Here is a 60,948-nt window from a genome sequence, read left to right on the forward strand (position 1 = left end):
TTTTTGCATTCATTTTGGTCTCATGAGAACTTATTTCTGGACAATTTTCAAATAATTACAGGACTGTATATGACTGCAGCCTAATCATAGTGAGCATACCTCGCACATTTGTATTAACTGTTCTCTGTGATTTATTCTCTAGTTCCCTTCCTCTCTAGTTTTGTGGCTAAATTCACTGTTGTCCCAGCCACTAACTTGTTAACTGTCACTCACCAAATTAAGAATTCTGCACATTTAGATGAGCGAAGCAAAAATAAGGTTTTGCCAAAAAGTATAGCCACCTAAAAAGTTGTTAAAATTTCTGTGGTCTTAGATGCCCTAGATGAAAGACATTTAGGCAACATGAGAAAAATTCTGGGAAATGCTGCCTCTTCTCAGGGCAGTTTCACACTTACAGGCAGATTCTGCTTGGAGAATTGACTCCTGGCCCCCTCTCAGCTGGCAGTGCTGGTGTTTTTCCTTGATGCAGAAATGGTGCAGAGCCCCTGCTCCAGTGTTCGATCCACTTGTTCCAACTGGTGTCTGAGATGGGCCCAGACAGGAGCAGCAGCTGTTCCCTCAGTGCAGGAGGCCCAGCTGTGAGGCAGTTTCCCAGTGCCCAGATGTCCTGACAGGACCCAGCTCCTCCTCACAGACCATTCCCAAGCAATGCTGAGGCTCCCCGTTCCCTGGGGCTGCTCAGGGGAGCGGAGCACGTGCTGCATCGCCAGCAGGTCCCTGGCTGTGCACAGCAGCCCCAGCTCTGCTCCCTCCGTGCTGAGCCTCCTCGTTATTTCAGTCCTCCCACCAGCCTCAGATCCAGCTGCATTAGGCAGGTTCTGATGCTGTCACAGTCACACAGAGAATGAATCATATCGAACATTGCCCGTGGGGTTGTTTATTCCTTGAAGAGGGAATGGACTGCATGCCAATATCCCTGGCAAGGCTTAATGAAGGAACTAGCTTTTGCTAGGAAACCTGGATGCCCTCCTACAGGGATTTGCTGGATGGTATGGCTCTGAAAAGCTATGTAAAAATAAGAATAGATACAATAAAAAATATTTTTACAAAACGGGAAGACACTTTCAACGTAATGAAATCTTGGCAGGGTCTTTGAAGGTGCACAACTCCTCAGTCCCAGCCCTAAGTGGGGACAGGGGTACCAGGAAGGCAAATTTGCAGGTCTGGCACTTGAAGTTAGTGCTTATACAGGCATCTTCATCCTTCCTGTCCTCTTCACTTAGGGTCAGCACCCTCTCCTTTGCTTTTATCTCCTTCATGTTGTTTAATAGAAGAGAGAACTTTGCCACCTGACTCTGACTTCTGGAACTGGGAATCACTGAGGGAGGAGTTAAATGGGAATTTCACATTTTCCACTGCTGTTTGCTGTTCTCAGTTTTTAAATTCTACTTCTATTAAGCACAACAGGACCAAAGCACAATTGGTGCACAATGCCTCGGTTTACAAAGATCATTGGATCAAACATAAACCAGCACTACTGTGTAAACAGTCTGTGCTGGGGACCTTAGTTATCACACATAACATGTTTTCTCCTTGGATAATTTCTGAAACACAGAACAGATGAAAGTTTGAAATGCAATCCAGTCTTCAGCCTTTGGAAATGATTCATTCTATTAATGATTTACTGATTTATACACAGCTTATTTTGCATAAAGTTAAAGCTGGGCACATTTATTCATTGTGATTCCCTTAAAAATGGATATAAATATCAAAAGCAATTGGCTACCAAAAATTTTAATATTATAGCACTGCATCATGGAGAGTTGACATGAATATGAGTCTAGGTCAGAAAAAATACACAGAAAACGCTTAACCAAGTATGATATTTTACAGCATGGCACTGAATCATTTGAAAGGCCTCTATTCATTACATGCAGTGTGGGCAAAGGATTCCTCAGGAAAATAAGAAGGATAAATTATTGTCCTAATGAAATATGTTCCATGATCTATTGGAACACATCTCTCCTACAAAGTCCAGCCTTTCTCTAGGGCTGTATACCTGAAAAGAGACACTGGGTTCAGTGAAAGGACCTAATTACATGTAATTCCACAGCAAAAACTGCACGTGTGCAGTCCTAAACTTGTCCCCAAAGACAGTGGATAGCAGAGACTGCCAGCAGCAAGGTGTGTCACTCTCGTAGCTGCTCTTCCCATGATTCAGCAAAACAAGGCCCAGCAGCTCCCCAGGCCTGATGAGGACGATCCCTGACGGGATGCTGAGCTCTCACCACGGACCAGCACCAGCCCTGTGGCTGCAGGCCTGGCCCTGGGCTGCTGAAAAGCAGGAGCAGTTCCTGTGGGGCCGGGTGTTGCCACTGCAAGCCTGGAGGAGAGGGACCTCTCCAGCCCTGCGTGCTCCCACCCAGCCAGCTGCCCCAGAGCTGGCTGAACCGGGATGAGGGTCAGTGTGCCCCGAATCCGTGGTCACAGGGTGGATGTGGGCAGCACTTTGCAGCCCATGGCACTGTCACAGCCCACAGGGCCACCCCTGCCCAGGACAAGGTGCCAGTGGAGGCAGAGGTGGGCACTGCACCGTGCTGCACGTGTGCCAGCGTGGGGTGTTGCCCTGCTTGGCCCCCCCAAACCCAGAACTGGTTCTTCTGTCTGCCGGCTCCAATAGTCCCAGCACGCAGGGCTGGAGGACTCGGGTCCAAACCAGAGCTGTGGTACATCAAAATAACAAAGTGCCTCCAACACATAGGGAAGGGACGTGGCACACCTCACAAAAAGCCTTTCAGGAGGCTGCAGTTAATGTCCTTAACAGCTGCAAGCCACCCTGCCCAGCTGAGGAGAGTGCAGGGCATCTGTGTGCGGCCATTGACATGTTACACTCGTACACATATTGATCCGACGGTTCATTGTTCATCCAAGCCCTTGGCAAAGGTCACTGTCTCTGCTCCCATCTTACAGATGGAGCACAGAGACAGAGATTAATTTTTAGAAGTGATGAATGTTCCTGGTGCCCACCCTGATTCACTTTGGGCCTCAAGCCCCAGATGAAGTCTGGAGCTGGCTTAATTAAGACATCCCTTGCCCCTCTCCCAGCACTGCCAGACGTGTCTGTTTCTTGTTGTCACTGTCTTTTCCCACAAGTTCCTCCACCCTTTATCCTGTGCCAACCCTCAAACCGGCTCAGAGACTTGCCTCTGAGGCAGCATCCAAGACCCACATTTCCCATGACGCCCGAACAATCTCAGATCCTCATTTCTCGGCCCTTGCCGCTCTATCCCATGGAGCGTTTAGGAAGGAGCTCCCGCCTTTCCGGGTTCCAAGTTTACCAAAAATCTCAATCACGACTTTTACCGTCTCAAGTTGGTCTTGATGACCAGGCAGTCCGGTGCCGAAGCAGCAGCGGCCACCCCCGCACAGCGGCTGCAGGAGCCAGCGCTCCCCACCTGCCTCGCAGCAGCCGAAACGCAGCGGGCGCGGGGCCCATGCGGCCGCCGGCAGCTCGGCATGAATGAACCGCGCTCCTCCAATCAGCGGCCGCTCCGCCGCGGGCCGCCCCGCCCATCGCCCCCGCCGGCCAATCCCGTGGGCGGCGCCCGCCCGCCGCCGGCCAATGGCGAGCGGGGAGCGCGGGGCGGCGCCCCCCGCCGGCGGCGCCCTATGGCGGGGCGGCGCGCGCCACCCGCGGCGGCGGGCGGGCCAATGGGGCGCGGGGGCGGGGCGGGCGCGCGGCGGTCCCGCGCCCCGGCGCGCGGCTCTAAAGCGCGGCGCGGGCGGCGCGGCGCACACGCGATGGCCGCCGCCGCGCAGTACCTGCCGCGCTCCGCCGCGCTCATGCACCCCGACGGCGACCGCCTGCACCAGGGCACCACGTACCGCGAGGTGCAGAAGATGATGCACCACGAGTACCTGCAGGGTCTGGCCCCCGCCGCCGGGCACGCCGTCGGGCTGGCGCACCACCAGTGGCTGCCCAGCGCCGGCACGGACTGGGGCAGCGGTGGGGGCGGCGGGGGCGCGCACCTTCCGCCCGCCGAGCACGCCAAGGGCGGCCCGCCGGGGCCCCGCGAGGAGCTGTCCGCCGCCGCCTTCCATCACCGCCCGCACCTGGTGCACCAGCCGGCGGCGGGCGGCGCGGCGGGCGGCTGGGCGCAGGGCGGTGCGCACCACCTGCCGCCCATGTCACCGCCGTCGGGGCAGCCGCTGCTCTACGCGCAGCCCTACGCGGGCCTCAACGGGATGCTGGGCCCGCCGGCGCCGGCGCTGCACCACGGGCTGCGAGACCCGCTGGGCGCCGAGGAGGCGGGAGGCCACGAGCTGGCGGCATCGCCGCCGCCGCTGGGGCCGCCCGAGCCGTCGGACGAGGACGCGCCCAGCTCCGACGACCTGGAGCAGTTCGCCAAGCAGTTCAAGCAGCGGCGGATCAAGCTGGGCTTCACGCAGGCCGATGTGGGGCTGGCGCTGGGCACCCTGTACGGGAACGTCTTCTCGCAGACCACCATCTGCCGGTTCGAGGCGCTGCAGCTGAGCTTCAAGAACATGTGCAAGCTGAAGCCGCTGCTCAACAAGTGGCTGGAGGAGACGGACTCCAGCACGGGCAGCCCCACCAACCTGGACAAGATTGCGGCGCAGGGCCGGAAGCGCAAGAAGCGGACGTCCATCGAGGTGGGCGTCAAGGGCGCCCTGGAGAACCACTTCCTCAAGTGCCCCAAGCCCTCGGCGCACGAGATCACCTCCCTGGCGGACTCCCTGCAGCTGGAGAAAGAGGTGGTGCGGGTCTGGTTCTGCAACCGGCGGCAGAAGGAGAAGCGGATGACGCCGGCCGGGGTCCCGCATCCCCCCATGGAGGACGTTTACGCACAGGCGGACACTTCTCCGCTGCACCACGCGCTGCCCGGTGCCGTGCAGTGACTGTCCGGACCCCCGCGGCCCCGACGGCGGCGCGGCGGGCGCGGGCAGCGGGGGACGCGTTTTAATTTATTCTCAGACTGGCCCGGCCGCCCGCTCCGCGCCCCGCGCTCTATTTATTCGCCCGCCGGAGCCGCAGCGGCCGCCGCAGCAGTAGCCAAAGGTTTGCGATCTCTAATTTATTCCCTTCCTCGCGCGGCCGGGAGGCGGCGGCGCCCCCGGCTCGGCCCCTCCCGCTCTGCCCGGCCCGGCCCGCCCGGGGGGACGCTTCGAAACCATTTCCCGGCCCGTCTCTATTTATTTCTAACCGTGCGCGGAGCTCGCACCCTCCCGTTGGTGGGTTCAGTCCGGTCCATTCCCTGGGGTTTCGGTTTTTGTTTGTATCTCTTATTGCAAAACCAATGTAGACTGCGAGGGTACGTTTCTATTTATGTTATAGTAAATATTTTATTACTTACATAAACCATTTACCCAGGAACCGGTCTCGTGTCGTCTTTGCAGGCTCGGAGCGCGGCCGGGGGAGCGCGGCCGTCGGGGCCGGTGGTGCTGCCTTGGCCGAGGTCCCCTGCGGGAGCTCCGTTGCCGGTGGCCCCGGGGAGCTCCGTTGCCGGTGGCCCCGGGGAGCTCCGTTGCCGGTGGCCCCGGGGAGCTCCGTTGCCGGTGGCCCCGGGGAGCTCCGTTGCCGGTGGCCCCGGGGAGCTCCGTTGCCGGTGGCCCCGGGGAGCTCCGTTGCCGGTGGCCCCGGGGAGCTCCGTTGCCGGTGGCCCCGGGGAGCTCCGTTGCCGGTGGCCCCGGGAGCTCCGTTGCCGGTGGCCGCGGTGCCCGGCGGGGTTTGCCCGCCCGGTGAGGCACTTTCGGGCGAGCCGCTTCCCTGCGTGGATGCGCTGCCGTGTTCCCCGCACCTCCCGCCGTGTTTTACCGATGCGAACGTAGCTCCGAGAGCCCGGTGTGAACAGAAAACATCCCGCACACAACTTTCCTCCCCGCATATCTCGGGGTGAATACATGAACACCGGTGTTGATGAGTAGATTCCCTTCTACTCAAACCACAATCTCGCTTTTTCTGATGTCACCAGCTTTCCTTTTGGTGGTTTCATGCCCGAATGTTTTGTGGTTATGCCAAGAAAGGCTGAAAACAGAGTTTTTGCATTCTCAGTTCTTGGAAGAATGATCCTGCATCTCTACTTTAAACCTTCTCTTGCAGCACCAAGAAAAGTCGCATGTGAGGATTGTTTGCCTTTGCAGGTCCTTGGATTCCTGCGGTGTTTGTGTGTTGGGAGAACTTTTGAAATATGTTCCCGTACAGAGCTCTTGCACTGATTAAATACTTGATCGAAATCTGGTAGTAAAGGACCAAATTCTTCCTTTTTAGTTGGCAGAGAATTTACTGATGTTCTCAAACATCTGGCACTGGATGTTTTCCCCACTTTATTCAGTACGAATTATGTGCTGTGGAAACAGAAGCTTTAAAGGGGATTTTCTAGCGAAAGCGCTGCATTGCAATTCGTGTATAATTCTTTTTAATATATATAAAAATTTCTAACATGCCAAATGTAACTTACTCTTGAAAATTTATACTTGAAAATTCTTGTCTTCATTGCAGTTTGATTTTGTTGCATTTTTTGCCTTTGGTGGGGGTGTATTTTACTTGTCTAAGCAATATCATGTTTCCCATTGATAATGTTACAACTTCCTGCATTTTCAATGTTTCTTATAATGTAGCTATTCTCCATCAGCTAATACAAGATTATCAAGTACTCATTCAAAATTCTAGTAAACTGGTTTTTGAGATTTAAAAATAAAGTCACTTTGAGCAGTTATTTCCTCAAATACTCTGTAAAGAAATGGTTCACTTTGTGACACAAACAAGCTAGTGAATGCTGTGGGTTAGGGTATTAATAACTTCCCTTGGCATGAAGAGCATAATATGAAATCTCTCTTAAAGGGTTTAGTGTGCAGTGTGTGTTCTGTCAGCTTTTGCTACAGACTTAGCTTCCTTTTTTATAATGAGACTACTTTTTATAGAAGAGCAGAGAATGATAGGGCTGTTGTAGAGATTCTGAATTCAAAAAGTTTTGCTGTTTTTACTGAATATTTGCTAATTTCTAAACTAAGCAGGTGTAGTAGCTTAGATGATACACTCCAGTAAAAAAGTAAAGGAGGAGGATGATTTAAGGGTTTGAGTCGATGTATCATGACAGCATTTAAATTGATTTCCAAATCTGAGAATCTGTCCTTAGCTGTTACCTTGTGTGTTCCCCACACATGTACCATTGTTTCTAGTGTTTTGTCGTGCTGTAATTGCAGCCTTTGCTTAAGAATTTGTGTGACAGCCAGGCTTTAAGGGAAGAAGAAACAAAATCAAAACTGAACAAAAGAGGGGTTTTTTTTTGTTTGCATGTTTCTTAAAGAAAACAAACTCGTTTGCATTGAATGTTTAATTGTGCTGATTTTCTATAGTAGGAGACATTTCAGTAACCTCTTCATTCTGAACTAACCTGGATGGCAAACAGGATTTGTATTGATACTCAGAAGGGAAGGGTCAGTTTTCACATTGCGTTCTCCTAATGGATGAGATGTGCTGTGAGTGCTGGGGAGGATGAGCACCCTTGGGTTGTTCGCTGTGTCAGATTGGATAAGGCGCTGGCAGCCCCGCTGCATTAGCTCTTTCGTGCTGTTGAGCAGCAAAAATAAAATACTCTTGGTGTATTTCCTCTCTGCAGTGCCGCAGTGCTCAGCTGTTCTAAAAATCAAATGCCCCAAAGGTTTGCCTATCTCAGAATAACTTGTTAGTTTTCCTGGTCAGGGATTAAATAGCAATTACTGGAGGGAGATGTTTTATTTTTTTTGGTGGTTCTTTCTCACTAAGGTGAAAGTGTGACCTCATACTACTACATCAGTAGTAAAGCAAGAAAAGGTAGGACTGTGGTGTTGCTACATTAAAGAAAAGCAGATGTACAAATACTTAACAATGCTCAAAGTAAATAGTCAACAAACAAAGTAAGAAGTGTAGATAAGGAACAGAAGCACTGCCAGTGCAGTTTAGAGAGGGGTTTAGGTTGGTGCTGATGGGAAATCTTTGCTCTAAGCCAGGAGCACTCTGCTGCTGAGCAGTGCCTGGCCCAGCAGATGCCCTTCAGAGCTCTGCTTGGTTCTGTGGTGGCACCGGGCTCGCTGCTGTGCTTGGGGCAGATGCCATCCATCACCAGGGACTGGGTGATCTGCTTGCCTTGCCCGCAGTCCAGAGGGGCTGGTGGTGACCCAGGGTTCACATCTCGGACTGTTGAGGAGAGCTGAGGTGGTGACCAAAGGGGCTTTGGCCAGCCCTGGTGAGGCTCAGCCCTTCTCATGTACCTGAGCTGTGCTGTGCCACCCTTGCCCGGGCAAAGAGCCTGTCTGTGTGCTCCAGGAACATGGGAGGGCAGCTGTGCTTCCCAAATGCTGTCATCTTATAAATTGGTTATTGGTAATTTTAAGACATTGCTGTTTTCTGTAAGGCAGGCGATATTCAGTGGGGTATCACTTTTTCCCTTGTAAAAAGGTGGACAGCTCCTGATCACCTTTCATGCATGCTTAGGAGAAGGTCATAGTGTTCCAGTATCCAATTTCTTCCAGATTTCTTGTCTTAGACTATTATTGCTGCCACTTGCAGGAGCAAGGAATTCTTGCTGTATAACAACTGCAGAAGTGACTACAGCACAGCAGTTTGCCTGGCGATGCACAGTCACTCATAATTAGTAATGCCATGTTCATCTTATGCTTTCCACTGAATCTGGTCTCTTCTGATGGCTGCCCAGCCAGAGCTGTGCCTGATCCCAGAACAGTCCTGCGATGCAACTGGCTCCTAATGAGCTAAGGCAGCAGCTGAAATACTATATAATCTCTTTACATGAAAATTCGGAGCATCAGCATTACCACCACCATAGAGTCTTATTCCCAATTTTGCCCACTCCTGCTTGCTCTCTCCCCTAGAAGGAGAGATTTCAATACCATCAGGTTAAGCAAATCTTGTAATTCTGTGCTAACGTTTGCATATATTCTAATTTTATGCCAATTCTACCGTTGGTTGTTTGGAGCTGGATCAGCTCCGGGACAGCTCAGAGTTGTCATTTCGCAGGTACTGGAAGCAGACTTGGGTCCTGCCCCAGGGCAGAACTCCACAACTCTGGAATTACTTCTCCTTAGCTGCCTTGTGTTTTTTCCTACAGTTGGGTTGTTTGAAACAAGCACGTCCTGGCTGCTGACTGGGAGCTGGTGCTTGCCCGTGTGTGAGGACGGGCACTCGCTGGCTGCGGCTCCCGTGGGTTCTCTGCCTGTTGCCAGAGCCTGCTGTCCTCTTCTCCTCGAGCAGATCAGCCCCAGCAGGGGCAGGAGCAAGCTGAGGTGGTGTGGGGCGTGCTTTGGTTTTGTTTTAAAATGCTAAACGTCCATAGATGACGGTGCCTGGTCTCGCTAAGTTTAATATTGCTGCTCAGGGATGCCCAGTGGACTTTCCTGAAAGGGGCAGCTCCAGAGAACAGGTTTTCTGCAGGCTTCCACCAGCAGCATCCCCGTTCTGAACGTCTGTGCCTACAGAGGAAACACCCAGAGACGGAGCTGGTTAAAGCCTCTCATGGGAACCACCATTGCCAGGTTTTTGCCAGGCTGATTTATGAGCATCCAGCTTTGCTCCCACTTGTGATTTGTTGTGAGTGCAGCTGTGCACATGTGTACGGCTGCACTTCCTCAGGTGTTCTCCTCTGTCCTTGAAGGAAGTAGAAGTTCCCCCCATGGTTCCAGTTTGGGCTGACAGGACCCAGTGTCTGCGCCGTGCGCGGGGATTGCGAGTTGCAAAGGCTGTGTTAAAGCATGTGATGCTGCACACACCATGTAATGTGCATGTTAGAACAGACCTTATGAATATTTCATATTCCTTGATACCACTTTATTTTGGGGCAAATTGAGCGTTATTTCGTGTAAGCTTTGCAAAGGTTGTGTTGTTTCCCTGGCTCATACGCTGCTGAGAGCACTCGCTGCAGCAGAGGATGCTTTTCATGCCACTTCAAAGATGTTTCTTTATTTTCCTTTTTCTCACCTTTCCTCTGGAGCGTTCTGCCTGATCGAGACGTTTGTGCAGCACCAGCAGCATCCAGGAGCTGTTTCCTTGTGGACATTGGCTTCTCTCAGCTCCACAGGGGCAATCAATCTGCCTTCCATCACTGTACCAGATTCTCTAGGGCCAAAACTCTCAGCAGCTACCACAGCCACAGAGCAGTATTTCCTACAGAATGTTTCCAGGCTGGCTGTTCTGTCAGCATGTTTAAGGTGGATGGCTCACTGAAGCTGCTCAGCTCTGTCTCAGGAGCTGCACCCCAAAGAGCCGTGTCCTTCAGAGTAAATCAATGAACAAGTGCACAAAAATCTTCTTGCAAATATCACTTATATGCACAAGAGGAGTTGGATGCTCCGTGGAAATGCCAGCTCTGCAGTCAACAATCAGTAGAAGGTATGAGAGAGCCAGTGGGCAAATGGACATCTTTAGATTTTACTGTACTTTTTTTGGGTTTGGTTGGTTTTGGGGTTTTTTTTGTTTGGTTTTGAAGGGTTTTTTTGAGAAAATCTGTCTTGTGATTTTTATTACTTAGAGCTCACTGTGTATCAGTACCTCTCAGTCATACTAAAGGCTATGCAACTGAGATTATGCTGGATCATAAATTTGTAGCCAGACAAAACTCTAGGAAATGAATTTACACATTTGCATCTTCTGCAGTGATTTGTAGGATAAAGAGTCAGGCTATTGCATTGGATATCTTTATGTTCGGAGATGTTTTAAATAAATAACTAGTTTTAAATTGGAGATGTTTTTTCAGTCATGTTTAAGACTAACCTGATTACAAACCAACAGGATGGGCAGTGAGGGAGTTCTAGTACACAAGGGTGATTATGAGATCTACTACAATACTGGATTTCCTCTAAAATTCTATCAGAGCTCCTGGATTTTACTCCCAGTTCACTTTCTTAAGAACTATGAGAAACCTTTAGGATTTCTTTCCCCCAGCATTCTTACTCCTCATGAAGTGATGCCATAGAAGATGACATTAAGTTGCAAGGGTTAATTTACATGGATTGCTGAGCCTCCTCAGCAAGAGGAGCTGCAGCAGTGTGAGATGCAGAGGGATCTCTCAGTCCCTGTGCTGGGAAGAGCATTCGGGTGTGCTGGGCAGAGCTGTGCTGCAGGGACCGAACATCGCTGCCCTGCTTCCAGCCGTGTGGGTACATTCCTGATCTGGTAAAAGTGCTCCTGACCCTGCTGCCCAGGGCTGTGGAGAGCAGGACAGGCTGTTTTGTGATGAGGATAAGTGCTGTGGAAGGGCATCACCCACTGTTGGAACGCTCCCCGTCGGCCGTGTCATCGCTCCCGGCTGACTCACAGCGGCGCGGGGTTATTTTTACGCACATGGCCTGTGGCATGGACCTGGCAGAGCTCTCTGGAGGAGCAATGGCATGCTGGGGTGTTGGACATTGTCCCCTGTCCTCATTCCTGCCAGGTGGGGGTCAGGGTGCGGCTCTGGATTTCTCTTCTTTGGGATTAAGTCCACATCCTGTCTGCCTCTGTGTCCTCTGCAGAGCTGGAGGTGCCAGGAGCTTGGGAATGCTCAGTGCTCAGGACAGTTCTCTTGATGCTTTTTCCCCTGATGTGGGCTTGGGTGTCAGAGCATTTGGGAGCAAAGGGATGAAAAATGCCAAACCTGACCTCAGGTCCTGCTCCCCTTGCTGAGCCCAGGTCTGTGCTGGCAGGATGGGCACGGAGGCTCAGAGGGTGACTAAAAGCTAAAAGCTGCCTGTCCCAGAGCACTCCCTGTTCTCCACCTTCTGCTCTGCCCCCAGGAGGGCTCTCAGCTCCCCAGCCCTGGCCTTGCAGGCTGGCCCAGCCTTGCTGGTGTTGGGGACAGACACAGGTCAACGTCATTAAAAGGTAGAGAATTGAATCAATATCTGGAGCGTTTGATATTCTGCCTAGCGGAACACTTGTTATGTCTTTAATTACTATTTCTAAAAGCACCGTGGAATGGAAAGCAAAAGGCAGAAATAAATAGCAAGGGGTGATCAATTGGGCGTGAAACCCTTGTTATTGATCACCTTTAACCTCTGCTTAAACTAATGACAGAGCTACCATTTAACTGTCCCCAGGCACAAAGCACATCAATTGTATGAGTGCCACATAAATCATGGTGGGCTGCAGCACGTTGTGAGTGGTCCCTGGGGCCAGGCTGGCCGTGGGGAGGGCAGGGGGGCACTGCCAGGGGAGCACCTGCTGCAGGAGTGACCACAGGTGAGATGCTGCTCTGGTGTTCTGCACAAAAAAGGCTCCTGGCAGCAAAGCTCTGAGGGCAGTGCAGGGCTGAAGAAATGGCAGTATTTCCCCTCCATGCCTCTTTCCCCATGGAGATAAAAGAAGATTTATGCTGCTGAGGATCCCCTTGATGCCTGCTCCTAACCTCCACGTGCCATGGCTGGGGCAGCACTACTGAGGCTGGGTGAGTTTGCAGGAAGGACAGAGAGGACTCAAAACAACAATCCTGTGTCAGCAAGTGTTGGAAGCAGCAGTTTGGGGAGGCAGTGACATAAAAACAGAAAGAATCACCTTTTCCCATGTGTCTTCAAGTGGCTTCCTTATCAGCTGTGCTGGAATTGCCTATGCTGCTTGTTATAGGGGTAAAAAAAGGAAAAATCAAGATGTGCAATGGGCAACAGAGTGAAGCCAGCATAGCCTTGCAAGATAACAACAATAATATTCATTAACATTCAATCTACAAATTATCCCTTGAAACCCTGGCCTGGAAATTTGCCAATTTTCAGTACATGACAATGTTGTCTAATATGTTTCCAGCGCAAGAGCATTTCCAAGGCTGTGCTGGATATGTGGCATCAAAAAACCATCAGCTGAATATCCTACCCTGCCCAGGGCAAGGGCTGTGCCTGCCTTTTGAGGGGAGTGTTTAAGACAGGATGCCTGTTCTGCAAATTCAGTTCCCCAAAGAATTAGGAGGTGATCTTTTTCTTGATGTTCCCTACTCTAGATGTTAGTGAAAACAGAGGGCTTTTAGGGTAGCTTTCAAAAAGCTGTTTGTTCCCAGAGTGTTTAGGAAGCATTTGCACTGAGCCCTGGGAAGGAAAAGGGCAGCAGGGGTCCCACTGAGCACTGTGTCTGTCTGTTCATCCCTCTTGGAATGCTCTCAGGATAATTCCTGTCTCTGCAGGAATGAGGGAAAGATCCTGTCTCATCTGCTGTTACATGGGCTGCATGATGCTGAGCACACATTTGGCCCACACCTGGCGTGGCTGTGCACATCCCTGGAGGATTTTCTCAGGAGACCCTGGGCTAATAAGCATTTTGCCTTTGTGCTGCCATCTTTAAAAAGATTTCTACTGAAATCTTAAAAATCATTTGGGTGTACTCATCCATCAGCCACTGGAAACATTATTGATAATACAATCATTCCTTTTTTGGTCACTCTGTTTCACTTTTTTTTTTCCCTGCTGAAGATCCTGTAATTTGTCAGTGCTGGAAGGTTGAGAGATGATTGGAATCTGCCCAGGTGCAGCACAGGAGCCTTGCAAAGGCAGCCCAGGGAGGGGAGGCCTCCTGCATCCCTCTACACCCACACTGAGAGGTGCAGCTGAGGGAAGTGTGACACAGCCCTGGGGAGACAGCAGGCTTAACATCTGAAGCTCTGCTCTGGCCAGACTGGGGTTGTGGTGTGTGCCAGGGGATCCCCCTCTGGGGTACCACCAGTTTGGGTCTCTGAAGCACCTTGTCCCCTCAGCTCTGGGCACTTCACAGTGACCTGAATGATCTGGGGATTCCCAGGTGTGGCTGCTGGCCCCAGTGACATGGTGGGAGAAGAGTGAGCCAGCAGAACTCCTGCTGCATTGTCCCCACAGCCTGCAGGGGTGGTGACTCCACTGCTGCCCTGGGCAGCCTGTGTTGATAAAGGCTGAGCTGCTGCTCCTCTGTGACGGAATAAGCCATGGGTGCCACAAACTTCCATTTTCCAGGGGCTTCTAAGGCTTGGGAATCTCAGAGCAGAGAGAAATCCCACAGAACCTGCACTGGGCCCTGCTTCTGCTGTGCAGGGTTCACCTGGATGCTTGTGGAAGGCACCAGAGGCTGCAGCCCCTGCACAGTGAGCAGCTGCTGGTCTGGCAGAGAGGGTGTCTCAGTGCTCAATAAAATCTTCCATGTCAGTGCAGAGGGGCAGAGCTCCCCACTGACAGCAGCTGCACTGAGAGCTTGGCATGGATTTGCATAGATGAAATGATTTCTCCTGCCATTCATTCAGTCTCTCTGTCTGCCAGCTTCCCTGCTCCTCTCTGGAATCTGAAGTCCACACAGGGAGCATTCAGCTGGCCACGAGCTCTTTACTGAGCGTTGCTTTGCACAGATGTCCCCAAGCAATGCCATGAATTGTTGCTCTATAGTCACTAAGCTGTTTGGGAAAACATTTCAGATAACTGTCCTACGCATTGGGGTGACTGAATTGATGGCATTTGAATGGTCAAAAAGATAGTGTGAATTGGAAACAATGCTGTCCCTGTCACAGGCAGCAGGAGAATTCCAGCTGGTATTTTCATTGTTAATGATCAAACCCAGAGCACTGTGTGGCCTTAATACCTTGGAAGGGGCTGCAGAAATGCACAAACCAGCCTGTCACTTCCCCTTCTGGATTTTCCAAATGCCAGGGAAGGAATGCTTTTAAAATTGTCTTTCAGAGCTCCACAAGTGACACTGTAGCTCGGCTGTGGGGAGGGGAGGAAAGGGACGACAGTTGTGGCAGAGAACTCTGGTGGTCGCCGAGTTCGGGATCTCCCCCACCTTTGGGTGGCAAGGCAGCACCTCTGCCCTCAAAGGTGGGAGCAAACAGCCAGTGGTGCATCCCACACAGCAGGCAATGCTCCTGGAGGTGTTTGGCAGTCAGGAGAGCTTTGCTGCATCTGGGCTTGGCAGAGCACAGCCACCCTGGCCATACATCATCCGCAGGAGCGGGCACTTGGGTAGCACATTAGAATAATACATCATTAGAGTGCTGTTGCTATGGTGATGTATTAGGGCAATACATCATTAGGTACCTTCCACTGATGATGTATTACTCCAAACATGGCTCCTGCCAGCACCAGCACAAGGACCACAGGGGAAGTCTTGTCTTTTTGCAGAAACTTTACCCTTCCTCTAAGGAAAAAAAGCTGAGAGTGGTGGCTTCACTGAGGAGACGCAGGGCAGGGGCTGGCCCCTCTCTCCTGAGCCTCTTTACTGTGTGACTTGCTCCATGCTGAGCCTCGTGCTCTTTTCTGGAGACCCAGCACCTGCATTTTAGTGTGTGTGGGCAGAAGGATCTGCCAGTGCTGCTGGGCAGAGGGACCTGTGCGAGCCCTGCCTGAGCCAGAGGCTCTGAGGCATTTGTGGGTGCATCCTGTGGGGCTGCTGGGGGGCTGGCCCTGCTGGGACCCTCCTGTGAGGGAACTCGTCCTCTCCTGTTCCCCAGGTAGCCAAAAGTGCTGGTGCCAGCTGTGCTGCCCGTGGCAGAGGAGACAGATGCACCCAAAAAGGAGCCCGTGGCTGCTGCTGCTCACCTTCCCACAAGCCTTGCTCTTCCCCTCAGCCCTGGGGGACCCTGGCTCTAGCCTGCAATGAAACCAAAAAGGTGAGCCCAGGAGAAGTTCCAGCCAGCTGGGTCCTCAGCATCCCTGGGGTCTTTGCAGGGCTGTACTCTTTTCAGCTCAGTGGGCTAAATAAATTGCTTCAGAGAGCAGATTGGGAAAGGAGATTTCTTTCACTGCAAAGTATGTTGTGTGCATCAGATATAATTTGATTTTAATTAGTGGACAGGAAAGCAGCATAGTTAATAAAGTATGCACTGCCTTTTGCAGGGATGCCAGTCTTGAATTCCTAGAAAATCCAATCAAATCAGAAAGACCAGTGCAAGGTGAGCCAAGGCTGAGCACATCTGGGCAGGGGCATTGTAAACAGAGTCCCAGGAGAGATCCCTGTCCCCTGTGCTATCCCACACTCAGGATCACAGCAGAAAAGCAGTTTGTGGAGCTCGTGCTGTTATTTGGAGTGGAGATGCCCCAGCAGCCTCAGACAGTGTTGTGTGCCAGCTTCATCCAGGGATTTCAGCTGGCTGCCCTGCCTGCTCTCAGCTCAGGCATGGGCAAAGCTGCCCATTGCTTCCCTCCCTGTCTTTCCTGCACCTGGAGGGACCTCAGTGCCTGTCAAACTTCCCTCGTAGGGCACAGCTGTGGCAGGGATGCTCCTGCATCTTCCCGTCTCCAGCACTGCTCAGGGGATGCAGGTTCACGAGCAGCCCTGGATGCAGCTGCTGCTACACAGAAGCTTGTGTTTGGGCAGCAGGTCTGGGCTCCGTTCCCAGCAGTGTGGGCTCGTGGTTAGACCACTTAAGAGCCAGGCTGCCCCCACATCACCCTGCAGATGCACACTTCCTTCCCCTGAAATCTCTGTGGGAGCAGAGCCTGCCCACTGAGGGCAGAAGGGCAAGAATAAGAGGTTGGTTGTGTGGGCTTGAAGAATGAAATAATATCCCCTGGAACTGCCCTGCTGCTGGTTCCCAATCACCAGAAGGTGTGAGAGGCTTTAGGAGAGCGAGTGTCTGTGTCTGCCCGTGATGCCAATGCTTTTAAGGGTTCAGCACGCTGCCCTGCTCACCATCAAGCCAAGGCTGCTTTTAGCTCCTCAATCAATTGGATTCAATGAAGTGATAACGTGAGCTCAGGATCACAGATCCCCCCTCAGCAAATTATCCCCAGGTAGTGCAGAGAGGTTTGTGTGTCCTGGGCAGGAGCTGGGGTGTGAAGCACTGCTGAACCCTCTGCTGAGCCTCTCCTGGGAGAGCCCACCCAGCACCGCTGTCCCTGGCAGGAGCAGCCCCTGGGAGGCCGAGGTAGGGTTATTTAAATCGCTGTTTTCACTCTGTTCCCACCAGGAGACTCAGCTAGCACCCAGCCTGACACATCTGGGAGCGACTGCTCTAGGGAGGCTGTGGGCATCTGAGAGAAGCAGAGCTGCCTGTGCCGCTCTGCCCTGCTCCACGGCCGTGGGGTGTGCAGGGCTCTCTGAGGCCAGACCTGGCTCTGAGGGATGTCAGACATCAATAAACATCACTGTCAAAAAGGACAGGAAAAGGTTATTTATCAGAAAACAGGCCGAAAAGTAGGATTGCAGCGGTGGTGACACATGCTGCGGCCACGCTGCCGGGGCTGCATCCGTGGTGGCTCAGAGGGGTCAGAGCTGCAGTGCCAGGGCTCAGCTCAGCAGCCCCGTGCTGTGCCCGTGGTGCCACCAGTCTGACAGCAGCCCAGTGTTCCTCTCCCTTTGCCTGGTGCAGTTAGGACTCTGTAGGAGCGCCCTCGGAGCGAGGCAGGCTTGGAGGGGGCTGAGATTTCGGAGCAAGCACAGCTGCCCTGTAGCATTCCCCTGGCTGCTGATCTCCTGGGCTTGAGGAGCTGCTGTCCCTGTGCAGTGCCAGGGGTCTCTTCATCGGCTGGGGCTGCAGGGAGCTGTGTGTGTGCCCATGAGTGTGCTTCTCTTGATGCCCCAAATCTTCAAGATAACACCAACGAGAACACCGAGTTGCTGTTAAATTGTTGGACATTTTCTGGCGACTGCAGCAGAGCCATTTGTGTGCCATGTTCACCTGTGGCCTCATGGACCTGCTCTGCCTCCACAGGTGGTGCACAGGTGGTGCTGGGGCTGGTCAGAGCTGAGCCTGGTGAGTGCTGGGGCAGGGGCTGGGCTGGCTCAGGAGCAGCACCAGGGACAGGCACAGGACATTTGGTGGTACTCCTGATGCCAGAGCTGTTCCCAGAGGAGCATTAAGGCCTCAGGGATGCCCTCAGCACATCCCTGGCACAGCTGGGAAGTTTTGCATCCTTCAAACCCGTCCTGACGCCGCGGTTCAAGGTACAGCCCCAGTGCTGTCCCCTCCCTCTCCCCATCTCCTACCTCTGATTAGAGCCCTCAGAACAAACCTGCTAATGCCTTTCCCAAGCTCTCGCCCCCACACTTTTGCCATATAAATCACTATAATTAAAGTGTTTGGAAAATGCTTCGGGAGCCCAGACAAGCATCCCCACATGCTACACACCCAGCTTGGCAGGCCTGACTTCCTGCTGCACCCACCCTGCTGCCCCGGGCGCTGCATCCCTTCCCTCCCAAGCAGCCAGCAGGACACAAGAGGGACCGTTCCCAGGCTGCCACCCTGCCCGCGGCTCAGCGCCTGGCCAAGGCAGCACCGAGCAGCCTCCCCAACTGGGAGAGGCCAGGGAGACAGGACAGCAGCCCTGCCAGCCCCTGGCACCACAAGCAAAGCCTGGACAAGGCTTGGAGGGGAGATAAGGGTGTTGGTGGTGCTGGGCGAATCGCTGCTGCTCTCTGCCAGCAGCTCGGAGAACCAGTGCTCCCCTCCAGTGCTGGAACCTGGGTGTAGAGAAACTTCTAGAAAGGGAGAAAGCCACTTTGAGAGAGCATGGAGGGCACAGCACACTGCACCTGGCTCTGGTCCTTCTGCTCATCTCAGGGGAATGAGCCCCCAGCCCACGGCCCCTTTTCCCCAGAGCAGAGGAGGCAGCAGAGGTGAGCCCTGGTGGAGCAGGCAGGGCTGGTGGGGCACAGACAGGAGGGCAGGGCTGCTCTGGGGACTGGCAGAGCCTGCTGGGATGGCCTGGGCACCAGGATGCGGTCCCAGCTTCCCCCTCCAGCACAGCTCTGCAGGGCAGGAGCAGGTCCCATCCTGCCCTAAACCAAAGCATGAGGAACACAAGAGGTTTTGGCCTGTCTTTTTAACTTGGAGCAGAACAGTCCTTCAGGAGCTGGTGTGAGCCACCACCTGAGGGAAAAAGAAAGCCATTTTTCAAGCCATGGGCAGCAACATCCATGAAACATTAATTTTTAACACTGAGCCTCTGGAGTGCAGATCAAAGCAACTGCATGAAGAGGCAGAGGCGAAGAGAAGGAACAGAGCAGCAGGCAGGGAGACAGAGCTGCCTGAATGGGAGTGGCACAGGCATGCAGCGACTCTCAGGAGCCCTGTGCATGTGGCCAAGCAGGCAGAGTGGCCTGAGCAGAGCAGCTCCTGGCAGGGGAGCCTCTGGGGACACCGGTGTCCATGCACAGTGTGGCTCCTCTTCTCATTGTCCCCAGACCCACCACCACCACCCGGTGGCCTGGCCCCTCCTGGTGACCACTTCTGATGGTGTCCCCAGGCCCCTCATCCCCACTCTTGAGCTCCACAGTTCTCTGCCTAGACTCTTCCCTGCCTGTTTGTCCTCCTCTCTCCCGCTGTGCTCAGCTGGTCCGTGCTCCGTGCCAGGAATGTTTGAGTCACCTGGACTTTCCTGTTCTATTCCCAAGAGCCCTGCTGCTCCCTGGTGCCAGCCTGCAGCACGGGCACCTTCCCACCCAGCATCCTGGCCACTGCAGCTGCCTGGGGCTGGGGAATGGAGCCCCCAGTTTCTCCCCAGGGTTCACCCCAGAGCTGGGTCCCAGTTGCACTCCAGCCCTGTGCTGGCTGGCAGGAGCTGGTGGCTGTGCTGTCCCAGGGGTGTGGTGCCAGGTCATCGCCCCAGCCCCAGCTGCACCAGGGGAGCCATGCAGGGGTGTTCCCTCCCACATCCCCTGCACCTTGACACTCTCTCTCTGCTTTCCCAGGCAGACCAAGACCGCGATCCACATGCAAGGATCTGCTACTGTCCTTGAAGAGTGGCCATTGTGGGGATTTCACAGGCTGGCAGAGCCTGTGACCATGGGAAGCTCTGTTGTTTGCTGCCTCTTACTCTTCTCCAGCAGGGAGGGTCTGGCAGCCCTGCTCTCTGTGCAGACAGAGCACAGTCCTGCTCCCAGCTCCTGCTCAGCATGTATTTTTACCTTTTAATGAAAGTGACTGAACTGCCTGAAGTTGCCTCTCAACTCTTCTCTGGGGCTTGGATTGCCAAGAAATGATTGACGCATTTAATGGAGGCAGTGGGTGCAGAGGAATTTGGCAGGAGCCCAGGCTCATGATACACAAAGGATACTGCCGTTCCTGCTTAGGTTTTCTGAGCTCTCTCAGAACACACTATCCCGTGGGGGAATCTGTGCTCTGGCTGTGCTGAGCTCTGGGAAGAGGGCAGGGGCTAAGCCATGAGGTTGGGGAGAAGGGTTTGGGGCAGGGAGGGCTGTGCAGGGGCTGCAGTGCATGGCTGGAGAAGCCAAGCCTCTCTTGGTGCCTTTTTGGTTTTTCTACTGCTTTGAGCTGTACGGGGTTTGTCCCCATACTGGGGGTGAGCGTGTACAGCAGATACTTGCCTGGTTTTGCATATACACGCTCGTGTGTGAACCTGCACGTGAAAGGGTTTTTTTCTTATATTTCCTGGAGAGAAACCCCCCCTGCCATGCATGGACTAGTTTGGGAGCAGCCCACACAGATTGCATTTAGCACACATACCTGCATGCGTGCTCCTAAAGGCTCACATGCACACGCATGAGCTCACCTGCACCTGCGGGTGTGCTCCCTGTCCCACACCTGAGCGTGCCATGTGCCGTGTGACACCTGTTGTAATGCATTTAGAAAAGTGCTATAACCCAAGATGTACCCCTGAAATATAGAATGTTAGCTTCCCCCCTTATCTCTTCCTCCCCAGTTTTCCTTATTGGTTGTAAGAATGTAACCCTTCCCCTTCCCCTGACTTCAAAAAGGAGCATGTTACCAATTTTCTCTCTCTTTCCCCATGCAATCCCTGGAATAAAGCTGGAATACCATCTCAGCAAGGGAGAGAGCCTCGTTTTAGTTCCTCTGGCCCATGCTATAATATCTTCCCTGCCTCCCTGGCTACAGAGGGGCAGAATGTGGCTATAGAGAGGCAGGGAACACATATAAAATATAGCAGATACCCACACGCCAGACAGGTGTCACTCCAAACACCCCCAGCCCTTGGCACCGAGTAACAGAGGCTGCAGCCTCCCCTTCGCACAGGAACAGCTTGTCAGCCAACTCCAAGGTTTAAACCAGTACAGGCTGAAGGCTTTTGTCTCTGCAGCCTTCTGGGAGGTATCAGAGAGTGACCCTTGGCCGTTTCTTAAGCTCAGGAGCGGGGTTAGGAACAAAGGAACAAAGCTGCCTGTCAGTCCCTGACCATGGGGTCTGACCTCGGCTTAGCTTTGTCCCGTTTGAAAGGCACCATGAAGCCACCACTAAAATTACTAATACCTCTCTCCCTTGGGTGTTTTCAGAGGGGCACCCGTTCCAGATGTCTCTAGAGAGTGATTTCCAGGAGCAGGCTGGATAAGGCATTTCTTGTGTGTTCAGTGTATACATTGCTCATCCCCTGGAGCTTCCCTTCTCCTGCAGATATAAAGGGCAATTTGTAGAGCTTACAAAGGCTTATTAAAATATCATTGTGAAAGGGTGACATAAGCACCTGAACAGAAAAGAATAGAAAATATTTGTCTCGTTAAGCAGAGACTTAGATGTCTTGTTTCCTCTTCCTCATGCCTTCCTCCTATGGGAGGGTAGAAGTCATTTATTATCACGTGTGGAGAGAAAAGCCTCACTCCTTGGAGGATGTGCTGATTTCTGTGAAGCCTCTGCACCTGCCTTGTGCTCTGGGGCAGGCAGGCTGGGAGCGAGCATGCCTGGAGCTCAGAGGCCTGGCACATTCTTTCAAATAATGCCAAAAGAGCAGCATTATCCGAAAGCAGCAGCGCCTGAGCCCCATTTGTGTGGCCACAGCCAGTGTGGGCTGGAACACAGCACAGGCTATTAGCATGTAATGAACACAACAATTACTCTGTAAGGGGGAGAAAGGGTTAGGGCCAGGCAGAGTTTTAAGAATAAAGGCTTGTTTGGGAGAATTATTCACTTGGTCCCTGCTGTAGGTGGACGGCAGCAGATTAGAAGGAAACATTATCTCTCAGGGCAAGTTCAGAAGGACAAATGAAGCCAAACTGGCACGGGTTGAGAGTCTCAATACATTACTCTCTTTGCTCTACAAATCTTTGAGAACAAAGTGCTCAGTGTAAATGTTCACCAGGGCCTTTTTTACCCATGTAGGACCACAAAAGTTCAGCATGAGATGAAGGGACACGTGTTGGCTATTAGTCCACTACAAAGAGCATTTCAGTTTAGAATTTAGAGTCTCATAAAAACATTATTGTCTGTATCCCAGGACATTTGTTTGTTAGGGCAACATGGACTGAAAAAAATGTGTCCCTCTGCACAGTTGTGTGCCTCACCAGCCTTACCATGGCTAGCCCACCTCAGGGGCTACCTCAGGCCAGCCCCCCAGCCTGGCAGCACCCTGAGGAGAGCCCCTGAGCCTCAGCCTCAACACCAGTCCTGCCACCTCTGCAGGCCAAGAAGGATTGTTGCCCTAAAGAACACTTGGCCTGGTGTGTTTTGTTGCAGCAGGAGGTTGCACCTTGCTCCAGGTGCTCTCACCCAACGTGCAGTACTGCATGAAGCCTCCACTGACATTTCTGGCTCTGCTCTCCTCACGTGTGTCTGGAGTTTATACGTTCACCGGGTCTGAGGCAAGGAAGAAGTTTATGTCCAAGTGAAAATGCCAAGGATCATAGAGTTCTTGCCTTCCCCTGCCCCAGAGATCACAGTCCAGCTCTTGGGAGCACCAAGGCATCTTTCCCCTCAGCACTTCTCTGCCATCAGGAGCCCTCCTTCCTCAGTCTGTGGCTCAGCCTCCTCAGCACTGACAAACCAAGACCCAGCTGGAGCTGCTGGACTTGGTCTTGGCTCTCTGAGTGAAGTGCAGTGGATGGCAGCACAGAGACCATCAGAACACAGGATCTGACAGTCCCTCCTGGACTTGAGACTGGAATAAACAAAATTATGGACAAGCATTCCCGAGTACATCCATGACACTTCTGGGTTGTAAGCTGCTTGCTGCCTTCCTGGTTTAGAAGGATTTTGACAAAAAACATCCATATGATTTTGATAAGCTTAAGCCCATGGCCAGGCTTTATAAGATGCCTGGCAATCTGTGGGACAGTTTTTAGAAGCATTTTGTTTTGCATTTGGATTTTCTTCCAGCTACCAAGATGATCAGCTTTGGGCTTAGTCAGAAGTGGGAGGAAGGTTCTAAGGATTTTGGCAGCCTCGGCAGGGCCACCCCAGGTCTGTGGCTGCCCCGGGACACTGCCAGGAGCTGTGGGCAGGCAGCGAGCATGGCTCAGAGCAATCCTCATCTCCCCCAGATCTGTTTGTCCTCCCAGCCTCAAAGGCAGCCACAGCATCCACTGCTTCCTTCAGCTGCACAAGGAGCATGTGCTTTTAAAAGGCCAAAAAAAAAAAAAAAAAGGTGGAATATATTATCTATTCACAAAGTCATTGTAAATATTAAAGAGCCCATAAGGGGAAATGTCTCTGATGATGTCTTTTCAGGAGTGTGGGAGAAAAATCTATGCAAAGGCACTATTGAGGGTTATGGCCAAAAGGCAGGCGATGCTTTGAACTTGTTCAAAGCCACAGGGTCGGCAGTCTTTCTGGGACTGCAGTGGGAAGCAGCTACCCATCCCTCCTCAGAGTCAGCTAAAAGGTCACTTCGGCAAATCCACAATTTAAATAAAAGATAGTAAGTCCCAGAGAGAGCTATTTGAAAATAAAAGACATCAAAAGTGAGATAGATGCATTAATGTGAGTGGCAGAGGTCCTGGAGAGCTTTGGCTTAGTGACAGTGTCTGTGCAGTGCAGGGAGAGGACAGGTACCCCAGGTGCTTCTGAGGGCTGCAGCAGCTGTCACAGCAGGAATGGAAAGGGAGCCTCCATCCCTTGCTGCACAGAGCAGCCAGAGACCTGGGAGTGTCCCCTGCCCTGCCCCATCAGTTTACCCAGCATACCTGGGCTGGAGAACCATGTCCCTGCTGGCACTGCAGCTGTCATGGCCAGGAGGACAGAAGCATCTCTGGAGAAGCCAAGACCTGGGAGAGAGTCATCTCCTGTGCTCCTGAGATGTTCCAGAAAAGGACAGAAGATCTCTAAAAACTCTGAGGAGATACTTTGATTGGAAAGGCAAGCAAAGTGAAGCAGTCCATGGTGTTATGTAATGCAGTTCTGTTGAAACAGTGCAGGAAAGTTGCCTTGTGCCAATAAATCAGGCAGCCATGGAGGAGCAGATGTGAATCACACCTTGCTTCATATGCCCTGCAGTGTTTTCACTTATTGTTCCAGTTTTAAAGATTAATGGCACTCAGAGATGAGTATTAGCTACGCTTCCATTTCATACTCATTATCAGAAGAGCTTTTTTCAGCATAATTAGCATGGATCAAATTTTCCAAGTGGCTCGGCAGACTTGCTACTGTTCCTTGGCTGCTGAGAATGCCTGGGATGTCCCACTGCTGCTGCTGGGTGCACTGGACCCCTGACCCCTCTTAGCACCATGTAGCCTTTAAACGTGGAGAGAGAAGGGCACTACTGAGATGACAGAAATGGGGGTTCCCTGCTCTGGGCTGCCAGGAGCCCCCATGTTCTGACACAGCTGCTGGGGACTGAGGGGCTGGCAGCCTCTCTGTCTCTAAACAGGAGGTTCTGGCTGCAGTGGGCCAGCCAGGAGCAGGTGCTGGTGCAGCCCAGGCAGCAGCAGCCCTGAAGCCCCAGCGCTGGGGCTGATCTCTGCTCCAGGCTGCTTTGTGTTCGCTGGGCACTGTGCCTGGTGCCCAGCAGACCAGAACATGAAGTTTTTGCTACCTGGAGCAGTAACAGAGGTGGGTTACCTGCACCAGGAGCCCAGCCTGGCTGTGGGGCAGGAGGTCTGGGGGAGAGTGAGGGTGCTGTGGGAGGGTTGGAGGAAGTGGTGGCTGGGGAAGGGAAACTTGCTGGCATCTTCCAGGGTTTCTCTGGGGCACGCTGTCCACACCGTGTGCCCCGCAGGGCTGTGTGTGCACCGTGCCTGCAGGGGAAGGTGTTGGCAGTGTGGGGGGCAGAGCAGTGGGGAGCAAATAGGCTGTGGGTGCTGGTGAGTGCCTGCCAGTGGTCTGCACAAGGCCAGGGAGCAGAGTGCTGAGCTCCCTGCTACACCCAATCAAGCCGGGATCGTTTCTATCATGAAGATAAACTGGCCATTGTTGCCAAAAATAAATGTTAGTGTTCCAAATCCACACTTCAATAGCACCAGCTCATTAGAGATGCATATCATTTGGCTCCAGTCCCACACCTTCTAGCTCGTTATAAATATGCAGTTGCTGCTGGCTCTACCCCAATCATCTCTGCAATCAGAGCTTTTAATTAGGTTAATTAAATTGTATCAAACCTCGCAGGGACGCAGTTCACTGATGCTGATGAGGCAGCCAAAACAGACCTTAACTCTAGCTCTAATGAAGGCCCTGCTGCAGCTAATAACAATGCATAATAAATTAGTGCTTCCCTAGAAAGGTGCATCGGGGCTTGCGTTTCAGTAAATGATGATCTGTATGCACTAATTCACTATTGCAGTCTTTAGGTCTGCCAAGCCAGGGACATCCTGGGAATAGATTCTCACTAAATAATGGGCTCCTGCCTGCTTGAAGCAGTGCTGCTCACCTGGCTTCTCTCAAGGCACTAACGGCTTCAGGTACAGAACTGTGAGGCCACAAAGCAAATATTTGCTGCTTTCACCTTGCCCAGCCCTGGCTCCGCTCTCGATGCCTCGCATCTCGCAGCACAAGCAGCAGCAGGTATTTCTTTATTTGAAACCTGAAATGGAATTTGGAGGGGAACGTTTTTTTTGGAGGGAAATGGGTGGCTGTGTCCAAGTGTGGCAGCATGAATGGGGACAGTAACCTGCGCCCAGGCTCTCCCCAAACATCAGCAGCCCCGTGTTGCTCCTAATCAGGTGGGGAAAGGTCCAGGTGGCCAAGGAGTTGTGGAACAGAGAGGTTTAGGGCAGCCATGCTGAGCAGCAATTAGTCATTCCTGATTTACATTCTGCTCTTTCAACTCCCTGCTGTGAAGCTGCTCAGGCTTGAGTGGAGGAACTTCACCACCCTTTTCTCCTTGGTGCCCTTGGGCAAGATACCTCAGCTGAACCTGGCTGTAGGGTCCTGGGGAACAGCAGGGCTGGGACAGCCAGTCCTGCAGCTGCAGACACCTGCACCCTGTGCCCAGTCCACAGAGCCACTGGTGACCCTGGAATGGCAGCACAGGGTGAGCAGTGGGACAACGCAGAGGGAGCGGGGTAAGCAGATTGTAACGCACAGGGCAGCACTGTGAGCACTGGGATGGGTGGGATCAAGCCTTCCTGCTCTCCTTTGTTGAAAGAACACAGCCTGGGGGCCTCTAGAGGCTCTGGGGGTCCCTCTGGCTGCCACAGCTCATGGCCACTGATGGAGACCCTACAGTGGCTGTCCTGACAAGATCCAGAGCCTCCCCAGGCAAGGCAGCTTCTGTTGCCATGCCCCAGGGACCCCACTGTGCTCTGCAGTCTGGATCAGGCTTGGAAAATGGGGCCTACAGGAAAGCAGCTGAGAAGCCTAAGGGCTGGTGATGGTTCTCCTGCTAGTAAAATATATTGTTGCAGCTGCCTAGAGATAATCCTGCAAGTGTAGTCTGCTATTAACGTATATAGTCATTATCAATTCTCAGTTCTTCAGGACTTGAACAAGGAATTACACAAAATTATTATATGGCACAATATTATTGAGTCACCTAAAACCTGAGCTGTGAATCTGTGGGGAATTTTGATATCTGTATCTTTCAAGCTGCAGGGAATCTCCTTGCTAAAGAACCTGTTGGTTCAGCTTTTGATGCTATAATTATCACAAACAAAAAACAGCTGTGGGCAATTTCTCGCTGTCCTTCCCCATGAGGGCCCAGCTACAGGATGGCAGATCCCACCCATGTTTCACTTTAAATCCTGTGCTGTGGCCCAGTGGGATGGTTCTTTTACCCAGTTATAAGGTATTGGCTCTTTCCAGATCCTTGCAGAAATATTTCAGTGCTTTAGTATTGGGATACCAAGCTAAAGGCTTTGAGAGTCAAAGAATAAGGTCTTTGAGAAGGTGTGGATTTTTTTTCCTGGAAGCCCTTGGGAACTCTGCAGGGCAGCAGGTGTGAGTCAGCACTGTCTGCTAATGTAGAAGTTCAGAGATCAGCACCCGCCAAATACTTCACCACTGCAGGCAGGAATAGGTCAAAAATGTTTGTGCACAAGAGCTTGCACCTCCTTTTAGTGTGTTACAGCCACAAGACGATAAACCACTCCACAGGCTAGGGGATTTGTACCCAGGCTTTGGAGGCCAGGGTCAGAGAAGCCTGCTCAATGTGACACCACAGACGATACAGTGCTCTGGCTTCCCTCTCTTAAAACCTGCATGCTTTCCCAGGGAAAAGTAAATCACAACCGACACAACTTCTGCTACACAAAGCCCACCTTGTGATCAGGAGAATGTGTGTCCTGGCTGGTACCTCAGCTCCCAGGTGCCAGTGGCCACCACCACCCCCAGGACAAGGAGTGTGGCCCTCGAGCAGTGGCTGCTCAAAGAGAACCTCGCAGCTGCCTCCCATAACACCTCGCTCCAAGGGAACAGAGCACTTGTGCCCATTCCAGCACTGGCTCTGCAGTAGGATGGAGGTGGACAAGGCCTGCCCAGGTTGCCACTTTTCAATTCCTGCAGCAGGATTCCTTGAGCGTCTCCCAGCAGAACCGCTGCTTTTCTTTCCCCTCCTTTACAGCAACGCTCTCGATGCCGGTAAAATTAATCAAGGGCATGGATTAAATATTCATCTGTTTCAAGCTCAGTCTAGAAGAGATTTCCCTTCGCAGAGCGCGGGGACCCCGCGGTGCGCGGTGACACCACGGGACCGGCCCGGCGGGGACCCGGCCCCGCTCCGGCCCCGCCGCGCGGCGCTGCTGCCCCCTGCGGGCCGCGGCCGGGACTGCGGCTGCCGAGGGGACGGGCTTCGGCTCCAGGGAGCCGGACCGAGCCGGACCGGACCGAGCCGGACCGGACTGGACCGAGCCGGACCGGACGAGCCGAACCGGAACGGACTGAGCCGAGCCGAACCGAGCCCAGCCGGACCGGACTGAGCCGAGCCGGACCGAGCCGGACCGGACTGGACCGAGCCGGACCGGACCGTGCCGAACCGGACTGGACCGAGCCGGACCGAACCGAGCCGAGCCGGACCGAACCGAGCCGGACCGAACCGAGCCGGACCGGACTGGACCGAGCCGGACCGAACCGAGCCGGACCGGACCGAGCCGGACCGGACTGGACCGAGCCGGACCGGACCGTGCCGGACCGGACTGGACCGAGCCGAACCAAGCCGGACAGGAATGAGCCGAGCTGGACCGGACTGAGCCGAACCGGACTGGACCGAGCCGGACCGGACCGAGCCGAACCGAGCCGGACCGGACTGAGCCGGACCGGACCGAGCCGAACCAGACTGGACCGAGCCGAACCGAGCCGGACAGGACTGAGCCGAGCTGGACCGGACTGAGCCGAACCGGACTGGACCGAGCCGGACCGGACCGAGCCAAACCGAGGCAGACCGGACCGAGCCGAACCGGACTGGACCGAACCGAGCTGGACCGGACTGAGCCGAGCCGGATTGGACCGAACCGAGCCAGACAGGACTGAGCTGAGCCGGACTGGACCGAGCCGAACCGAGCCAGACAGGACTGAGCCGAGCCGGACCGAGCCGAGCCGAACTGGACCGGGACCGAGCCGAACCAGACTGAACCAAGCCAGACTGGACTGAGCCGAGCCAAGTTGAGCCAGACTGAGCCGAACCGGACCAGACTAAGCTGAACCAAACTGAGCCGAGCCAAACCAGACCAAGCCAAGCCAGACTGGAGCACGCTGAGCCAAGCTGAGCCACACTGAGCTGAGCCAGACCAGACTGAGCCAAACTGGACCACACTGAGCCGAGCTGGCCCAGACTGAGCTGGACCGGACCGAGCCCAACCAGACTTAACCAAGCTGAACCAGACCAAGCCAAACTGGACCAAGCTGAGCTGAACCAGACCATTCTCACATGCGGGGCTTTGTTTTCCTTTTGCTCGAGCGAACCAAACCGGTCTCACACACAGGGCTTTGTTTGCCCCTCCTGCTCCTGTGGTGGTTTACAGCCATTACAGAACCTGCAGACTCCAGGTTCTGCAGACTCCGTGGATGCTCCCCTGAAAAATTCTCCCCAGTTCTCTCTGTGATGGCAGGAACAAGGTCTGAAACTGCACTTAAGCACGTTAAAACATCACATTTCATCACCGAGCTGCTGGAAGAGCTCCAAGGTAGGTAAGGCCTGAGAAGAGCATCTCTTTTTTCTTCCCCCCTTGCAGACCATGTGCTTATTGCTGGCAGCAGCAGGACGATGGAGAGAGATAAGAAAAGGAATGTTCACACGGAGGCTCCTCTGAACGTGCCTGGGCTGCTCCAGGACACTCAGGATGTGTCTGCACATCCCCCATCCCTGGCAACGCAACCGGCCCAAGGAAAACTCAGAAGACAAACTCTCATCCCACACATGGCTGCTGAACTGTCCTTACACAGAATTTTGGCTCTGCCTCAGTTTGAACTGAAGGAAAAACACACAGTGGAATAGTGCAAATATCAGAGGGATTGAGGGATGTTGGGGAAATGACTAGAGAGTAATTCACCTTTAACCTGCTTGAAAAGACAGCTGAAGGTGCACTCTCATGGGTTTGGACAGGTCCTGCTCAGCCCCAGAGCTGACAGTCCCCAGGTATCTTCCCTATCCCTGGGCTGTGCTTAACCCACCTCCCTAACATTCCACCATGACCTTGACTGTTCACTGATTGTTTATGGTGCATCTTAGCAGGACACTTACGCAAATCTCATGGCTTCCCACTGTAAATATCAAGAGAACAAATTCTGATTTATTAATCAATTAATTAGAGGAAACACGCTGATGGCTACCACAGGCCCACAGTGATTTGTTTTTAACAAAGTGATGAGCTGCAGTCAAAAGCAGGCTGGCACCAGCCCTTCTCCAAGGGATATGGCTCCTCCTTTCTGAGCAAAGACTGTAACAATTATTCGATGAAATGGCTAACGTTTCCGCTGAAACTTGAATTTGTAAATAGCTGGACCAGTCGTTGTTTCTTTCTTCACCTTTACTTTATGAGTTTTGTCCTGGAAAAAAGAACAAGTACAAATATTTGCTGCCATGCAAGGAGAAAAACCCACACAAATCGGAGAGTGTCTATCTGGATCTGACCATAAAAGAAAAGTGGTCACTGCACTGTTTAGGTGGGGATTATAATTTTATCTGCTCTTTTCCCCTTCAGGCTCTCAGGCACAATCTGCTTTGCTCACAAGCATCAGAGGATGGGAATCCCATTGAGATAAGTAATTTCTGTGGTCATCTGGAGTTTTAAGACCTTCTCCTAACTTACAGAAATGGTTCCCTGCTTCTGACTCCTAGTGACACTCTTTTGGACTCCTTGTGAGCACCATCTGAGTCTTTGTCCTTGCTGACAAGGTGAGACTTGGACTAGCAGATATAATTTACTGGAATGCTTCATCTCCTTCCTTTTTCCATACTAAAAGAGGACTGCTTATCTTTAGGAGGTATCTGGAGGTGTCAGTATAAAACCAGAACAAAGAAACAAATATAACATATACAACACACACAATGCCAGACCTAATGACCTGAGCAGAACAGACTTGGAGAACCAGAACCAAATCCCTCACCAGAAGATCTTTCCGTGTCTGGATTTTCTGTGAGATGACAAACATGGCCTTCTCTCTCTCGATGCGCTGCCTCAGGAGGTCATACCGGTTCTTCCTCTTCTGGGCTAATTTCTGGCAACGAGAAAAAAACAGCTGTTTTAAGACAGAGATTGATATGAAGAATCATGTCTTATGAATAAGATACTATGGTCTAAATCCTCAGAATTTCAAAGTCGAATGCTCCCTAATGAAAATCCACTTTATCCAGCGGAGGGAAAACAAACAAAAAAAAAGGACAGAGCAGAGACCAATTCCTGAAGTGTTCAGAACCTGCAGAGGCCCCTCAAAATGCAACTTGTTGGGTCAAGTTTGCATAATGAGAGTGGATAGCTTTCCCAGCACAGGAACAGTATTACTGCAGGTGTGATTTAAGTAATTAAATTAAGGAGAACAGATCCCAACATGCTTAAAATATGACTCAGACATTTGGGAGAAAACTAGTCAGCCTACGACTTGTCCAACTGCTTTACTGACAAGTCAAACTGAGACAGCTGGCAGGAGGAAAGGGACCACAGGGTGTTTATTATCTGAGTCAGAAAAAACAGGTTAAAAATTTACCAGTCGGCAATTTTAAGACAACTATTTTTACCTTACACACAACCAACTCATACTCAGAGGACTGTCCAACAGATCTGAATTACCCAAGAAGAATCTACAGCAGTAAAGCCAAGTGTAGCTACTTCTGTGATACTAAAACATCAGAATCAAAGGTGCATAAACAATTCATGCTGAAGAATCGAGAAACAATTCAAATTAGGAAAGCCAGGAAGTGAGACTACAGCTTAAATGGCATTAGGAAGGAAAGTGAGGAGGCAAATCCCAAGCCACTTTGGACTCAGAACAAACTGAAAAACACTGTAAGGTCAGGAACACTGCAACAGAGACATCTGTGTTAGAATAAGTTTCTTCCTATAGACCTAATTTGGGGGTGGCAAGGGGTTTTGGGGAAGTGTGTGGATCCTGAAAAGAATTACACCTGAAACTGCAGCAGTCTAATGAAAAGACAGTCTCATAGTTATATGTTCCTTTATAGAAGAGAAATATCTCAGATTTGCAGGGACATTGCATAATGAGATCCACACCACTCTTTTCTGCCCTGTACATCACAACTTATGGTGGTCCACCCACAGTGGAATGGGATGCAGTGATATATGACTCCATATTAGTCCAGGAGAAGATGTGACTGCAGGTTCCAGGCAGTCACTTGGTGACTGAGTGACATCCACTACTCCTTTGTGTCACCAATAGAAGTTTTTAGAAAACAATTTGTTCACCTCCACAATGATGCAATTAATCCTTTTTAGTGCTTGTCATATAGAAGATGTAAAACATGAAGAACTCTGTAGGACAATCAGCAGCAGTACCTTGAGGTGGGCAGGATCAGTAGGTCCCTTCACTGTCTCTCTCTGCAGCGTTGCAATGGTTGGTCGGTTGTACACTCTATCTACAAGCTCAGGAACGGTGTCCAGGTGAGCAGCAATATCAAACTCCTGAACTAGACATAAAAAGAAAATTGGGAACAAACTCCCATGAGCTCCTCCTTCGATAAGCAAACCTTCCAAACATGTTGGAAGAGCAACAGAAGCCCCAGCAACACAGCTCCTGCAGAAGTGATGTCTCAGCTAGTAACCAAAAGGGATTTCTAGAACACCTAAAAAAAAGTGTCTTTCTTTTATGACAGCCCACATTACCAGGTGATAGAACAAGCTCTGTCACTGGGTTCCAGCCTCACCTTCTCGCTTTGTGTCCACGAAGAAGAGATGCCGACCCTGGCCGCTCCCCGCGGCGTCCAGCAGGTGGAGCTCTGCCTTCAAGCGCTCGATTTTCTGCGGAAAATTCAAGTTTGGCCAAATTCAGAGCGAGTAAAATCAAATCTCCCCCGAGCACATTTCGGTCTGTTCCTCGGGGTTAAAAATAGCTTAACTCCTCCTTTTCATCTCTGAAAACACATCTAGTCTATAATGATAACATTTCTTCACAACTTTTCCAGACAGAGGGTCACAGTGATGCTGTTACCCAGGCAAAGTGCACACATCCACCTGCAAAACCGAGTCTTCTGTTTGCCAAAGGGGAATGATTGCCTTGGAACCACCAGCTAAAGCATGAAGGAAAGTTTAAAGCTGCTTTGATTTTTTTTATCCCCAGTGAGAATTTGATTCTGTTTTGCGAATCAACATCAGTATCTTCAGAAGAGCATCATGTTTTTGTCAGGATTGCCAGCCTACCATAATTCAACAACCCACTTCAGATTATTCTCCTCAGCTGAGAGACTCTCCCATCCTCTGTAACTCCCTGACAGAGACTGCAGGCAGGAGGCAGTCACTTCTCCCAAGTAACAAGTGTTCTCTCCCATACTCAGCACTGGTGAGGCTGCACCCTAAGTGCTGTGTCCAGATCTGGGCCACTCAGTTTAGGAAGGACATTGAGATGCTCAGATGTGTCCAGAGAAGAGCAGCAAGGCTGGTGAAGGGTCTGGAACATACACAATATGAAGAACAGCTGAGGGAGCTGTTTAGCCTAGAGGAAAGGAGGCTCAGGGGAGATCTGATCACTCTCTACAGCTACCTGAAAGGAGGGTGTAGCCAGGTGGGAGTCAGTCTCTTCTCCCTGGCAACCACTGGCAGAATGAGAGGACCACAGCCTTAAGCTGCACCAGGGGAAGTTTAGGCTGGACACTAGGAAAAAAATCTCTGGGCACTGTAATGAGCTACCCAGGGAAGTGTTTAAAAAAATACTGGATATGATGCTCATTTCCATGGTCTGGTTGACAAGGTGGTGTTACATCATAGGTTGAACTTGATGATCTCAAAGGTCTTTTCCAACATAGTTAATTCTGTGATTCTGTGACAGGACAAGAGGCAAGAGCCTCAAGCTATGCTGGGGGAGGTTCAGGTTTGGTATTAGGAAAAAAATCTTCCCTGAAAGGGCTGTCAGGCATTGGAACAGGCTGCCCAGAGAAATGGTGGAATCACTATCCCTGGAAGCGTTCAAAAGGCGTGTGGCTGTGGCACCTGGGGACTCAGAGGTGACCACATGGTGGCTGGGGGAACAGCTGGACTTCATGATCTGAGAGCGCTCTTCCAACCTTAGGGATCTCATGATTTCTCTATGAACATGCTAAGCAGAAATACATTTTTAAAATCTTGACATTTATGTAAAAATCACTGTTTTGTAACAATGCACAGTGCCATTCATGATAATAACCACACGTTTAGGCTCTATATCCAGCACTCCACTGGCACTTCCATTGTCCTTTCCAGCACTGTTTGTTCAGACTTCACTGAACAAACACAACAGCTAGCAGCAACAGTAAGAACAACACAGTAGAAAACCAATTCTGAGCAAACTAGAAAACACTAAAAATGTGAGTTATTACCTTGGCTTCCGCAACTCTTTTCATTTCTATGTATTTAATATCCTGTGTCCTCATAAGCTTCACCTGCTCCGGGGTAATTTCATCCTTTGGCTGCTTTATTACATGGACTCCATCCTACAACCAGACAAACACAGTACTTACAGACAGCCCATGGCACCTGGAGAGCACTGCAGGGCCTGCTGACAGCAGAACTTTGTCCCTTGTCCCTCATTTTCTTCAAAGCCTCCTACAGGCATCAAACCAATTTTTCTCATTTATCTAATAATTCATAAATTTAAATCGGGACAAGATAGGGGGAAAAAAACGTTACTTAGAGCAACAAAGTGTAATCCTGCTTGAAGGCAATAAAGGTTCTCACCTTGACCTCTGCACGTATCATTTTGAAGTAGAACTCATCGGGGTTCTTGTCCAGAGCTTTCTTCTGCATCGCCCTGAGAGCATTTTGCTTCTTGTGGTAGTCGCTGGGGAGGATAAAACCAACAATCACGAGCAGTCCGGCAGCTTCTCCGTGCCCACCGCCGAGCGTGCCGCGGCGCGGCTCAGGGCCGGGAGGCAGCCCGGGGCAACCCCCGGGACGCGGGGAGACCCGGCCAGCGCCGCCCGCCCCCCGCGGCCGCACTCACCGGGCTCGGAGCCGGTAATCCTTCTTCTTCTCCAGCAAGCCCAGCTTCGTCCGGGCGGCGGGCTACGGGAGAGACGGGGAGCGTGAGGGGGAGAGAGCGCGGGGAGGGAGAGCGGAGGGCTCCGCGGGGAGCTCCGCTGGGGACCCGGCCCGGCGCACTGACCTGGGCCCGCTCGCGGTGCGGGCGCTGCCGCGCCTTGGCGGCTTTCCTGAAGGCGGCCGACATGGCTGCGATGGCGGCGGCGATGGCGGCGGCGAGCGCCGGGCGCGGGAACGCCGCTCCACAGGCGGGGGCGCGCGCCGGAACAGGCGGGGCCTGGGGCCGGCGCTCACAGCCCGCGCGCGCCCCCGCCACGAGGCGCCGTGTCCATGGCGACGGCGGGAACGCGCGCGCGGCCCCGAGCGCGGCCCCGCCCGACCCCGCGAGGACCCCCGGGCATGGGAGGGACCGGCCGCCGCCGCCGGGACAGCCCCACGGGGCGAGCGCCGCCCGGAGCCTTCCCGCGGAGCTCCCGTTCCCGCCCGCGGGAGGCGAAGCGCCGGAGCCGCCGCCTCGAGCCGGGGTTCATCCCGCTGCCGGCCGCACGGCGAGCATCGCGGGCGGGCCCGGCCCGCTCCCCGCGCTGCGGCGGCAGCGCCTCCCGGCGCCCCAGCGCCGTGCTGGGCGGGCACCGCCGGGCCGGCCCCGGGCCGCCCCCGGCCCCGCCCCGGGCCGGGCTCCGCGCTCGCGGCTGAGGAGCAGCGCCGAGCTGAGGCGGCTCTGCCCAGCGCCGGAGCAGCGGCAGCGCGGCCCCGGGACACCGAGCAGGTGGGCAGGGCCGGGTCGGAGCGGAGCGGGTCGGGGGCGGGAAGCGCCTCCCGCTGTGGCCCCACAGCCCCGGGTGGGTCGGGCGGAGGCGGGGGTGCCCGGGGGGTACAGGGAAGGCACGGATCCCCCGGGAGCCCGGCGCGGTGGCCGTACTGCGATGTCGCTTGCCGGAGAGCTGGGCTCCAAAAGGAGAAAACCACAGTCCTCGGGCCGTGCCCCTTTGCCAGGCTGCGAAGTTGAGAGCTTGAGCAGTGTTTTATAAAGAGAGTACCGAGACTTCACTCGACCAAGAGACCCGGGAGTAAACTATAACCAAATACTCAAATATAGCACAGAAAAATTTTCAACACATCTGGAGTGATTGCTATTTCCCAGAGAATTGTAGGGTAGCGAGGGGAAAAGACTCCAAGCCTTGCTTTGTCTGTGTGTGTTTTAGACAAAGACTCGGAAGTCACAGTTTGGATCTCACATGAAAAAGTAGCTCAGGATCTCTGCATTTTTTTTTTTTTTTTCCCTCAGCAGTTATATTTCGGATTTTGTTTTCTTACAGGTAACTTTTTACTGTTTTCTTTATCCGTTTCCAGTTCTGTACCTGTGGTTACATTAACCACTGACACTTTCATGAGAACTCATGGGGACGCTGGATACACTTTCCAGTTAGCCTGGGTGAAGCGTGGTGGTTGGAATTTCTCTCCACAGACTTGCAGCACAAACGGATGGCATGTGCCAGGGATACATATCTTCACAGGGCAGGATTTGATACTGAGGTCTCTTTACTTAAATCTGAACTTGCTATGTTCAGTGTTTCCCAGTTTTGAAAATTGTAAAGGAATTGTTCCAAAGGAGAAAACCTATTCCTAGGAGCAGAAGAAAGGATGAAACTCTGGTGGATACAGCATCCTGGTGGCAGCACAGGCCTCTAGGGAAGAGTGTAGGGACATTCCTTTTACTTTTCTGACTCTTCTACCAAGCATTAGAAATCTGTGACTCTTCTGGCTGCCTAGGTGTTGCAACTGCCTTATTTCCCTGATTTGCTTTGTCAATACGTGGTTTAACTTCATGATAGGCAAAGAGGAAAAAGGAAGTCTGACATTTCTCCTATCTTATTTTTGTGCCATATTCTTTCCTTTTCCTAACATGGAGACTGTATTGTTCCCTTGCTTTTCTTGCTGACCACTTCCTTTGAGGCATAGAATTGTCTGCAGTAGTTTCATTCTTACCTAGCTTGGTCTGTAATTTTGTACACTTTTAAATATGGTGGCATAGCACAGGAGACAAAAATATAGGTGATACGGTTAGTTGTGGGCACTAATTATAGCAGATCCTCTACAGCAAAAGGTATGTTTTTGGAATAAACTCCATAAACCTGTGCACAGCAGTGGTGGGACACACTGAAGGCAGGGCAGTTTAGGAACAGCCAGAATTCCCTAACAGGAGGCTTTGTGAACAGTTCCATGATCTCAGCTTCTGGAGCATCCACGTCTTGGATTTTTGGGGGTAAAATCCGTGCTTTTCCCCTGCCTGCAGAACATCATCTGAAGAAGGAGGGGTGGGTAGGGTGCTGAAGGTCACTGTGTTCCCAGTCTTTGGGAGGACAGGAGGTCGCTGCTGTTCCAGCAGAACATCTGCCCTGAGCTCAGCTCCTGGTTTGCACTGTGGTTTCTTCTGCAGCAGGTGCTGGAACAGCCCTGCTGTCCCAGAACACAGCTGGTAGCAGGAGAGCTCAGCTTTCCCTGGTCCATCCTATCCTGGGGAGGCAAGGCAGGAGTCTCTTTCCTGGTTGGTGTCATCAGGGTGTCCTGGTTGGTGTCATCAGGGATTTTGTCTGTAGTGTACCAGTCCTGTGTGACTGTAGGCAGTATTCACTGGTTGTCAATTGATTCCTGAAGGGTATGAGTTTAGCCATGTTCTTTTCTGGTTTTGGACATAGCAGCTTCAAGACTGAGGTGAACTCTTAAGTGATGGAGCCAGAAAAATCTTCCCTGCAGGCAGGTTACCAAAATTCCCAGTGCACCAACTTTGGAAGCACTGGGTTCTGTTCCCAGCCAGGACTTGCTTGCTCTATTGCTTGCCTGATGAGGTAAGATGCTTTCTGCTGTGTTCCTAATTGCGGCTGTTACATGGTTGGCTGGTGTTTGAAATGCCAGCAGAAAGGTGGAAAAAATTGATTACTCTCAATGCTCAAAGTGTTTCCAATGCCCTCTCCCTTAGAAAGGACTTTTATGGTAATTGCAGCACTGATGCATGAGATTTTCTTGGTGGTGCACCAGGATCCTCATTGATGTCTGTAGGATTTTTGCTGCCCGTAGTTTACATGAGGCTGTGCTTGATGAGCCACATTTGCAGCAGTAACCTGAGGAGAGAGGCAGGAGTTAAACCTTGTTGCTCTGCTTCACCTTTTATGTGATAAAGGTACCCAGAAAACTGGGGTCTGGCTACTCTGAATAAAAGCCAAACTGCTTAACTGGACAAACAGCTCCATAATTCCTTTAATTGCTCAAATAAGTAATCATTTCTCCTCTGGTGTTCAGTATCCCTGGTTGACATGTGCTGTTCTCGGATTGCCCGTGCCCACCACAGTGCCCAGGTGCTTTGGCAGGAAGGTGCTGCCAGTGATCTTTGCAGTTTTGCTCAGAGTGCAAGTGGCTCATTCCTTAGGAGACTGACTGCTTCTGCTGAAATTGGTACAATTTCTATGGCCAAACTGGAAAAATTCAGAGAGGACTTCATAGTGTTTTGCCTTGGTGATATCATCAAAATCAATTTAAGCATTTTACTCAAGAGGGTTTTCTCCAAAAGGAGGGGATAGCTATAACCCTAAATACCACCTGTATCTAGGAAAGGGAGATCAGTTGTTAGGGGACAGAGAAGCTTTACCAGTAGCATTTAATCTTCAGATTACTATTACCAAGAGCTTTATGGTCATTTTTAAAGTGAGGTTGTGGGCAGAAGGGCCAAGCTTCATGAGCTGCTTTGGTTTTGTGGCTGCTCTCAGGGAAGCTGCTGCTGTGAGCACTGTCCTGCAGCCACTCACCAGCGAGGAGGGGGCATTTCCCACCAAGCCTGTGTTTGCTGGACTCTGCTCTGAAGTGAGGAAAGGGAAATACTTCATTCTGTGGAGATGTCGTTGCTGAGGAAAGCCCTTGGTCTTTGTTTCTTCTCTTCCTTCCGTTTTGTTCTGGTTTCACCAGGTGTAAAATACAATTGTCAGCAGTTTACACGGAAAGGGAATGTCAGTTTTCCTGTTGAAGAAAATATCAAGGGTCTGATTGTGAAAGGGGAAATAGAAGAATGCCACATGGCTTCCACCTTCCTGTATTTCACCCCAGCAAAACTGCCTCTGCTGAGTGACTACTTTGTTGATACTTGCTAAATGGAACGATTTTAACAAATGATTCTGCCCTTACTCACAGAGGCCCACCAAGAGAATAATATTACTCTGGGAGGAATCAGGAAGACACATCCATTAGGGCTAAATTAATAGTTATGAATTATTTAATAATGTCTTAACACAGAATCCAAAGAGCAATGGAATAAAAATTCTGAAATTTACAGTCTTGTTCTTAGTGTAGTCTCACTTTGACTTGATTTGTCCTGTGGTCATCTGATTGTTAATATTAATACATTTCATTTTTTATTTGCCTCTGAATATGTTACTGTAGATCATCCCATACTTGCAAACTGCAGATTCTTTTATGTGAAGTATTTTAAACTTCCCAAATACAAAAAATATAAATTATTAAATCAGCAGCATAGATAGATATTAATTCTGGACCCTTCTGATTTGTGTCATGGCTGGAACAACAGTTTGTTGATGTTTATGGCCAATCTGCCCAGTGCCAGTTCTGCTCAGGAATATAAATTATCTTCCAGCACCAACTTGGTGCTGATGCCAAGGACATGATCTTGACTGCTTCCTAACTTAGCTGTGAACATCTGAGCTGTGAGGAATGAGGAATGTGCTGCATCTAACCTGGAGCTGTTGGCAGCCACCGATGTCATGAATCCAGTGAGTGGAGAAGCCAGCGCAGGTGACTGGACAGCTGGAGCTATTTTCTCTCCACAGGAGGGGCAAAGAGAACTCTGAATAGCTCAAGGAAATGCTCGGTGTTGTTTGAACAGTCAGAGATCTGCTTCCCTAGTGCTTCCTTCAGCACATGTTACACTTGACCCTGCCAGCACTACATGCCAATAGGAGTCAAGTCTTTGTCCCCAGTGGTAGATTAAACTGCTTGGCCATTGTTGCGAGTCCAAGATTTTCCTCTCTCACCCTGTTTAAAAGACTGCTTGGATGTGCAGCCAAAGTAAATATGAGCTAATAAAAACTAGAGATAACACATGCATACTAGTTGTTACGGACTAACTGTAGCACAAAGAGGCACAAGTTCTGCTGGCAGCTTTTCTGCTTAAGTTTTGAAGCTCAATTACCTGCAGAAGAGTTGGTATGGATCAAGGATAACTTCCTTTCTATTGCAATAGGGGAGCTGTAGCTGTATTCATTTGTATGTTTGGAATAAGAAAGGCATCTGTTACGCTGCTGAGGCTCTAGTGCCTGCCTTGGAAGGTACAGTGCATCAGCCCCAGGTAAGCACTTCCTCACCTGACAGCTGAGAATGCTGTGGCAGGCCATGCAGCTCCAGAATACCCTTCTGTATTTCCCCACAGTCACTTTCCTTGTTGGCAACAAATGCATTTTCAACTGACTTTTTCAGTTCCTCAGCACATAGCCTGTGAGGGCCACTGCTGTAAGGTAACACTGAGATGCATAGTCTGCAAGGGGTTGGAAGGATAGGAGATATTTACATGGCTCTTGGAAGTGCCCCAGCTTAGTGTAAAGGGAAGAATGAGATTGGGAGAGTATCACTGTGGAGTGACAGGGATGGGATTGTCCCTGTGGTGCAGTGCTGTTGGACACCTGAGTTACAGATGGTGCTGTAGTGAAGAGCTGGAGAGATCTGTAATTGTCCGGGGATAAGGCTGGTTTGAATGCCTACATTACCAGCACACATACTCACTGTGTGTCTGGAGAGGGCTGACCTACTGAAGTCCTTCTACAGTGGCTTTTTTTGCTTTTCCCTTCCTGAGGCCTTTGGCTCTGGAGGGATAGTGTGGTCCTGCACCCTGTCCTTCAGCCCCTTCGGCAGTGGAGTGATCTGTGATGAGCAGAAGGTTAGAAAGAACTGAGAGCTTAGAGTGTGATATGGCATTAAAGGATTAATGGCAACTGAGCAATAATTACCATAAATTATGCAGACTAAGTCCAGATCTAGGAACAGTTCTACCGCTTTCATTCCAAGCCAGTCATGGCTCATGCTGACAGCACACCTGGAAATGAGGTAACTGAGTAATCTGCCCACATTGTTCAGATCTGCTGGGGTTTGGGCACAGACTTAGTATGTGTTTTCCCTGCTCCTGGGCAACCTTTGTTCTCCTGCAGCCAGGAAGTCTCCCTGATGGGATAAGACAAGGTGCTTCTGTTCCTTTCTTGAGAAGGACGCTGTTAATTCAGCTGTGGTGTGACTTCCCTGTGAAATTCCCTTTCCAGATGCAAAGATCTCCCTGTTATTGCAGCAGGACATGGAAAGACTTCCAGTGCTGCCTGAACATGTTATTTAGGTCAGTTGCAAGGAAGATGGCAATGTGAATCAGAGGAGTTGGAAGAGAAAGAAAGTCATTAGACAGCACCTTGACATCCCCTGCCAGTGTGGGGATTTTCTCTGCTGACGCAGAAGCCTGGCTGGAGCACACATTTGTTGTCTTGTGCTCTTGGTATGGTCCTGTGGCTGGGGAGCTGGACTGGCAATGAACCAGTGGGCTGCAAAGACAAAGCTTGCCTTTGCCACTCTGTATCAGCACCTAGATCCTGGTGGCTGTATGAACTAATCTCTGAAAGAGAGAGAAAAAGGTCTCTTCCTCATCACCCTGGAAAACCAGGTGTATCAGGATCATTGGCCTGACTGCATACATTTTGGGTGAGTGAGGCTCCAGAAGGTGGTTTTACAGAGGCATGTTCATCATGTTGTAACGTTGACCAGAGCAGCTCAGGGGCTGTTCCCATCCCAGTAGTGGGTGTGTGGTGCCCAGTTCACTACAGAAGCTCTGAGGGAATTCAGCAGTCATTGACCTGAGCGTGCTGGGCCAGCCTTGGGCTGGAGAGCTGGTGGTGGGAACCCCCTGAAAATATCCCACTGGGCAGGGCTCTGCCAGATGCTCCGTTTCCCTTCCCAAAGGAAGTAGCCTGAATTTACCCAGTGCTCTGTAGAGACCTGTAGGCTAAAACAAATTATTTTTACACAGTAGGAAACATTGAGACCAACCTTAACTGATGAATCAATTTGCCAGCTTTTAGCCTCAAGGTCCCTAGTCCCTCAGGGCTTTCCAGCTTGGGTCGGTTTCCCAGAAAGATTCTCTTGGATATGTGCTGTTGGCTCATTACTAGCTGTTTTATTTTTCCAAGAGCCAGCTCTCGTTAGCTTCGTTCTCACAGCATTGTTTTCTTTCTAGAAGAAGCTTTTGCTGGCTCTCCTAAACTATTGCATGGGAATTGCTTACTAGCTTACATTTTTTTTGTTTGTTTTGACCCAAAGCTGTGCTTTGCTCCCCTCTGTAACACTGCCAACATAATTTCCAGTCTCTTTTAAGCATATGTTTTGCAATAGTATCTAAAGTCTTGGCTCCAAGTAACTGCCTTACAGAGAGATTAGTATCTTCTAACGAAGGAATTGAGAAGCAAATAGTGAGAACAAAAGCAATATCTTGAGAGCCTGTAAGACTATCCTGACCTTTCCCAAAGGCCTCAGCCTGGCCCTCAGTGTTCAGCAGATGGCAGAAATCAGGGTGGACTTTGATTTGTAGGGGCCTCTGCCTTGCTGCTGTATTTGCGGGAAATGTGCTCAGCACATTGTGGCCATCTGGGCTTGACTGTACTATTCTGATAATCCCCAGGGAGCCTTCTCCAGCAAAGCTCATCCTTGATGGAAGTCCTCTTTGGCTGACCTTGTGGAAGGGTAGTATTAGCAGGGTGGATTTTTGAGATTTGACAGCGGCATTCCTCATAGGAAGAAAATGAGCTTGGGAAATGCTTTATCCTGGCCAGGAAGGAAGGTGCCACTCACCAGGTATCCACGTGGGCACACAGCTGGAATTACACAAGGGAGTGAGGAGGTTAGTGTTAATGTTTTCTAAACTTCAGGAGGAAGTGTTACAGGAATGCAAAGGCCATCAGAAAACCAACTGGAAAATTGCCTTGCTTTAAATGGGAGAACCAGATGTGGAGAGGTTGAATCTGGAACTGAGTCTCAAAATTGCAGGGAGCTGAGTGACTGGCCACTCACAGGGAGACAAGAGTCAGATGACAGGGTCCTGGCAGGAGCTGGAATCTTCACCTGGATCTAAATGAATGTCTGCTTTTCTAAATGAAGAACTGACCTGGCTTTGCCTGAAATCAAAAGAATGATTGGGTGCTCAGCATCCCTGGAACTGAGAGGTCAAAATATAGGCTGCCAAATTCAAGAAATAAGGAAAGAACAAAACCAAACCCTCTCCAAGCTGTGTTCTGAGGCTGTAACTGCTCTGCCTCAGGTATTTAGCATTTCAGGTGTGGGGGGTGTATGGCAGCTTGAGGGGCAGGGCTGTCCTCAGGGATCAGGATGTCTGCCCTGCCCCTTGCACCATGCATGTGGCAGTGTGTGCCTGCAGACCCGTGTTTGCTTCTGAACCACACGCTCTGCTCATGACCCACCCACCATGGGCTGTTGGACCTGTGGCACCCATTCTGCTCCCTCCTGCCTGTCCCTGGCCATCCGTGGTGACAAGCCTCAACCCTTTTCCTGGCCTTTTGACTCTCCAGCTGTGCAGCGTGTGGGGCTTGCTCCAGGCTGCTTGTGAATCAAACTCCCAGGAGAGTTTGTGTGTTTGTGTGCTGGTGTGCTCCTCTCCATGTCTGTCCCGTGGCAGTTTGTCCCTGTGCTGCCCAGGCAAAAGGGACTCTCTGCCTCTCACTCCATGGCTGGCTCTGCTGGCCAGCCCTCGTCAGCCACACTCTTGAGAAATCTTAGTGGAGATGTCGACCTGGCAGATGGAGGCTGTTACCTCATTCCACAAAAATGCTTTGTTATTGAGAAAATGGAAACTGTCTGAGGTTTGGGAGCTGAATAGAGTCATTGGTGTCTGTTTTAACCGCAGTTCAGTGGTGACTGCTCAAAAGTTCCCCTCTCTGAGCATTCCCTTTTTCTACACCCATAATCTTCAGGCCATTGGAGAGCTGCGATGACTTAACTCGTTAGCTGAGCAAAAAAATGTTGAATGCTGTTGCATGCTCTGCAGAAACTTCACTAAAACCTCAACATCTTCCAGCAAAACAAAAATGATGAGCCAAGAAATAACCCTTTGCAAGCTGTTGGCCAGAGAAGTGATCCCTATGGCTACTAAGTCAAATTCAACCCTTTTTACAGTTTCAGCTGGGTGTCCTGTTTTGCTTGACTTTGAAAAGCTCTGTGAAGATTATGCAGGAACTTCTTGGAGAGAAAAGACATGTTTAGAAACTTAGATTTTGTAATTCTTAAACACGAGTATTTGAACCCCAGTCCTGAAGAGAAATTTCTTTTCATCTGTTTTTAAAAGCAGATTTCAGCATTGTGGATTTGAGAGCATAGGAAAAAGACTAAAAATAGGGATTGAAGTGTTTGCAAGCTAGTTTTCATATTGCTGTGAATAATGACTTGAGTTAGTCCAGAAGAGCATTTAACCTAAACACAGGCCTTGTTTTACTTAACAGATATTTGTGAAACTGGCATCTGATACCTCTTTCTGAGGACCTTCTATAAGCATTAATCACCAGCACCCTAAGAGAACCAAGAGCAGCAGCTTTTTGGAAATAAAATGAACATTTTATTTATGTATTTTTAAACTAATTAATCTTGGCAGGCAAATTAATGTCTTCCAGCTGCTACAGATGGTTTTCACATGACTAAATATTTTGGTGTGTAGAAAAACCTAGAATAGTGGAACCACAAGATATTAAGTATTTAATTATTACCCTGGAATGTAAATATGACCTTGATATTTTCAATTTGTTTGTCAAAATTTCAAGTGTTCTCTTAGAAATCCATCAAACAATACAGTTCCAATCTTGTTATCTGTGAAGCAGAGTGACTACTCAGCATCTTCTCCAAATTTGTTTAAATATCAGAGTGGGTTTTAGAAACAGGAATTTGCTTAACTGGAGAAATGATCCCAGCTGCTTGAGGCAGAACCCAGGATCAAGGTTTGGGATGTAATGGACTAGTTCTGTTCTAGATCCCTGCTTTCAGGTTTAGCCACAAAAATCCTTTCTAGGCTCAGCTCTGCCTCTTACGGTCTTAAGGAGGTTTTTTAATATAACATACAAATTGTAAAAACAATTAGCAGTTGATTTTCAGTCTGTATCTTACCCATTTAGAATGCACTCCGGCCATGTGTTGGTCCTGTATTTGTAAAGCAACCTTATTTCTTGAATGATCCAAGCCCACAAGATTTCCTTCATGTGAGTGTGTCAGAGGTAATTTCTGTTGTGGTTCAGGTCTGTGTGGCTGCAGATCACACACAACCAGCGTGTACACTCAGGCTTCTTGTAAAAAATGTCTTTTTGTAGTTCTTCTAATGAAACAAAAGAAAGGGAATCACAGAAAATATGTATATGAAAGGCCTAACAGCTGAAGATGAAAATTCCTCTCTGGGGTCCACACCTGATGGCAGTTTTCCTGGATATTGCTCAGGATGAGAAGACAAGAAAAAACCAGTAACAACAAAAACCATGGGTCCTGAGCTGTCCCTGAGTGCAAGGACTGTGTCTGTAGCATCATGAGCCCCAGTACCAGCCTCAACTCCTGACTTTTGCCGGGCTTTTGACCTCACCTTTGAATTCCACTACCCTCATTTAAGGAAAACGTGGCTTTTTCCTAAGAACTAACCCTTTCTGAACTGGTGTCTAAGCTCCTGGTGCTGCCCTATTCCAGTTCTGTCTGCCAGCTCAGCCTGCTCACTGCAAAACCCTGAAGTTTAAATAGCAAGAGCAGCTACAGAGGCATGGTGTTGGTTGAGTGAGAGATCTCTGGATTAGCTGTGCTCTGTAACAGCACAGCACTGTGTCTATCTGTTACAGGGCTGGAAGGGACCTTAAAGACCACGTCCCTCTCTTCCTTCTCCTCCTGCTCTTCACGGAGCTAGGGTTGTGTAATCTCTCGATGCAGGTCTGTAACACGCGGAGTGCGTGTCACACTTTCCACTGACAGGGGTATGTGCTGCATCTCAGAAGGAGAAGAAAGATGGAACTTGGATCTTGGTTCCATTTTTAGTTCTACAGGCCTTGCCTAGTGCCAGAACCCTCTGAGGTGCAAATCCCAGGAGGGAGATAGCATTACTCCCTGACCTGCAGGTATTACAAGGGTAAATAATGTTTTTGCTGCTGACAGCTGTTAGGGAATTGAGGAAGCCACAATCCAATGAGAGGTGTGGGATGTCAACTCTGTGGAAACTGAGGGCATTTTGCATTAATGATCTTGCACTGGATCATCACATACGTTTGTGTTGCTGGCAGTAGAGAGTCAGGGAGCTAAACTGCTTCCCAGGTTAATCTTTAGTTTGTGTCCTTAAATTTGGATTATTTATTCTCATCTCTCTTTTCTTGACACATGGACATTTTCAAAAAGAAAAGTCAACATTTAAATCTAAAGGCATTTCAGTGGTTCCTTTTAACTCAGTGAACAGTGCACATCAAGAAAATTGCTGTGTGCCTACCTCAGAACATTCTGGAATACATAGACTAGTAGTGGTGCTCACCAAGAGTCATTAAAAGCGAAAAGTGCACAGCGTGTTTTGCATCTATCTCAGCCAAGAGGAGTTTTATTTCTGCTATTTCTCAACCCTATGCAAACATCATATAATTCACAGAAAGATTAAATCTGGCCCAAGTGCATGTGTAGAAGTCTTGGATGTGTTGTTTTTGGAGAGCCCAGAGCTGAGTGTGGGAAATCGTAAGTGTACATCAGGTTGGTGAAGGTGCACAGATTGTGTCGTGCTTCGTGCCGTGTGAAACAGCAACAACTACAGGTTGATGAAATAATGCTTCCAGGTCCTTGATAGCTTTCAGTTTTAATTTTAGAAAAAGATGTAGAGCAGAACTTAGAATAAGAATGGAAGATGAAGGCAGAGACCTTGAATAATGGGGCCCTGAGTAGATGACACTGTTTGAGCCACACTGATCCTTTCAAGTGACAATCCAGGTTCTGCTGCTCACCTTGTTAGCACCTGACTCGGTAAGTCAGGCTAATAATGATGTTCATGAGGTTTTCCCTTTATGTTAGGAGTTTTGATTATTTTTCTTTTTCTGTCATCAGGACATTGAGCAATAGAAAGGCTTTGGAAGTGAAATATGTCTACACAAAACTGGAATCATGTCTCTTGTGAAAATTTGGAGTAACTTTTATTGCAAGTGTCCAATTTCTAGTCACAAGTAATGACATTTAAACCCTTTTGGAAATACAATCTGTGTGCTGATGTCAGCCTTGGTTTATGATGTGACTGCTTTTGTTGCTGGACAAGCACTTGAGTGTTTGCTAGTGAAGTGATGATTTACTCATGAGAGTGTCTGGCTGGTGGCACCTGCTGTAGCTGACTGTGACCAGGGACCAGGGGAGCCACCTTGGCACAGCTGGGTTCATGCTGCTCCTTTGCTTTCAGCAATGCAAGGTAACAGAATCGGGCTGAGCTTTTATATCCAGGGTTTGCCAGTTTGGGACAAATAGCTTGTAAATGGAGCACTTTTGCTCAGATCAGTTCAAGAACAGAGGGAGGGTTGTTGGCATTGCATTGAAGCCCTTGGTTCCTCGGGCTGCTTGAGCATGTGAGCAGCTCTGGGAACTTTTTTTCTGTAGTCAGAGTGCACGTTGCTGCTGCTTCCATCAGCATCAGTGAGTGTGGAGCACCTTCCCTGCAGCAAAGAAATGAGACATTGCTTCACATCTGCTGCTTCAAGGGCTGAGACAGCAGTTCTTCTTGGTCTTCAGCTGAAAGGTGCCAAGAGAGGAGCCTCTGTTAGTGAAAATTCTGGTCTTTCTGATTCTTTTTAACCTGTGGGAGATGTGTTTCATGTAGGTTTCCTTGTAAATATTAGATGGGAGTGAGAGAATGAGGTTCTGTAAAGGAGCCACAGACCTGGATCAGGGACTCTTGATGCTGTTACTTCTTTTCTGTTCATGTGGGATTCTTTTCTGTAAAGGAACAGCTTTTCCTCTCTGAGTTTTTAGGCACAGTCAGTCCACATGTTTACTGAGCTGCCTGCCAGCAGCAGCTCCAGTTCTGAGATAGACATGTCCGGTGGGCAGGGGCATGGGGCTGGAAACTCCATGTGTAGCTGCGTGATATAAAGGCATTCTACATTTTGTGAGCGTGTGTCCCTTAAAATAGCTGTTCTCACACAGTCACTTGGATGTGGCACACTTTTCCCTTTCATGGTTCCCACCAAAGACCATCTCTGCACAGCAGAACCAGGAGCGCATGTTGCATCTCACAATTTATTTTTTTTTAGTACTTGCAAGGAGTTATTTTATAGAGATTCTACGTGAAATACGTGACAGTTGCAACTGATGGCTTCTATTATTTAACTTTTGCAGTACTTAAGGGTAATTTTAAAGGTGTCAGTGAGAATGGTTTGAAGATAACCAGCTGTGTAGCGTGAAAGTAAATGACACGTATTGACCAGATCAACTGGCAGAGAAGTCTTCAGTCACAGAATGGACCTTATTTCACTTCTACGCTGGCAAGACAGTGACTAGAAGGTGTTCTCTCCTCTCAGCGATCCTATCTGTCCCCTTTCCTCGTTTTCCTCCGCTGTGCTGCCCTTGAGAGCGCTGCCCTGTTTCGGGAGGCTTGCAGCTGGCACACACAGCATCTCCCGGGCAACAAATGATCCGAGGTTTTGTTTCAGAGAACCGTCAAGCCCTTCCCTGGGTGGTAACATGAGACAATTCGTCTTTGCCAGCATTCAGTCCTTCCCCAGATTTAGAAGCTGCTCGCATGCTTGGTGCTGCAGGGCTGGCATTGCCTTTGCTCACAAGGGACACCAGCAGCTGTAAAAATCGCTTTATAGGGACTGTCCGTGTTCCTTGGGCTAAGAGCCAGCGCAGGTGGAGAGGCTCGCAGTGATCTGTGGCAGAGGGAGCACACAAATGTCACTGCCACATCCCCTGTCACCTTCCTCATCCCTCTGTGGATTTTGGAGAGCCCCAAAAGGCACAAAACTGCCAGGGCTCAGATGCACATTACCTCTCTCCATCCATCCATCTGCTTATATGCAAGAAACCAGCTTGTGTTTGGGAGACAAAGCATCAAATCGGAAGAGGGAGTATTTTGACCAAATTTGGTGAAAAAATTCACTTTGCCCTTTAAGTAATAGGCATGCATTAAATAAAGCATGTCTGGGATATGTGTCTTTTCCTGCTACTGGAAGTCAAAGTTGCTTTGTTTGTTGAAAAAAAACATGAAGCTGAGCAGAGCGTTAATCAGGAAAAGAACTTTCAGGCTTGCTGAAAAGGGGAGACAGGGAATAGGGGGACTGGGCTCAGATTGTACAGGTTGGTTTTCAGCATATGAGCAAAAACCACAATCACTAGGGCTGCATCCAGTGCTTGAGACAGTCCCTTGATTGCCTTTTTGGGCAAAACAGGTATGATCTCGTAAGTATCTTTTATTAAGGACTGCAAAAAACTTTGTAAATACTAACTTAACTTATGTATCAACTCAGAAATAAGAATGGCTTCATCCTCGATTTAAAAGCAGCTGTCTCTAAGGGAAGGAAAAGTGCAAACTACAGCGTAAGGATTCAGTTGTGATAGAACTTCAGGGAAATAGAGCGGAATTACATTATTTTGCAGTAATATCTATACTGAGATGCACAGGCCCCAAGAACTAGCAACTGGAGCAGTCAGATTATTTTTTCTGCATATAGGCTGTGATGTCTGTTTGAGTTGGAAGATTCTTGTGTGCTGAGCTGATCCAAGATGAAGGTACATTGGCCTCAGTGTGCAGTTAGTCATTTCCTGTCATGCTTTCATGTTTGAATTCTGTTGTACTGCATATGACCTTTATTTTGTGGGGCAAAGAGATCTTGAAAACACCATTGCCAGGAGTCCTGGCATTGTTAAATTGGATAAACAGCGAGGCATTTATATGGCTGTGGGTTACATGGGCATAAACCAATTAAACTTTCAGTGCTAGCTTGTAACATGCTCACAATATGTTTATTGAGAGTAATTGCACACCTGTCCCTTGCTCCTTTTTAAGAACTGACAGGAGCAGCCCTTTCCCTGGACTGCAGCTCTTGCTCCTCCGATCACACCAAAGCTCCTGTGATCAGTCACATTCCCTGAAACTTGGCTTCAGCCTCTTTCTTCCTCTTATGGCCACTGTGACCATGTGTGCAGCTGCTGCCCTCAGCCAACCCCCCACCTCAGTGGTAGCTGTGCCTGGCTGCCAGCATCCCCTGCTTGTCACTGGCACGTGGCAGGAAAGGTACCTGTCATGAGGAGTTTTGGCCAGGCTGTCTCTCATTTCTCTGCATTTTCCTCAGAGACAAGCCAGAATCTCTCCTGGCATGTTTTTTAAGCCATGGGTTTCTTAACTGCTTGACAGAAGGGTCAGTGTTGAGCTGGGCAGAAGTTTCTGGTGTGTTCCTATCTTGCTCCTCTGCTTTCAGGCTTCCTCCATCAATTACTGGTCTGTTTGAATGTGATGGATCCAAAGTGCCCAAATGATTTCAATTTCTCACTTCCTGTTGAGTGCACAGAATTTGCTTACTTTGTGCTCATTTTGAATAAGATTAACAGTTGATCTCTTGAGCAAACATTCCATTTTAATGTCAGCAGAATGACATAGACTGCCTGCTCTGCGTGGTCCCAAACAGTTTTACTGCTGTTAGCTACACCTCTGAAGGGCCAGGATTTTGTTCAGAACCTAAAATAGTTAACCCCTACAGATGTTTAGTACCAAATTTTTAACTCTGGAACCATTCCCTCCTTTTTTCCTAGGCAGAGTTTTTAATTTTATGGTTGCATAGCAGGGACTCTTCAGCTTCTTTCTCAGACTCTGGTAGAATTAGCTTTCCTTAAAGAGAGTCCAGAGCAAGGAATGAATTGTCTCTTGTGTCTCAGCCTGTGCTGCTGGTACCTCAGGAGCTCAGCAGTGGTGGCAGCTTGGCCTTGCTCACCTTGGACCAGGTGTGATGTCTCCATCAGGACTATGCAAACAGCTCAGCGTTTCCCACAGGCACCTCCGGGCAGGCTGGGGGCTGGAGGCAGGTGTGATTTTCTTACTGATTGTATTCTGTTTAAGAGTACAATCAGACATTTGTGGGATAGGTGTGGTTTTGGCACCGTCCTTTATCTCTGTGCAGAGCTGTTAGGAGTCTGTGATACAGCTTTGTTCTTTGGAAGGGGCACCTCAGAGATCCCCTCTGAACAATGGGAAACCTTTATTTTGTCGTTCTAAGCCTGTATTAAAATCATGCTTCAGTTTAGGTCTTGTGGCTTGTCAGATTCTGCAACTTCAGTTTTAACGGATTCTGCTGCTTCTTCCTCACAAAGTTGCGGACATTTTCAGGAAGCTGCTTACCTTGCTGACAGCAAGTTCTTTTATTTGAAATGCAAGGTGTTTCTTTACAGTGCTGCCAGCCGTTTTACTCAATGCGTTGCAGAGCCTGGAGGAAGCCGTGAGGGCTGTGGGCAGGAGGGTGTCCTGCCCATGCTCGGGGGAAAGGCTGAGGTACAGCTGGCTCAGCAGAGCTGGGTGCACGCACATGCATGAGCACAACACCCCGCTGCTGAGGGAGCCTGTGGCCATCCACCCAGCCGATCTGCTGATCTCTGAGGCTGCCTGAAAGAACCAAATTTTCCCCGTGTGTTGGAGAAATGACCTGCAGCAGCATCCTCTGGCTGTGCTGGTGAAGGGGAAGCTGTCGTGTGAGGCCTGTGGTCACTGAAAGACTCTACTCCTTGCCATGCTGGAGCCCTCCTTCCTACTTAAGATTCCAGAGCTGTCCCAGGGAGGGCTGAGGCTGGAAGGCAGCTTGGAGGAGAGAGCTGAGGGCAGGAAGTGACTCACTGGTGCTGCAAGCAGGCGGGTGAAGGTTTGATGCAACTCTGCTCCCAAGGGTGCCCCATGCAGGCTGGCTCACCCTGAGGGAGCACTGGGACCTCTCCCCAGCTGCCTCGAGCTCTCCTCTAACAGCCCCAGGGATGCACCAGGTCTGCAGTGCAGGTGGGCTCTGGAGCAGAGTGACAGGGTACAGGTGGGCAGCAGCATGAGCAGTGTGCAGAAAGCCCCACAGCACCCCAGGGAGCTGCCCCTACCCCTGGAAAACCCAGCCTGGGGCCAGGGTGCACAGTGACCCTGTGCAGATCCCCAGAAGTGGTGTCAGGAAACTCCACTGGAATGAAAGCAGTCCCAGCATAACGGAGGGGCTGGAGCTGCTCCTCAGAGCAAGCAGCTGGTTTGCCTTTTAGGGTCGGCAGCAGGCAGAAACAATTTCATGCAGATTCCAGGACCCATAATGGTTCTGGAAAGCTAGCAGGAACAAAAAGTGTTCTTCTCCTCTGCTGACCTTGGAGTGCTTTGAGGACTGTCTTTCAAAGCCATGTCCCTGGACGGTTTCATCCTTACATGGGGAATACTTGCCTGCCCCAGTAAGGTCGTGCTTTCTCTTCTGTGTGTCTGTTTAGGTGTGAACTGCAACTGCTTATATTTATGCTCAGCCCTGGGGAGGTGAGAATAGGCAGGGACCTGACAGGCAGTCAAAAGCAGGTCTTTTCCTATGTCCTGGAAAGATGAAGTGTTTCCCTAGGAATAGCCCCATGGATTACTCTAGGGTGACTCTGTGGAGCAGCTGGTTGTGAGCTGACAACAAACAACAAACTGGTGTGAAGTTACATGGGGTTACAGGTTCACCACACACACAAGACTCCGCATCTAAGGAGTTCATTGTAGGAGGAACCGTCTCAAAAGGCCAGTTAAACTCTTCAGTGATTGTGTGGATCAGGCCCTACGCTGTCTGTATTGGCTCCTTTGCATAACAAATCCCCGGTTTATTCGTGCTAAAATTAATGTAATGATCCCCTGGGGCTGTTGCTAAGCCATCGGCTTTGGACAATGACACCAGGGTGGTGTTGGGTGCATGTTACTCTCTAATTAGAAAGTGGACTTTGCTGTGCTTCCTTGACAAATTGCTGACCTTTCCCATACATGAGGCTATTCTGAGCTCTGCTCCAGACTGATCAGATTTGCATCGTGGAGCATTTTGGATGTTGTTTGTGAGTGGAGCTCTTGTTCCTAAAGCTGTTTGTTCATGGGCACAGGAGAGGAGCTGAACTTCCTTTGCTCCATGAACACAACTACATCTTTCAGAGTGAAAGAGGAGGCAGGCAGCTGGCAGGCATATATCTGTGTTTATTTTTGCCCTCCAACAGCTAGTGAAACAGCTGAGCAATATCCCACATGCAGTTCCACCATCACCCTGTACAAGGGACCTGCTTCAGCAAGCCTCGTCCCCCGGACCGGAGCCATCTGGCAATGGGCAAACGCTCTATTTGCAACTGCAATCCCATCATTATAGGGCAACACCTTGGTTAGCATTTGAAGGCGTTCCTGACATCAGCCCAGCACACCCAACACACAGCTAATGTTTACAGGGTGGTGCAAAGGATGAGCACATGCTCCCTGGCACAAGAGTGATTGCCTATAGTGTACCTTCTATGTCTGAGCCTCGATTAAAGGGGTTTTTAATGCATTTTAAAACTACCTCTTTCTTTCATAAGGAAGGCAATCCCCAGGTTCATCACTACAATCACAGAAGAATAAGAATTCTGGGGTTTTCTACTATTTCTTTTACTCCATTTCTTTTGTCCCACCTTCCTCTTCCCAGTGTGTTTGGTCTCACAGCACAACATCTCAGGGACGAAGATGCTGCGTTTGCTTTGGTGCTGCCCAGGCTTCGATGCCCCTGCCCAGCTCTGCATGTGAGAGCAGAACAAAGGGAGCAAACAGCTTATCTAACACAAATAACCCTGAGCAAACTTCCTGGGCCTGTGCTTGTTCTGTTGAAAAGGCAGCACAAAGTCTGTTCCCGTGTGTGCTGACTGCAGCCTTGGCCACATGAGGCTCCTTGCATGGCTCTGCTGCACCCACAGCCCGGGGAGCAGCACTCAGCTCACAGTGTGCAGCAGGCATACACAGACTTTGGGGAGAAGCTACTCCAAGGGGAGGCAAGCCTGGCCCACTTTAGGGTCCTCCTTGGTATATCATTCCTTAGAGGGTTTGTTTTTCACTTCCTCTTCTGACAGCGTCAGGGTAGCAGTGCTCAGCAGGCTTATTCCTCATCACTGGTAAATCTTCATTCAGGTTGTTTTTTCTTTTTTGTGTTTTCTGATGTCCTCTGAGCCTCTATTAGTGGACCACAGAGCTGAAGTGCAGCCCATTGAGAAACATGGAAGTTCCCTGCTCTGGTGGTGCCTTAGCTCCCAGGCCAGAAGTGCTCATTAGAGGTCCTCTTACTACAGACACACCTTGGAAAGTTCCCTTCACCAGGGCTGGGAGGGGGAAGGAGGAGAGTTGGAAATTTCATTTGATTTGCCAGAGAGAAACGTCCCAGGTAGCTTCAGAGAGCAAAGGCAAGTGGGGTGGCAGAGAAGGCAGCCATGGGTGAGAAACAGCCAGGGGCTGTGTGGGGGTCAGGGGAGCTGCTGCCCAGTCACAGGAGCATCTCAGGGCTGTCCCAGAGGGGAGGGACACTGTGGGGGCAGCACAGGCTGGAGCAGAGCTTGAGCAGCAGGTCCAGTCCAGCACCTTGCAGCAAACCACCATGTGCCTGCCTCATGTCCAGTAACAGACTGGACATTGCCTTGTTCTGCAGGCAGCGCACAGAGCTGCTGGCTGGAGCTCTGGGGGAGGCTTGCTGGACACTGGCCCCAGCCCATGGTGCTGGCAGGGACATGCCATGGAGCAGCTCCCGTGGCCACAGCCACACAGGACTGCCATGCTGGAGGGCACGGAGCAGGCAGTGGCCTGGGTGGCAGCTGGTAACGAGTGTCTGAAAAGGGACTTTGTTTCCCCTCGGTTGGTCACGTAGCCATGTGGGAGCACTGGATTTATTCTCCATCAGTCCTATCGGCACATACCAAGCTTGACAACAGCTGGGAGCTGTGTGGCTTAGCCAAGAATAGCCCTGGGGAACTCTGGGCTGTGAGTCAGAGCTGTCTGGATCAGCTCCTGCCCTGGAGGCTGCCTCCTTCAACCTACAGCCGGCCGTGGGGAGGGGGTGCAGGGGCTGGTAGGGAGCTCCCTGACCATTAAATGCTTAAGTGCAGATTGAGCTGTGATTGCTCTTTGTGAAGTGGGTGGGTTAGTGAAGAACGCTGCAGTGGAGGTGCTCTGCAGCTGACAGTTCCCGTGTAACTCAGTGGGCTTGTCTACACTTGACAGCAGCCTGGGTTAAAGAAGGGTGTGATTTTGCAACTGGAAAACTCCATGTTTAGGAATAACCAGACTAAACTAAACAGGAGGAAGATAGTCTTGTTCTGGAGTTAATGCTCCAAAGAAAGCAAAATAGTTCCACAAACCTGCTGTGTGGGAGATAAGCAGCAAGGAGAGATGTCAGGTCTCCTTCATGCCAAGCCCCAACAGGTGCTGTGGAACACCCATCTGCCCATATAGCTTCTCCCTGGAGAATGTTTGTAGATGGAGCAACACATGCAGAACAGTTTGCTGGGACGAGGCTCCACAGCCAAGGCACAGTGCAGAATGCCTGATTCCTGCTTCCCTATGGAGCAGCTTTAAACCTGCTTTAAATCTCTGGAGAAGTTCCAGGGTTTGAGCTGCTAGCAGGCCCTCAGGCAGAGCTTTCAGGCATTGTGAGGAATCCTGCTACAGACCATGCAGGGCTGAGCGTGGGTCTCTGAAGGGCAGCTGGGCAGACTGATCTCCCTTAGGGTGCCTTAGGCTCTCAGATATCACAGCAGACACACAGCCACGTGGCATGTGCATGGTTTTGGTGCCAAATGAAAACTTTTCATGCAGGAAATCTCTCCCTTTTCATTTTATACTTGACTTCCCAGGAAGGTAGCAAAGAGTGAGGAGCATAGCTGCATGCTGACATGTCCAGGTTTTCTGAGTGGTGCCAAAGTGCTCCAGCTGTGGGCTGGAGTATAAGCCTGAAGCAGAGTTCATTGCAGGCCCTGATGTCTGCAGGCTCTTAGGGCAGTGCATGCAGCCCCAGAGCAGGAGCACAGTGTGGGTCTGTCCCCTGTGCTACAGCAGCTGTTGGCTCAGTACAGGGACTCTGGAGGTGGCAGGGTTGTGCAGGGACATCTCAGACAACCTAAGCTGCTATTGACCTACAGCTGCCCTGATCTCAGCAGGTGAAGGAGGGCCTCAGACCAGCACCATGACAGAGTGCTTCGACTGTGACAACTGCAAGGAGTCCTTGTATGGGCGCAAGTACATCCAGATGGACAATGGCCCATACTGCATCCCCTGCTATGATGCGCACTTCGCCAACACCTGCGACGAGTGCAAGGAGCTGATCGGCCACGACTGCAGGGTGAGTAGAAGCCCTGCAGACAAGCAGGTCAGTTCCTGACCTGTTTGGTCCCCCCCTCATGCTGGCTGTACTCCCAGGAGCTGTACTACGAGGACCGCCATTACCACGAGCACTGCTTCCGTTGCTTCCGCTGCGACCGCTCTCTGGCTGATGAGCCGTTCACCTGCCAGGGCAAGGAGCTGCTGTGCAACGACTGCTACTGCAGCGAGTTCTCCTCCAAATGTATCGCCTGTGAGAAGACCGTCATGCCAGGTAGGAGCAGGCAGACTCGAGCATTGCAGTTTGTTCCTGCTCTTTTAGTGTCAATTGGAGCTGCAGGTCCAGCATGAGAGCAGCGTGGAAGGGAGTTGGATCTCTGTTTTCCTGCCTTCCAGTCACTGTATGGAGAGGGCTGGGTCCTTTGCTTGTCCAGCAAGACAGTATGATCCCAAGCTGTGATCACCACAGCAGCCCTATCTATCTGTTCCACTTTTTCGTGGGGAAATAAATGAGGGAGGAGATAACAAAGGGTTTCCTGGGCACTTTCTGCTGTGTGCTGACAAGAAGAGACAGAATGACTGAAAATGTATGAGTGTCTCTGGAGAAGGCCTGAGGCAAAGGCGTGTGTCTTTACTTGGCTATTTTGGCACCATCTTTAGATGTAGGTTACATCAGACATCTCTACCATGGCCTTTGTTCCAGTGCTGGGGACATGTTCCTGCAGCCCTCCCCTTGTGGCTGTGCTGTGGGCCTGAGGCCTCCTCTCCAGCTGCCCGTGGTGGTGAGCTGCATGGGGAGGGGAAGCATAGAGCCAAGTGTGCAGGACCACAGTTCACCCTGTCCAGCCCCCCACATCCCTGTGTGCACGTGTGCCACTCCCTTGTGTCACCGCAGGGCTCTCTTTGCAGGCTCCCGTAAGCTGGAGTACAATGGACAGACCTGGCATGAGCATTGCTTCATATGCAGCAGCTGCCAGCAGCCCATTGGGTCACGGTCCTTCATCCCAGACAAGAAGGATTATTACTGTGTCCCCTGTTACGAGAGCAAGTTCGCTCCTCGCTGCACTAGATGCAAAAAGGTACGTGTGGCCTGAGAGCCCAGAGCCCCCAGCTCTGATGCAGGGGCAGGGAGCTCCCTGCTGCTGCCTGAGCCCTGTCAGAGGAGGGTTCAGGTGCCAGCACCCCAGCTGGGCTCTTTCCCTTTGCCTGTGTATCACCAGCATGTGCTCTCTTCCTGCAGACCCTCACCAAGGGAGGAGTGACCTACCGGGATGAGCCCTGGCACAAGGAGTGCTTTGTCTGCACAGGCTGCAAGACCCCCTTGGCTGGGCAGCAGTTCACCTCCCAGGATGACAACCCATACTGCATCAAGTGCTTTGGGAACCTCTATGCGAAGAAGTGCAGTGCCTGCACAAAGCCCATCACAGGTGAGCAGAACAGCTCTCTGAGGAACCTCGTGGTACAGTGGGCCTGTGGCTACTTCTGTCCCTTTGTCTGTGTCTTTCAAAGTGGTGAACTGTGTTCTGTGGGAGGAATTCCCTCTACCCACAGGTAAAGACTCCAAAATGACCCCTCAAAGCATGATCTCATGTCTCTGGCTTGCTTTTTTTGATACTGATTGCCATGTCCTGTGAAAAGGTCGTTCACAGACAGGGAAAGCCTAGAGCAGCAGCTGGTGCAGGGGAGTCTGGAGCTGCTGTACCTGCCTAAGGCAGGGGAAGTAAGGGATCCTCTTCTGCAGAACCCCCTAAGAGAGTCTGGCTTCCTTCCTGCCGTCCCCTACTTGACCTTCCCCCTTGCAACTCGCAGGTTCTTGCTGCTGGGAAGGCAGGAGAAGCTGTGAATCAGCTGGTGATTCAGAGGATGATTCTGGCTGAGGACAGCTCCCAGGCACCCACTTCCCCTTTGGTCTTTATGAGTTTGTTGCAGTCCTGGGGAGAAGAGGGTCACAGCTCACTAGTCCAACAACTGCCAGCAGAGAAAGGAAGCTCCTGTGGAGCCTCTGCAGGAGCCTGGGCCTGAGCTGGTGGCAGGATGTCTTTTCCCAGGATTTGAGTAGTTCTGTCTGCCTTCATCCACTGTAATGGTGCAGCTCTTCCTGCTCTTCCTAGGGGAGAAAATCGTGATTCTGGTCCAAATCTGTCAACCCTGCAAAGTCTGCTCTGAAGCAATTTTAGTGCTTTTCCCCCAGCAGAGTGGAGATTCGCATTTCAGATCTATTTGATCCCGGGGTGTGTTTTGGGTGCCACCACCAGTGCCATGTGTGAAGACCTGACCTGGAGATGAGCAGGCCAGGGCTCAGTCTGTTCAGGAAGCTCATCCCAGTTTCCCCAGAGAGTCTGACACTGTCCTCTGTCTTTCCCACAGGCTTTGGAGGTGGCAAATACGTCTCCTTTGAGGATCGTCACTGGCACCACAACTGCTTCAACTGTGCCCGCTGCAGCACCTCGCTGGTGGGGAAAGGCTTCATCCCTGACAACGATGAGATCCTGTGTCGCGACTGCAGCAGCGACCTATGAGCCCCCGAGGACACCGTGGGGCAGGGGCTTCCTCTCCTCTTCAGGGCCTTTGTGCCAGATTCCCCAGCAGCATTTTGGGGGCAGAGCACAAGGCACCCGAGATGGGGGCTGACCCCAAACCACGGTGTGTTCAGGGGGTTCCTGTGCCCCCTCCCTGAAGGCTAGAGTATGCTGTGCTATGGCTCTGTGCAGTCAAAGCTAAATAAAGCTGAAAAAGGAGCTTCAAGACCCCCCATTATTTACTCTTTCTTTTCGCTTCCAGTCTAACCAGGCACGAGCCCAGCTGAGCAAAGGGCAGGAGTGGCTTCAGCACTGGGCTGCTGGATGTGCACGCTGGCAAGCATGTATTCACCCCTTGGCACAGCGCTGACTTCTCTTCTTTCTCCATGTGCTTCCCTCACTCTAGGTGACACAAGGCAGTGTGTCAACAGGCCACGCAGCTTGGCCATGCTGACCTGTGTCACAGCTGGCTTTGCATAGCCTTCCCATATGCACAGCTGGCCCGGGCATGAAGGGCACTGTCTTCTGTTCTGGAGGTTTGGGGACACCAGGATGGAGTGTGGCCTGGAGAAGAGCATACAACCTGTCAGATGGGATCCACCTCTGGAATTTTGTAGCACCACACCCTTTGCAGGCCAGACCCTTTGCTCAGCACAGCATGGAGGCGCTGTCTTAGCTGTGAATGAGGAGCTAATGTCACTTGTAGGTATGGGGCATTCTGCCCACCCACACCTACCCCATTCCTGTCCACCTGTGCTGTGACCTCCCATGGCTGGGGTGGCTGAGCTGGAGCTGGAAGTGCTGGCCTGCTGATGCTCAGATGCATCTGGTTGAGCCCTACAGAAGGGCATGCTGCATGCTGGGGGCACTCAGGGCTTTATTCCTTCTCCATCCTTCTCATGAGGATCCTTGGGACAGGCGCTGCTATGCAGAGCCCAGCTGCCAGCAGCACTGGGAACACCAGAGACCTCTGTTAATTCAGGGAAGGGAGTACTGCCCACAGACTCTGCCTGTGATTAGTAGCTGCTGGGAGGGTCTGCAGTAGCACAGGGCTCCAGCACAGAGAGCAGCTGAGGGGGCAGCAGGATGTCCACTAGCTGCTCCTCCAGGGCTGCCTGTGTCCCCAGTGTATGCAGGGAGTGGTGGCTCCTTCCAGCCACACTCATCCTTCCCTGTGTCCCAAACAAGAAGTAAAGCAAAGATGGCATCTGTGGGGAAGGGACTTTGCATTGCCCAGGTCCCAGTTGGCCCTAAGTGCAAAACAGAGTGTCTTGAACCATCCCAGACTCACATGAGGCCTTAAGCAATCCTTGCCCAATGGCTGAGCTGGCCCTGGGCTAAGGCCGGTCTCAGTGGGATGCTCATGCCTGCCTGGTCTCTGCATCCTTCTGCTTCTGTCTCACTGAGGCACTTTCGCCAACCCTGCTTTCCTGCTTAGTCAGCCACAATGCTTTTCTGTTAACCTGTTCTTGTGGGCTTTTTCCCTCTTGTACTCATTTGTCATGAATATCCATCATTTTGTACACAACTACATGATGAAGGGGCTAGCCCCCCACTCAGGCTTCACTTAGGAACAGAAAACATAATGCATGTTGAAGTGTTACTACTCTGTGTTCAGATCCTTGTTTGGAAGCTTTGACGACAGCAAATCAGCATTTGTGTGTTTGCTATTATGAGAGGAGCTTGGAGCCATCTCCAGAAGGAATTGTCCTAAACCTCAGCGTCCTCTGTATTCCCTACAGCTTTATACAATAAACCGTTTTCGTGACACTTGCTCTTCTGAGTCTCTTGAACAGCAGGCACAGGGCAGAGTGCTGAGTTGGTGCTGGGCTCTGGTCAGCCTTGCCTCACCCCTAATCCCATTCTGGGGACAGGCAACCTCCACAGTGCTCGTGCCTACCTTCCCAAACCACAGCCCAGCATCAGCCACGCTGGCCCTGTGGCTGTGGCAGAGCAACAGCATCTCCCTCCTCCTACTGGGTGGCTGCAGTGGGTTTCTGGGGCTGGGGGTGTCCATCTGTCCGTGCTTGCTGTCTGTACAGGCAGGCAGTTCTGCAGGACAGGCCCCAGCAGGAGGCTCCATGTTTCCAGGCTGGCTGTGGGACCAGATCGCTGCAGCACCAAACCAACCCTGCCGTGCAGAGCAGCCTCCCTGCCCTGCAGTATGCACTCCTGGCTGTGCCACAACATTCCAAGGGGACATTCCAAGGGGACTCCATCTTGCTGCAGCCTTCAGCCAGGATATCCGTGGTCCCCTCTTGGCAGCCTTCCCTGAAGGCACACTCTTTACTCTTTATCAGTCAGGGAGCCATTTATTCCCTGACATATGAAACTGTTTTCCACAGATCCTTCACATTTCCCAGCAGCTGCCATGACTTCCTCTGGACTTGCCTGCTCCAGCCATGGCTGGGCTCCCATGGGTGCTGCTCTGGTGCAGGATGGGCACAGCCCATGGG

General features: G+C 50.9%; 3 protein-coding genes across 9 annotated transcripts; 2 read left to right on the forward strand and 1 right to left on the reverse strand.

Moving 5' to 3' along the window:
• The first annotated feature begins 3,741 nt into the window (after positions 1-3,741).
• On the forward strand, positions 3,742-16,980 carry POU3F1 (POU class 3 homeobox 1). 2 transcript variants are annotated; one of them, XR_015279316.1, is made up of 4 exons: positions 3,742-5,017; positions 15,378-15,536; positions 15,763-15,818; positions 16,836-16,980. XR_015279316.1 is itself a non-coding variant. In XM_086863381.1 (1 exon), the coding sequence occupies exon 1, from the start codon at positions 3,742-3,744 to the stop codon at positions 4,855-4,857; it is 1,116 nt and encodes a 371-aa protein (XP_086719507.1). In that variant the 3' UTR covers positions 4,858-5,332. The 2 variants fall into 2 exon arrangements, 1 of the variants encoding a protein (XP_086719507.1); XM_086863381.1 differs by lacking the exons at positions 15,378-15,536; positions 15,763-15,818; positions 16,836-16,980 and having other exon boundaries at positions 3,742-5,332.
• A 12,710-nt stretch (positions 16,981-29,690) lies between these two features.
• On the reverse strand, positions 29,691-34,958 carry UTP11 (UTP11 small subunit processome component). Its single transcript, XM_086863488.1, has 8 exons — positions 34,728-34,958; positions 34,566-34,627; positions 34,301-34,403; positions 33,943-34,056; positions 32,299-32,392; positions 31,931-32,061; positions 30,528-30,638; positions 29,691-29,966 (listed from the first exon to the last, which is right to left on the reverse strand). The coding sequence occupies exons 1-8, from the start codon at positions 34,788-34,790 to the stop codon at positions 29,883-29,885; spliced, it is 762 nt and encodes a 253-aa protein (XP_086719614.1). The 5' UTR covers positions 34,791-34,958; the 3' UTR covers positions 29,691-29,882.
• A 285-nt stretch (positions 34,959-35,243) lies between these two features.
• FHL3 (four and a half LIM domains 3) lies at positions 35,244-60,262 on the forward strand. 6 transcript variants are annotated; one of them, XM_086863483.1, is made up of 6 exons: positions 35,244-35,372; positions 55,814-55,995; positions 56,073-56,247; positions 56,883-57,052; positions 57,214-57,400; positions 58,341-60,262. In XM_086863483.1, exons 2-6 carry the CDS (start codon positions 55,840-55,842, stop codon positions 58,490-58,492), a joined length of 840 nt encoding a protein of 279 aa, XP_086719609.1. In that variant the 5' UTR covers positions 35,244-35,372; positions 55,814-55,839; the 3' UTR covers positions 58,493-60,262. The 6 variants fall into 6 exon arrangements, with proteins under 6 accessions (XP_086719609.1, XP_086719610.1, XP_086719613.1 ...); XM_086863484.1 differs by having other exon boundaries at positions 35,252-35,372; positions 55,811-55,995; XM_086863487.1 differs by lacking the exon at positions 35,244-35,372 and adding an exon at positions 37,187-37,452 and having other exon boundaries at positions 55,811-55,995.
• Positions 60,263-60,948: the final 686 nt, after the last annotated feature.

This window comes from Cyanistes caeruleus, chromosome 26, assembly GCF_971803275.1.
Source record: "Cyanistes caeruleus chromosome 26, bCyaCae1.hap1.1, whole genome shotgun sequence".
NCBI lineage: Eukaryota > Metazoa > Chordata > Aves > Passeriformes > Paridae > Cyanistes > Cyanistes caeruleus.

Coding starts and splice junctions, on each gene's coding strand:
- POU3F1 (XM_086863381.1), top strand. CDS start 3,742: ATGGCCGCCGCCGCGCAGTACCTGCCGCGCTCCGCCGCGCTCATGCAC.
- UTP11 (XM_086863488.1), bottom strand. CDS start 34,790: ATGTCGGCCGCCTTCAGGAAAGCCGCCAAGGCGCGGCAGCGCCCGCAC. Junction 34,404..34,565: donor GATTACCGGCTCCGAGCCCG/GTGAGTGCGGCC, acceptor TATCCTCCCCAG/CGACTACCACAAGAAGCAAA. Junction 29,967..30,527: donor AGACACGGAAAGATCTTCTG/GTGAGGGATTTG, acceptor TCTTTTTTCCAG/GACAAAACTCATAAAGTAAA.
- FHL3 (XM_086863481.1), top strand. Junction 57,053..57,213: donor GCTGCACTAGATGCAAAAAG/GTACGTGTGGCC, acceptor CTCTTCCTGCAG/ACCCTCACCAAGGGAGGAGT. Junction 57,401..58,340: donor CTGCACAAAGCCCATCACAG/GTGAGCAGAACA, acceptor TCTTTCCCACAG/GCTTTGGAGGTGGCAAATAC.